Raw genomic sequence first — 72,089 nt, 5'->3', positions numbered from 1 at the left:
TTTAGGAGTTGTTGTGCTGATCCGATCACTCTCAAGCCGTTGCCATTGTGTGTTGCTGCTGTGCTGAAATTGAAGTTTATCTTAGGGAGGAGCTTTAAGGTAAAGAATTCCATTGAAGACACCTTCAAGTAGGAAACTTGGTTGTGAAGCGTTCACGATGGGGTTCGTGTTAGAGTAATAGGAACAATCGCTGCATCGGGGTATGTGAGTATTACTTTTTATGTACTAGCCTTGTCTTCTAAATAGTGGAAATCCAAGGTTTGACTGCCCTGAAGTAGTTTTTTTCTTAACTGAGTTTCCACTTCATCAACAGAATATTTGTCTCTTTTAAATTTTGCAATTTAAATATTTTGTTGCACACTATCACACACTTAGTAAATTAGAAGTCAATTTTATTTTTCAAGAAGCTTAACATGAGAATCAGACAAATGTCCTAATCTATAATGCCAAACATCCGAAGAAACAGATTTATCAAGCAAACTGTGAGCAGGAAATGAAGCAAGCTGCCACATTCTCTACCCACTCCAATCATCTTCCATGTCAACAGGTGCTCAATGAAACAGAAATTATCGAGAAAAATAAGACAACATGAGAAAAATTTGGTTAGTTTACTTGCTGATATAAGATTGAAAGAAAAAGAAGGAACACATAGGACATTGGTTAATGTCAAAGAAGTAGAAATCTTAACAGTTCCAACATGAATAACAAGAGCAAATTGACCGTTAGGGAGTTTAACAGATTTAGAAAATAGTGGTTGTGATTGTGGTAAGAAAAGAAATGGAATAAACCATATGGTCAGTGGCGCACGTGTCTATGATCCACGGATGATTAACAAGTTGAGAAGCAACTTGAAAGGAATAAATGGAAGAAAAAGCAGAATGTTGGGAAATTGAGAAAGATTAGAAGAAGTGAGTATTTTACCTGACATATGGGGAACAAGATGGGTTTGAGGTGAGCTAACTTGGTTCACTAATGAAACCCCTTCGGAATGTGGCTTAAGCATAGCAAAAAGTTGTTGAATTTGCTCCTGAATGAGAGGCAGAGTGACAGAGGCAGACTCACTCTCCGAGACCTAATTTGCAGATTGGGAATCAACAGCATTCTTTCCCTTTGTAAACTTGAAACCGGGAGGAAAACTGTGTAAATGGTAGCACTTCTCCATAGTGTGGCCATGAAGTCCACAGTGGCTGCATGTGGGACGATCCTTTCGAGCAAAAGAAGACTTGTCAAAATGAGAAGGATTCCCATCAGTAGGTCGAGAATAGGTAGATTGAGATGGAGAAGGTGTCTTAGCTAATAAAGCAGCAGTGTTTTGACTCATAGAATTGAAAGAGCCAGATATTTCCTTTTGGTGTTCATGCTGAACAACCAAGGAGAAAACTTTGTTGATGGGGGGAAGAGGATCCATCAACAAAATTTGACCTTTTACATGTGAAAAAGATTCATTCAGTCCCATTAAGAACTGGAGAACATACTCCTGATGATGATAATCAGTAAGGGTTTTCAAGATACCGTAAGAACATTTGCCGTAAATACAAATAGGTAAAGGACTGTAAATCAACAACTCATCCCACAATCCTTTGAGAGCAATAAAATAACTACTTACAGATTGATCTTCTTGTGACATAGCAGAAATCGCCTTCTGGATTTGATAAATTCTAGGTCCATTTTGCTGAGAAAAACGGTCTCGCAAATCATTCCACATGACTTCGGCAGAATCAACTGAGATGACGCTTGCATCAATTTCCTTAGAGACTGAATTGATGATCCAAGATAAAACCATGTCATTACAGCGCGTCAATGATGAAAAATCCGCATCTGAAGCACTCAGTTTTGGCAAGGTGCCATTGATGAACTGAAGTTTTTTTTTTGCGGACAAGGCCATGTACATCGACCGGCTCCAAGTGAAATAATTGTCGCTAGTGAGCAATTGAGTGACCAGAACAGAACCAAGATTGTCCCCATGATGAAGATACATTGGGTTCAAATCCATTGAAGAAAGATTCAGAATACCAGAGATAAATCCCATGAACAGAGGATTTGATGATTTTAGAAATCGAGATTGAAAGAAAAGAGAAGCGGATTGAAGAGCGGAAAAGCTAGGGTTTCAGATTCGCTCTGATACCATATCAGAAATGAAAATGAGAGAGAAAGAGATTTCTGGAAATCTGTAGAAAGTTGTATTAAGGTGTAATAAAATCATTGTTACAAGATAATATTTTTTTACATGCACAAACAGAGGATATCAGTAACTGTAAACTAACTCAAAACCAACTGGCAAACTTAACTAGGACTAAAAACTAAGCAAGATGTCTAAATACATTCAGCATCAAATAACAGAAAAAACTATACAAGTAACACGTGTGTAACACGTGTAGCTTAATAAAATCTGCGGCGACTGCAGTGGCAACGATATTCCCTTGGAGGACCTCGCTCTGACTTCGGGGTGATTGAACTCCTCTACCATCGCTGCTCTGTTTATGTTGATTATGTAGATGACATCCTGATAGCATGCTACAACTCCTCTACCATCGCTGCTCTGTTTACTGATCTGCATCATGACTTTGCTGTAAAAGACTTAGGCAAAATCAGTTTTTTTCTCGACATTGAGGCAACTCCCTCTTCTAGGGGTGTTATTCTTTCTCAGCACAAATGTATAATACATAAAAAATATTCAAAATTTTGAGGGATCTCTTGTGCATCGTTCATAATAAATAAGATGCATAAGGCCAGGGACGGAGGGAGGGGGTGGCTAGCAGGGGCCATGCCCCCCCCCCCCCCCCCCCAAATTTCCTAAATTTTTTTTTTTTAAAGGTGGGAAAAAAAATAATCTAAAAAATAAAAAAATATAAGGTAAAAATAAAAATTTAGTTTACTTGGCCCCTAGCAAAAAAAAAATTTCGGTCATTGGCCCTTACCCATAAAAACTTCTGGCTCCGTCCCTGCATAAGGGTTGTACTTATATATATATATATATTTTCTTTTTTGGCTCAAAGAAAAAGAGTTGTTAGTTTTTTTCTAGGACTCTCACGAAAGATAGTAAATAATAATAGTATTTTATTATTATTATATTCTGGAATCCTGGAAACGTGAGGTAATCCATCACGTAAGGGAATGACATTATTTTTAGTGGAAATAGGAAATATTTATGAGTTAAATCTTTTGATATTTTCTTGTTCAGGTGTTAACCAAGAACAATAATGAACGTTGACTTGAATATGTGGTGGAATAGGGAAGGTATCCTCTACTCCAACATTTATTTGTTAATTATAAATGTAAAATATTTTAATATTTCTAAACTATAATTAATAGGAATTAAGGTCACTCTCGTAGTAGTCGACCAGTCCATTATCACCGCCCAGTCAGGTTCTAACGCAAGTGGCACTAAAAAAAACAAAACAAAAAAGAAGAAGAAAATGGAAAGAAAAAAAAAAATAAATCAGTAAATTTGCTTCTAATAAGAATATACAAAGTCACTTTCACATACAAGATTGAAATTATTGAATTAAGTGTAGCAAAATTCTTTTATTTTTTTGTAATATTTTTTTTTTTGGTAAAAAGTCAGTGGCAACGTGTAGATTTAATCTAGATTTCAATTCCAAATCTCTTATATATTTCGTGAGGAAGAATGTTCCAAGTAGATTGATGATTGGTCATCTAGTTATATTACATTAAATTGTCATGTTTCCAATCCAATAATTAACCTATTGAAAGAGTGGAGTATGATGGATTGAGATTATGATATTAGTTTGGTATAATTTTACATAAATTTAAACACTTTAAAAGAGAGAGTTACAAATCTTACCTATCTCTCAAATGAGAAATGATACACTTACATAGTTACATATCTTATATATTTATTGTACATCTTCATACAACTAAGTTTCAAATCTACCATTGAATTTGTGAGATCTAACGTGGGTTCCATAAATTTAAAAATGGATTTAAAATTAAACTATATAAACTATCTAATTAAGATAACTCGGCTCCACCGCACAAATCTTCATGGTTTCATACACATCTTGTTGGAATTCAAAGTATTTTTATGAATTTGGGGTGAAATGGGAATATTAGATGAGTAGAATGCTTTGACCAAAATAAAAAATTGAAGAAATGCAGCAAACTGTGATAGAGTGAGAGAAATAAGTATAGTTTTTCAAAATTATAATTGTGCTAAATAAGTTAAATATTATTGCCTAATATAGTAATATTAAATTAAGTAGCATCAAAATGGTGTCTGGCCAGCAATGTGCTAGATTTGGCTCTTCCTATCCAATTAAAAATACTATTATTATAATTGGCCCCATAATCAAATCAAAGCATATGGCCCCACCTCCCAGACCCCACCAACAACACATGATACTTCTTTAGGTAAGCTACACCAAACACCCCATTTTTAATTATTCCCCCCTTTTCTTTTCTTTTTAATCTTTACATTTTAGATTTTGCAATGAAAAATTTTCTATTTTTATAATTGTGTTGTTTGCTTGTAATTGTTATTATTCATTAAAAAATAAAAAAAGGTGCAACATACATGGTCTTATCATTTATGCATCTTTTGTATATCTACATATAAATAAATTTTAAATTCATTATTAAATTTGTGGAACCCAATGTAAATCTCATAAATTTAAAAGTAGATTTAAAAATAAGATATATAAAAAATATATAAGAGTTCTAATTTATAAGAGTTACATGCGAGTTTCATATATTGTGATTGGATTTTTTTTTTTTTTTTTTCATGTTTATTTTAAATTCTGTAATTTTCTATTTTTGGGACTGTGTTTTTTTGGTTTAGCTGTTCTTATTTATTTTAAAAGAAAAAAAATAAAAAAAGGTAGACCTAAACTAGTTCCAATGAAAAGCAGCCTAGGAGCTCCCCCCAGTTATTAACTCTTTTGGATGGTGGTGTTTCAACTTTCATCTGGTTGTCAGTGTCTCAGTCAGAGGTGGGGTGGGGGGTGGGGTGGGGGACCTTAAATTCTCTCACACCAGATTCTCAGCAGAATCCCAATGCAGCTTATTCTCCTCCTCAACTCAACCCACCTTCTTCTTCCCTATCAAACTTTCTGCTCTTTTATCTGGCTTTCAACTCAATCAATCATTAAAAAAGGGTTCTTGAAATCACATCTTTCAGATTGAAAATTTTCAATTCCATTTGCAACCAACCCATTTGTCCATTTTCTTTGCAAATTGAGCTGGTGTTTAATCTTTTGTTTGTAATAGATTTAACAGCCATGAAATTCCCATTTCTCAACCAAATCCCACACTCAAATTTCACTCTCATTTCCATTTCATAGCCCACTTTCTTTCTTTTTTCTCTGTATTTCCACTCCAAGATCTGTTGCCCCAGCTTTAGCTGCTGCTCGGTCGAGAAGTTAATCTTGGAAATCCACTGAACTAAACCCACGTTTGTCTTCTGCTCTCTTTTCCATTTCATGGTTCATTTCATCGGGAAGTCCTCGCCCTGATCCATATTCGCCTCGTCCTCTCTCTTCCGATGTCCAAAGTTCTTGAAAGCGAAGATGAATCTGACCCACGTACATTCAAGATCCACACAGCCCATTGCTTGTGGCCGTCTCTAGCGAAGCCCGTCAGCCGGTCTGGCGATTTCATTGCGCCAATGAAGCGGTCGGTCCGCCCTCTGTTCAGCATTCTTCTGCTCACCGTATTCACCGTCACCGTCAGCTTCCGCGCCGTGGTCCGCCGCGGTGCGGGCTCGGGCGCGTTCGATTTCGACCTGATCCACGTGTTGGCGCAGACGACGACGACGACGCCGCCGCCAGCGCCTGTGTTCAACTCCACGCTGCTCAGATACGCGGCGATTGACATGGGAGAGGCAAAAGCAAAGCACGAGATAGAGCAGTTGTTGGATGGAAACTTTGGTGGCCAGGGCAGGTACCGGACCTTCGCCGCTTGGCGAAGGTTCAATCACCCCGAAGTCAGAGCGAGGTCCTCCAAGGGAATACCGTTGTCACTGCGGTCGCCGCAAATTTATCGGTACTGGTTGGATTTCCGGAGAGTATTGCAGGAATGGGCTCGAAAGAAAGCGGTCTTCGAGCCGGAAATCATGTCGGAGTTGATAAGACTACTGAAGCATCCCATCGATACGCACACCGGTTTGGTGGGTTCGGACAAACCGTACTCGTCGTGTGCGGTTGTGGGGAACAGTGGGATTCTCCTGAAGAGTGATTATGGGGAGCTGATTGACAGCCACGAGGTTGTGATAAGATTGAACAATGCAAGAACAGGGGGATTCGAGCGCAATGTGGGGTGGAAGACCAATGTTTCGTTTGTAAATAGCAACATTTTGCATCTTTGCACGAGGAGGAAAGGTTGTTTTTGCCATCCATACGGCGACAATGTGCCAATCATCATGTACGTTTGTCAGCCGGTGCATTTCTTGGACTATACTATGTGCAATTCCTCTCACAAGGCGCCTCTGCTCGTCACTGATCCACGGTTTGATGTGTTGTGTGCGAGGATTGTCAAGTATTACTCCTTGAAACGCTTTGCCGAGGAGACGGGGAAGTCCTTGGAAGAATGGGGGCGTGCTCACGATGGGGCTAATTTCCATTATTCTTCTGGTATGCAGGCTGTGATGCTGGCTCTGGGGGTTTGTGATAAAGTTAGTCTTTTTGGGTTTGGGAAATCGGCTTCGGCTAAGCATCACTATCATACCAATCAGAAAGGAGAGCTTGGGCTGCATGACTATGAGGCAGAATATGATTTTTATCGAGATGTGGTTGAGAAGCCGTCGGAAATACCCTTCATTTCTGGCAAGTTCAACATTCCTCCTATGGTAATATACCAATGATTTTTCTGTCTGTTGAAATTTGTTGATTTGATTGTCAGGTTTGAATTGTTGTATTTTATGTTGGAAAAGCAGTTCTTCCCCCAATGAGAAAAACAGAGGGGCACAATTTGTTGAACATCTCTGTTTCATATCCTGACCCTGTACTATCAAAGGTAGTTTTGGGGTGATACTATAAATGTAAAACTGGAATCCAGGAATATGATTTAAGTTTCGGGTTCACATAAATTCTTCAACTTTTCATATACAAAAGTTACATCAATCCACTTGTCTACGACTCTACATACCATCTTCAACATGTTTATCACTGTTTTAAAGTTCCTTTCTGTTATGTGTTTAAATGGTTTGTTGGGTTCAGCTCTGCTTGAGTTGTCATAGAGGCTCCTATTGGAAAAACAAATAAATGAAATTTTTTCAGATTTCAGGCCTAAATACTGACATGTTTCTTTGGTTTGAGTCCTCTTCTGCTTTTATATATATATATATCTGGAACTCGAATTGAATACTTAGGATTAAACTTGTTGCAATTAGTTGTAACATGGATATAACTCTTCTGTATTATATTCTTGACAGGCATGTTAAATTGGAGGTCTTGTTTAGCATGCATATCCACCATAATTATGGGTTTATCTTGTAATTATAGATATCCTACTATTTTGGGATTGGTCACTCAAAAAGAGAAAGATTGATTTCCCTGCAGATGTGAAAACCTTAAAGAATGCTCCTAATTCATATGACTGCAGAACATACAGCAGGTTATACTCGAGTTGAATTTATGCAGTGTTTTGAAAGCATTTGAAAAAAATTGATGGAATTCAATCCCATCTATTCAAAATTTTCATTATTTGGTTGAGTATATCAAACAACAATTATACCCCTGTTCGTTTGCAAATGAATCCGATGCAAATAACCAACATTTTCCTCTGTCTAATTGTATTTGAACCCTTGTGCTTCTCAGCTGCTGATTGAATATTCCTGCTTAAGAGTTACTTATTAAAACCACATCATAGCCCTTAACATCACATTTCTTTAGAGTTTGACAAGATCTTTATATGGTGACTGCTCAATTCAACCATGTCTATTCTACACGAATTCCCTCTTTTACGCTCTCAAGTGCTTACTCACAAAATGTGAGAACTACCGGGTGAGCTATCCACTGCAATGTTTTTTAATCTTTTCGGTTTACTCTTTTTCTGCAAGGCAAAGATTAGAGAGTGTAAAAGAGTATAAAAGGGTAAAGTTAGGGAGGCATTTCTCAAAGTTTGTATAGAGCAAAAGGATCATATATAACAGAGATTTATCATATGATTAAAAGGTGAAGTTTATTTGCTGATATGAAGATATTCTGCGTGGAAAACATCAACATCAATCAATAGCACCACTTATTGCAGCGTGATCAAATGCTCAAACATCATTCAATACACCTGCAATTCTTTCTACCTTTCTTTGCATTTGCTTTGCTTGACTTCTAGGAGTCCACTCCACTACACATTCCACAAAGACTTAATGCTCTACCCGTCAAACACGTTCTGTTTGGAGTTAACTTCTTGGATGGGCAATTCGAGCTTTTTGGCTGCCATAAGTATCTATCAAGTTTCAAGGCTCTTGCAAAAGAAGCTTTATGGCATATAAGGATGAGAAAATATTTTTTAAATATTAAATTCTACTTAAATTTTATCAATTTTTTTTATAATTTTGTTTCAAATTTTTTAAACCATCTAAATATAATTTTAAAAAATAAATTATTTTCGTATTCATAATTTTTTAAAAAATTGCACACCTAATCAAGCTTTTAATAACTTTTGTTATTTCTGTGCCTCCAAATTATTCGATTAAAATAAAGAGATAATTGCACTGTTGATCCCTGTAGTATGTCATAATTATTTTTCACTCTCTATGGTTTAAAAAGTTCATGGGAAGTCCCTGTGGTATGCAATAATTACGTTTTACTCTCTGGGTCGATTTTCCGTCCACCATTTTGACGGAATCTGTTAACCCTATACGTTAGCGCCACGTGTCGCCAATAAGATGGCAACACGTGTCCATCTTAATAAAAAAATATAAATTTATTAAAAAATAAATAAATAAACTTATTTTTTTAGAAACAGAAAAAAAAAAAAAAAAAAAACACAAAAACAAAAAAACACAAAAACAAAAAAGAAAGGAAGAAAAAAAGCAGGCCAAGGGGTGGCCATGCCACCCTTAGCCAATGGGGGTGGCCGCTTCGGGCCACCCACCCCTAGGCCATTGGGGGTGGCCACACGCCACCCCCGGCCACCCCCATTGGCTAGGAGTGGCCTGCCTTTTTTCTTTTTGTTTTTTGTTTTCCTTTGTTTTTTTAAAAAATAAGTTTATTTATTTATTTTTTAATAAATTTATATTTTTTTTATTAAAATGGATATGTATCGTCATCTTATTGACGACATGTGACGCTGACATGTATGGCTAACAGATTCCGTCAAACTGGTGGACGAAAAATCGACTCAGGGAGTAAAACGTAATTATTGTAATCCACAGGGACCTCCAATGCACTTTTTAAACCATAGGGAGTGAAAAATAATTATGGCATACCACATGGACCAACGGTGCAATTATCCCTAAAATAAACACCTGCAATATTAAAATGGAAATAATTTTGCTCTCTGAGGTATTTTGACTATTTGTTCTTGAAAACACAGTAATCTGACACGTGTATTTTAAGATCTGTTAGCCAAATTGTCATTTTTTCCCCTCTTTCTGTCTTAATATTTGAGGAGGGGGCTTAGTTGTGTCCTACTTGAGTGAATAATCCGGTTCACCCAGCCAACAGAAAAAAAAAATTAAAGGGAAACTTTAATTACACCTTCTGAAGTATGATGTTTCACTAATTTTGTAATGCTAACCTCGAATTATCAAAAATTGCAATGTAAATATTTTTTTTTAGTCATTTTTTATTTCACCTCTCCATGAAAATTCTAATGGAAGATACTAAAATGTCCAAAATATCTTCGTTTTTTAAGTTAAAAAAAAAAAAAAAAAAAAAACTGAACACTTGCTAACCTACGGCCAACTGGCGGTCTTCATTTTTGTGTTGTTTTGTTTTTTTTTTTTCTTGTTTACTTTTTTATTTTTTTATTTTTAATAATGATAAATTTGTATTTTATAATTTTTTACAAGGGTATTAGAAACATTTCACTTTTTTTGCAGATGGATTTAACGCAAAACCCTAATGGCAAGGGCATAACTACTCATTGGGTGGGGTGGACAAAAATCCTCTCAAAATTTTTAAAACCTCAATTTTTTATTTATTTATTTATTTTTTTAAATTAATATATTTTTATGAATTCGACCTCCAAAATTAATTTTTTACCTTCCAAGATCTTAATTTTATAGTTTCGTCCTCCCTCATCTTAAATTATAGTTTCACCCTTGCCTAATGGTATGACTGATATTAAAAATAATCAAAATATGAAATACCGACCTTGTAACTTATTATAATTCTAAATTTACATCGTAATAATCATGACACTTGGCCACTTGGGGTAAGTAAAGTTGTAAAAAATAAAATAAAAATGTCAGCTTCATCTGATAGAGTGAACAAAATTGGATAGGTATGGAACTTTTTCCTTTTCCCTGGGGAAAACCCATGGCACATCAAGGTAGAAATGATTGTTTCCTCTTATTTGTGGAAAGGCATTTTAAAATTGAGGATGAATCTGGGTCCAGGTGGATACAATATTATTGCCTTTGGATCGCATTGGTGTCCATACTCCTCCCCTTTCTTCGTCTTCTTCTTCTTTTTCTTTTTCTTTTTCTTTTTTTTTTTTTTTTTTTTTTTTTCTTTTTTGTTTTAATCATATGTAAGAGACATTTTAATATGGAGTTTTTGTTTTGTTCTTAGCGGTGCCCACCCCTTTCAACCCCTACAAGGGGTTGTTGTTTCCATTACCTTAGCAGTGCCCGTCCCTCGGCTCCTGCAAATGGGTTGTTGTTTTGGGCATGGTGGAAGACTCTTTCGAGGATCATGCCCCTACCTTTTATTGTTTTGGTGTTTTAATTTATCCGCTTTATGCGGCCTAGTCTTAGGCTTTGTTTAAGATAAAGATGACTGGAAAATTTTTTTATTCTTTTGGAGAAAAAAACACACCAATTTTCTGACTGGTGTTTCGAGTTTTTAGAGCTATTTTTTCGGTTTGGGTTTATTGTTGGGAAGTCTAGCCCTCTTGATCTTTCATTATAACCATGTTCCTTTGATGAATGGATATTGTATTTACAAAAAAAAAAAAAAAAAAAAAAAAAAAAAAAAGAAAAAGGAAAAAAATAAGTAGTATATAAATCAACAAAGGGGAGCGATCCTTACACTCACACTACACAACAATGACAAAAGGAAAATGTTAAATTTACAATACCAACACAACAACCCCTTACATGAGGGTGGGCCCTACACTGGGGCCCACCCTCATATGAGGAGTTGTTGTGTGGTTGTTGTGATGATGTTGTGTATGAATCAAATCTCATGACAAAACACCAAGGCACAATGGAGTGGGGTCCATGTGTGAGCCCCACTCCATTGTACATTGGTGTTGTGTCATTATTGTGTAGTGTGAGTGTTTTAATCATTTCTCATCAACAAATTTGACCCCCTTGCCGTCCAAGAAGATGATTTGACCAAATTATCCATCTATAGTCAAGTTCCTAAAATATATTAATATAATTTTAGTACTTATCTAGACAATGCTTATGTATTATCCAAAAATGCTATTTTCAAACCCATAGACATTCCTATCAGCCCAACCTGCGATGGGCAGAAACTGACCTACCTAACCCATATATTTTCTTTCTTTTAACTCCACAATGGGGCACCTTTGTAGGCTCCACTTATAAGGCATTATCTCATATTCAGTTCTACTTTTATTTCTCTTCTTACCCATTTTTCTTGGTAGTGTATAGAAGAAAAAAAAAAAAAAAAAAAAAAGGCTTGTCCCACATCGAGGAGAGAGCGGGAGATCGATTGATGAGTTTATAAGCATCACGGTTCTCTTCTAATTAGCAATTGCCTAGATGAGTACTTTTGTGAATTCCGCTTATAAATCCCACTGAACCGGACCTAATGTCCACAACCATTGTATGCCAAACATTGCATCGAAGCGATCTATCGCCGGCAAGTAAAAGTCAAACACAAAACCTATTCCCTGCATGCATTTTAGAACTGAAGAAAACCTCCAAAAACAGTCAAGTCTTTCACCATTACTCGCTGCCACGCAGAGGAGTTTGGCCCTTTAGCACTTATTAAAAATATGACTCATAAAAAAATCTACTTGAAATCCTTCCCTAATTGGCTCTAAGCATTTTGGCCTCTCATAACACGTTTGAATCAACGTTTATGGGGAGGAAAAACAAAACAAGGTGAGTGGAAACATACCCAACTAATTTAAAACAGTTGAGTTTAAAAACATTTATAAACAATAAATGCATTAAAAATGTTTCTTTGTCATAAATATTTTTTATAAAACGTTAAATAATTTTTTTGAGCATTTATGATTTTAAAAAATCTTTCACTTTTTACTTTGTGACCTCACATAATTAAAATTATGCCCTAGATGTTGTGATTGCAGTTAGCCACGTGTACGGGGTCAGACACATGGCTAACTGTTAGCCACGTGCAGTTAGCTACGTGGGTTATGCGTAGTGAATCCGGTTGTTGTTAAATGTACATTTAGAGACGTGACCTTTTATATATGTGGCTATTTAGCCACGTGACGTTTAGCCACATGCCACCCCAAGTGGCTAAATGCAATTTTATTTTTTAAAAAAAAATGGGCACTTCTAGCCATGTGTAATTAAAGCCACGTGGCTAAAATGTTTTGTTCTTTTTTTTTTTTTTTTTTTTTTTTTTTCTCCCAATATCATATATATACGATATTTTCGGCATACATCCAGGCCGGGACCGGCAATCACCCAGTCGCTGAATTCAAACCCATCAAACCAAAAATACAAAAACCCAAAATGGGAAAAACCTAATCACGTACATTAGATTTAATAAACCAAAATAACAAAAATCCAGTCACCGAAAAAAAAAAAAAAAAAAAAAAAAAAAAAAAAAAAAAAAAAAAAACCAATTCGTCGGTCATCAAACCTAAACAACAAAAACCCAGTCGCCCACTCAACCATTCGCCGGAAATCATCAAACCAAAACAACAAAAACCCAAAATTAGATTCAAAATCCGGCCGGTCCTCCGATCCCTGCATCACCAAAACATCAAAGGATATATGAGAGAGATCAGCACAAGAGACAGAGAGAGTGAGAGAGATAGAGAGAGAGTATTTGTGGTCAACGGAGATCCGCAGCCGGCGAGCATGAGTCGGCCGGATCTCCTCCATCTCTGAGAGTCGGTCGATCTCAATCTCTACCTCTCAGGTCGTGACCCTTCGGACTCCAGTGCCGTCATAGACCACGACTCTATCTCAGAATTGCTCTAGTTTTCTCTCTCCAGCTCTCTTGGTCTCCCTCTTCCATCTCCTTCTCTGTGTGAAGAAAAGGAAAAAAAAAGAAAAAAAGAAAAAAAAAATAGAAGAAGGAACGGCCTGCGTGGGAAAAAGGGAAAGAATGAAGAAAATAGAAGAAAACGAAAAGAATAGTTGAAAAAGGGGGCCGGGGAACTGATAAAAAAAGGGGGGGAAATTAAAAAAAAGTAAGAACGAGAGAGATAAAGAGGAGGGAAATTAGAAATGGGTTGGAGGAAAGTTTCAGCATTAATGATAATTAGCCACGTAGTTGATGTTTCACGTGACCAATTAGCCACATGGACAATAAATAAGTGGCTAAAATTTTAAATCTTAAAATAAATTAAAATAATTTTAATAAATTAGCCATGTGGCTTATGTGCCACGTGGCCAATTGGTGACGTGGGCAATAAGCCACATGGCTACAATTTTAAATATATATATATATATAAAGTTAAAATAATTTTAATAAATTAGCCATGTGGTTTATGTGCCACGTGGCCAATTGGTAACGTGGCCAATAAACCACATGGCTAAAATTTTAAATATAAATATAAATATAAAAAAAAAATTAAAATAATTTTAATAAATTAGCCATGTGGTTTATGTGCCACGTGGCCAATTGGCAATGTGGTCAATAAACCACATGGCTAAAATTTTAAATATAAATATTAAAAAAAAAGGTTAAAATAATTTTAATAAATAGCTATGTGATTTATGTGCCACATGGCCAATTGGCAACGTAGGAAATAAGCCACGTGGCTAAAATTTCAAACGTAAAAAAATTTGAAAAAAAAATCAATTCTTGAAAATTTTTAGCCACGTGGCTAATAATTAGCGACTTGGTAAAAATCCAAGTGGCTAATTTGGTAATCGCAAACCGGCTACGTGGATTTTAAATTTATATATTGAAACACTTCGCAATAGTACGAATCAATTGTACTATAGTAAGGGTGATCGAACCACAGAGATTATGGGTTGTTTTGCATAATAGAATATCTAAAGAGTGTATTTAACTTAACTTAAGAGTAAAAATAAAAGCAAAGGTTGTAAAGTTGTAGAATTGAAGCTACAACGAGTAAGGTAATAAATGAAAACGGAAATTGAAAGCAAACTTAAAAGAAACTTAGGGTGTTGATCTTATCTACTCCTCAACCGATAAAATGCTTAAGGTCTATATGGATCCTCCTAACATGCATGATATGAGCGCGTAATGGGCGTCAACCATTACGAAGACCTCGACATGAAAATATTTTAGTTAAGACATAATCATAAAGCACCTAGTTTTGCATTAAACAACTCCACATAAAGATTTAAACTACAATTGCAAAACGTTTACACTACCAAAGGTGTGGAGTGATTAATGCTCTCTAACTTACTACTCTCTAACACATCCTAATAAGCATACACAATATATGAAAACCCTAATTAGGCCACAATGATAAGGTATCTAATTTCACACCGATCGCATCTCGTAAAAGTTACACTATAATTGAAAAACGGTTTATACTACCAAAGGTATGAAATGACCGGTATTCCATAGTATACCCTATAAGGTGACTCTAATGAGAAAACACACATTATGTCAAAAAGCATCATTGCACAAGACATCATTCTCTTCAAAAATGTTGATTTTACTCATGAATCCAAGAAAACTCATAGACAAGCATAACTCTTTTTCATGAATAAATGGATTGGAATCTTGAAGACAAAACCTTTTAACATGGGTTTTAAAATCCTCTAGCCTTACACAATCATCAAACATATTAAGAAAATCTCAAGAACATCAAGAACACTTCATGGTTTTTGGATAGGATTTTGATCAAACCCTAAGATAGAATTTAGCTAGACATGAATTAAGCTAATCTAAGCATGAAATTAAAAGAAAATAGTAAAGAAATAAGAAAGAAATGAAGAACAACAACTATATTTAAATTCTAAAATTCGGATTACAAGAAAATAAAGAAAAAGAAAAGTAAACTAAGCTAGAAAATTGAAGAACAAAACAAGGAAGAAAATACAAAGGGAACAAGCTCTCTAGATTTAGGTCTAAAGAGTTGCATCAAAGAAACTTAACGGCAAGAAAATTAAGTTGATACACCTGAGCAAATCCGAAATTCCCAAAAAGATGCATGTCTAAACCTAAATCCCTCATCTCATATATATAGAGAATTGGATTTACAAAAGACCATCAAGAATTAATTCTAGCCAAGTATTCAGAGCTGGTCGGCGTCCATTTCTGTCCACAAAATCCAACTTATGATTTGAATTGCATAAAGAATTCAAAAGATCTTGAAATATCTTATCTTCTGGAAGACGGAAAATTCGATCGATCAATTATAAAGTCGATCGATCGCATTTCGCTCGATCGCAGTCAGGCTTGTCCTGGTTCGATCGATCGCATTTCGCTGGATCGATTTTTCTTCGACTGATGAACTTCGATCGATCGAATTTTATTTCGATCGATCTAACTTTCGATCGATCTAATTTTATTTCGATCGATCTAAATTTCGATCGATCTCATTTAAAGTCGATCGATCTAATTGCCTTAGCCAATTCTTCAACTCGCAGGAACAATCTCGAACTCTGAAAATGACTAAAATACCCTTGATGTATTTTCAGGTCTAATTCAAGTGTTTTGAACTAGATTTCAATTAAGACTTGAAAATAAGACAAAACACAAAACTACAACAAAATATTATATTTACAACACAAACTAGGTATAACAAATGCAAATGAAGGGGTCTTGAATCGAATAATTCAAGACTTATCACTAATTACCTACACAAATCATTTAGCTACAAGGTATATTAACCACATGGCGAAATCGCCATGTGGCTACAGTACCGTGTACTGTAGCCACGTGGCTAAAATCAAAGGTTTTTGTAGTGTATTCTCAACCTATGTTTAAGAGATAAGTTATTATTGTTCACCTGATTAACTTTAGGTGCACTCGGCATGACAAAGCTCTGATGGACCACACATAGTGGTTGCACACTTGTACTCCATTCTAGCTAGTCCCAGTACCATGTTATGTCTAATCTCTTAGGCTAAAATGTAGGAAACCTATATATCTCATGCACATGATGTGCAGTGAAAATTGAAAAACACCATGATCATAGCTCAGTTTTGCATAAGTCACAACTTTTCAAAAAAAAAAAAAAAAAATCAATAAACATGAATAACATGAAGAGAAGACATACATTTGATACTTAATTCACCAAAACAAAATAGTTTGTGTTCTTAAAACACCTTAGCTCTTCTCCTTAATAACTATTCAATAGCAAGAAGAGTGGGCTCCTTTAAATGTTTTCTCCCTAGTATGCGTGTAGGCCATAAGAGAATGAGAGGAAACTATTTTCTCTTCTCCCTAATCGCTAGCTTCATGGCCACTTTAGAGAATCTACACTTAGTAGTCGGCTATTGTAATGCCTCGAATTCAACATATCAAGCCGAGACATGGAATATTTGCTTATTCCACTCGGCGCTACTACGGATTTTCGATTAATGCAGCAGAAATTACATGTATCTTTTTGTTTTCTCTTTTTGAAACTACAAACTCACTTATACAACCCAACAATATACCAAAGCATTAAATTGAAAAGACATTATGTGTGTGCGTGTGTGTTTGAAGCACACCAAAGGGCCCTACAATAGAAAAGACATTCTCTAGGAGGCGTTTGTGTGTGTGTGTGTGTGTGTGTCTGAAGCACACCGAAGGGCCCTACACCTACAAAAGCATTCTCTAGGAGGCCATTGGGGCTATTTGGAGGAGAATGAAGTGGCAGTAACAACCGTCTGAGTGGCACACCTAGTTCACATAGTTCATATCAACCACCAATGCAAACTAGGGGACAGTCGAATGTGCAGCCTTGCAAGGCGGCTTCAACTAGCTCCAAAGTGCTTCAAGTGTGGTGAGTCGGGGCATAGGATGGCTGAAAAGAATGACAAAATCTTACTCATTGGGTCTAGGAGACCGTGGACGATACAACGAGTGTGCTTGAGAAAGATGATGAATTTGATGACAGTGAGAAAGCTGATGAGAAAATTGTCGTTGGGGATGAATGTCCTTTGTGTGGTTAGGAGAGTGTGCCTTACAACCTGTAAAATGGGAGGTGAGTATTGGAGGCGCAACAACATTTTCCAATTTACATGTACCATTGGAGGAAATGTAAGCAAACTTGTCATTGACTTGGGAAGTTGTGAGAATGTAGTGTCGGAGAAAGCCATCCAGAAGTTGAATTTGGAAATAGAGAAGCACTTTAATCCGTACCGATTGGAGTGGCTTAAGAAAGGAAATGAGGTTATGGTATCTAAATCTTGTTTAGTTTCCTTTTCTATTGGTGCTAAATATAAGGATAAGGTATAGTGTCATGTGGTTGCCATGTATGCTTGTCATCTGTTATTAGGGAGACTATGGTAATATGATAGTTCTCTTGTCCATGATGGGAGGAAGAACACGTATAAATTCATGTTTGATAACATGAAGATCATGCTTCTACCTAACCAAGAGATGGAACCTAAATCCTCAAAGGGGGATGGTAAAAGTCTTTTAGGAATGAAAGGATTTGTGGATGAGATGCTAGCTTTTGGAGTGGTGTTTGTATTGTTGGGCAAAGAGATTAGTAAAAGAGGACAAGTACTGGAGCTGGTGAAAGAGTTATTGAAGGACTTTGTCGATGTATTTCCCAAGGAGTTACTGGGGGATCGGAGTTACCATTTTTGAGAGACATTCAACATCAAATTTACTTGGTGTTGGGATCGAACCTTCGCAATCGGCCATACTAACACATGATTTCTAAGGAAGATAAAGAGTTGAGGCGATAAGTGGAAGAGTTATTGGCTAAGGGTCATGTACAAAAGAGTTTGAGTCCATGTGCAGTTACTGCATTTCTTACACCCAAGAAAGATAGTTCTTGGCAGATGTGTGTGGATAGCCGGGCAATCAACAAGATCACCTTGAGCTATAGATTATTCCACGGTTTTCGCAAAGCTAGACTTGAAGAGTGGTTAATGGATTCATATTAGACTAGGTGATGAGTGGAAGACCGCATTTAAGACGAATGAGGGGTTGTATGAATGGTTGGTCATATTGTTCGGGTTATCAAATGCACCTAACACATTCATGAGGGTGATGAACCAAATTTTCTGCCCTTTCATATGTAGTTTTGTGGAGGTATACTTTGATGATGTTCTTATTTATAGTGCTAACATCGATGTGCATCTTGGCCTACAACGAGTATATTTTGTACTCAGATCACGAAGCATTGAAGCACCTGAACAATCAAGACAAGCTATTTTCAAGCACAAATCCAGAGCATTGAATAAGGTGGCAGATGCGCTCAGCTGAAAAGTGCTACTATTGACTATCGTTTGGAAAAAAGGTACTTGGATTTGATTTTTTAAAAGAATCTTTAATTTTTGATATGTTCTTTGGTCATATTTTTAAAAATGTGACATCTGAAAGGTTTCTTAGTGCATGATGGGTTCCTTTTTAAGGGCAGTCAGTTATACATTCCATAAGGAATCTTAAGATTGAAAATCATCCAAGAGATGCATAATGAAGGCCAGATGGGGCATGACAAGACACTCAAATTGGTGGTGGATCATTTCTATTGGCCAAGCATGCGGAATGAGGTTGAGAAATTTTTGGGAGGTTTTCGGTTTTGCCAAGCGTCAAAGGGTACAACTACTAATGCATGACTGTATATGTCACTTCCCATTCCTGATCAGCCTTGGACCAACGTGGGCATGGATTTTGTATTGAGGCTTCTGAGAACACGAGGTAATGATACAATCTTTGTTGTGGTCAACTAGTTTTCTAAAATGACTCATTTTATTGCATGCAAGAAGAATTTCCATGCTGTAAATGTGGCACAACTGTAATATTTCTGATTGGTTTATAGGCTCCATGGGTTGCAGTTGTCCATAGTTTCTGATTGGGACACGTGGTTCCTTAGCTATTTTTGAAGGTGCATGTGGAGACTCTTTAACACCAAGATGGACTTTAGTATTGCCTATCACTTTCAAACCGATTGGCAGATGGAGGTGGTCAATCGACCTCTGAAAGGCTTGCTTATAAGTCTGGTGGGTGATTATTTGAAGTCATGCGATCAGAAGTTGTATCAAGCAAAATCTGCCTATAACCAGTCTACTAATCGGAGCACTGGATTTTGTAATGCCCCGCCCTAAATTACAAGGGCGTAAGTGGAACTAATTAAATTCTCATGTGACGCTACTACTAATACCTCAAATAACGTAGCAGAATAAATTTTTCTATATTCAGGAGTTAAAATCTAGGGTGTTCAAGTTTTAGTCTATTCATCATTATATATGGATCTAATCCTAGCTAAGGCACCATTAGACCTTGCACCAATTCTTGATTTGAAAAGGGTACATGGCAAAGCTAAAGATGAGGAATTCTGCCAATCTTGTGAAAGTTTTAAAAGATGATGAAGGCAATAAAGTGGAAGATTCGGAGGAAATCAAATCTATGGCTGTTGGCTATTATCAGAAGCTTTTTGGGAGTACTAATCATGATTTTTCTAGGGAAAAGGCTGACAGGATTACTAAGTTGATTACAAGGAAGTTTTCTTCAACTATGTTGGTGGTATGGCTGCTGATGTTACTAAAGAAGAGATCCAAAAGGTGGTGTTTTCTTTTAATAAGAACAAAGCTCCTGGACCGGATGGCTTCTCTGTTGGATTTTTTCAGAGAGCTTGGCCGATTGTTGGTGACTATGTGACTGAAGCTATTCTTGACTTTTCCTCTTTTGGTAAGCTTCTTAAAGAGGTTAATGCTATAATTATCACTCTTGTTCCTAAGAGATCAAACCCCTCAGTCATGGGGGACTTTAGGCCTATATCTTGTTGCAATATAGTGTATAAGAGCATCACTAAAATTATTGCAAATAGGCTTCTTAAAGGGTTGGGTGACATTGTGGGTCCTAACCAAGGTGCATTCATTCCCGGAAGGAGTATTGCTAAGAATATCATGTTAGCTCAGGAATTAGTCTGCAATTATCATAGGGAGAAGTGGTGTCCGAGATGCACAATTAAGGTGGATCTTATGAAGGCTTATGATTCAGTTAATTGGAGTTTTCTTCTTCACTGTCTGAAGTGTTTTGGAGCTACTAGGAAGTTCATTGGATGGATTCAGGAATGTATATCCAGCCCGAGTTATTCTGTGGCTTTAAACAGTTCATTGGTTAGTTATTTTCCTGGCCAAAAAGGGTTGAGGCAGGGTGATCCCATGTCTCCCTATTTGTTTGTCATAGCCATGGAAGTTATTTCCTTTCTTTTGGAAGAGACTGCTGCAGATCCTCATTTTGGGTTTCATCCGAGATGTCACACTCTTCAGCTTACACATTTATGTTTTGCTGATGATCTATTGATCTTTTCAGCTTCTAAGATGGATTCTATTCGTGCTATTAAAGGAGCTCTTGCTGAATTTGAAGGTCTCTCGGGCTTGAAAACTAATCCTGATAAGAGTCTTGTTTTTTGTGCTGGTTTGATGGACAGGGGTAAGCAGAATGTCCTAAACCTCTTACAAATGAGTGAGGGAACTCTCCATGTTCGTTACCTTGGAGTGCCACTGATAACTAAGAGTTTGTCGGCTGTGGATTGTGATATTCTAGTGAATAAGATTACTAATAGGATTAATTCCTAGTTAGTGAAAAATCTGTCTTTCGCAGGGCAATTGCAGTTGATATCTTCTGTCTTATGTAGCTTCCATGTTTTCTGGTCTAGGGTCTTTATCCTTCCTAAGAAAGTGGTTAAGCTGATTGAGCAAAAGCTTAACAGATTTCTTTGGAGTGGGAAGGATTCTAAAGCTAATGCTAAGGTGGCATGGGATAAGATTTGTACTCCTAAGACTGGGTATTAAAAAGTTGGATATTTGGAATCAAGCTTGCAAGCTTCATCACATTTGGACTTTTTTTGCTAGGTCCGGATCCTTATGGACGGCTTGGGTTGAAAAAAATCTATTGAAAGGGAATAGTTTTTGGCAAGTATCTATTCCCCAAAGTGGTTCATGGAGTTGGAAGAAACTTCTAAAACTTAGAAATGTTGCTAAACAATTTTTGAGTTTTAAAGTGGGGGATGGCAACAAAATTTTCTTATGGTATGATACTTGGCATCCAGAGGGCTGTCTTTTTGACAAGTTTGGATATCGTGTCATTTATGATGCTAGCCGAAACATAGGTCCCTGAGTATCTTCCATTATTAGGGATGGAGAAAGGTCCTAGCCTAGTTTCAGATCCGATCATTTGGTCCTAATTCATAGTAGATTACATGAGATTCCTATTGGTGGTGTTGATATACTGATTTGGAAATCTTCTTCTGGCAATTCTAGTGCTCGATCAGACTTAGGAGTTGCTGAGAAATAAACTTCTTGAAGTTAGCTGGCATCAATTTGTTTGGTTCTCTTGGGCGATTCCTAAACATGCATTCTTTCTTTGGTTGGTATTCAGAAATGCACTTGTCACTAAGGAGAGGATGTGCTATTGGGGCTATTCAGGTTCTACTTCGTGCCTGTTTTGTTTTGCTTGTCAAGAGAGCCGAGAGCATTTTTTTTCAGCTGCAACTTTAGTAGGCGCATCTGGAGGAGGGTTATTGTAACGCCCCGCCTTTTACAAAAAGGCGTAAGTGAATTTTTTTTATTTATTTATTTTTTTTATTCACGTGACATTACTACAACATCAGAGTTATAAATTGGTAGCGGAAAATATAATTATCCAGCAGACTTGAATTTAAATAATACAGCAGAGCTTCTAACTGAAATATCTCAAAATATATATATATAAAGTAGGTCATCATAATTATACATAAGATAGTAGTTGCGCCGCACATGGCACGTATAATTATACAAGTCAAAATATCTAGAGTTTAATTATTTCATAGTAGCAGAAATATAAATATTGTCTCTGAAATTAAGTTAATGAACTATGTTGTAATAGTTCACAAAAGGAGGCAATCTAGCATCAGCTACTAATATCAGGATCCATCTAAGGGTCTGGATAATCCTGATATTCTTCCTCTTCAAAACCTGTATTAATAAATAACACAGAGAGAAAACAACAATACAAAATATCTAAGTGAGTTCACTGTTTCCCATAATATAATATGAATGCTGATTTATTTATGAAATGCAACATAATGAAATATAATTTCATAATCACATGTATACGCAATATATAGTCTACGGTCGCGAATCATAGACATAGATTGAATATAAACATAATTATGAAGCGGTAATATGATAAACTTAAATGCAAAGTTTAATTATCATTGTTTTTGCACTCCTCTCGTGATGGAACCAACGGTTCGGATTAGCGTGTTGTGGGAGCCAACGGTCCTAGCTGGCAATACCATCACCCCCCCGCTGTATTAGCCAACTCTCACTTAAAACTTATTTGTTTGTTACTGGAATCCAAAGGTCCCAGCAGACTATGAGCAAAAGGTCATAACCCGTTTATTTATTAAGTGTTACGGAAGCCAAATGTTCCATTGGCAGCCATCAACCCCCCTGCTGCATACCAGCTTTGTTATTAACCAATTTAATTAAAAATAGAGAATATGTAAAATCACATGGGCAAACAAATAAATAAGGCAGTAAACACAATATTATGGAAAAGTCCACCAGCTTCGTCCTCAGTAAGTATAGAGATACTTACAGTTTTTGCTTCAAAAGTTATCCACATAAATATTGACTGCATAATTATATCCATGCAATAATAATAAATTAGCAAGAGATGCTAAGAGAATATTTATTATTATTACTACACTTAGTTTTAAGAAATCATTTTCTATTTAGGCATCATAATGGCTATAGATTTAGATATAAGAATTACGTAAATATTAGCGTGTCCTTAAATCCGTTTATTTTATATAAATAGATAAAATAATTCATTTGATGTTAATCACATTTTTAAGTGAACATAGATGGCATAACGGCATAAAATATCGATACCTTGTATTTTTAATCAGACAGAATAACAACATTATAATACCAAATGTCTTATAATATAATATTTGGGCAGCGTAACGATGCTACAAATTATTTCTCTTTTTCACTAAATATATTTTCCTCTAAAACAAAATACTAAAACAAAATGCCTTTATATATATATATGTGGTCTTCACGTAGGTCCCATGCATATTAATGTATAAAACATATAACTAAAACAAAACACCTTTATATATATATATATATATATATATGGTCTTCACGTAGGTCCCATACATATTAATGTATAAAAGACAATCACACATACACCTAACACAAACAGGTCATGATTCTCTTTTTATTTTATGTTTACTAATAAACACACATACACGTTTAACAAAGCACACACATACAAATTAATTTACACCTTTATCAAACATACACAGTTTGACACCACACACACGCGTCTTTGTCCCTTACAGTGCACTCGTTTTGTTTTTTTTTTTTTGTAAACCAGTCTATTTAAAACAAATGAGTATATATATATATATATATATATATATATATATATATATATATATATATATATATATATATATATATATATATATATATATATATATATATATATATATATATATATATCGACTTTCCATTTAAAAGAAGAGGAACTGAACAAGAAGAAAGAAGAGAGAATCAGGGAGAACCCACTTACTGCTTCTTTGTTTTAAGAAACCCAAGAGCTCCTGATCAGAATTTTGAGGAATGTCAGAGAGTCACCAAGAGCTGAAAATCTGTTTTTCTTCTACAACTCTACTAGTGTGGTTCAAACAGAGAAGCTACAGAGGAAGTTCTTCCTCTGTTTTCTGGTTTTTACGAAAGAAGAGGAGAAGTATTTCTTCTTGTTTTTCGGTTCTAATAAAGAAACAAGTAGAAGAGAGTCTCTCCTATATACCGAAAGAGAAAGAAGAAAGGCTTCAGAAGCTTTGAAAGAAGAGGAGTTGCAGAAAGTTTGAGAGTTTCAGTTATGGTTTTCCAAATGTGAGAAGAACACCCTTTTTATAGATCTATTGATGGTCAGATTCAACCCAGGTGCTTCATAATCGACGGATGGGGATTAAAGCATGTGGGTGATGCGCTGTCCAGGTGAAAATCTTGGTAATATTCAGTGAATCTGCCTAAATATCATAATTCTTCCTTATCCCTAAATAATTACTCCTTAACCTTCGTTGGGCTATCATAAGGGGAAATATTTGGTTCCTAACTAATTTATCTTTTAATTAGTTAAGTTTGGTTCGTTAGGAAATGGTTTACCGATTACCCATCAATTGGGTTCGAATATGGAAGGATTTTGGGTAAATAAAAGACAGGTGTACGTGTCAGTTTAATTCCTATAACTATTGCGTCGACAACTCTATATATATATAGAATACTTATTTCAAACGTTTATTTATTCTACAAGTTAATTACATACATGATGTAAATTAACTATATCCTATACATATACTCATGTATGCGTATAATCATTTTTATGTATTAAAACGTGTTATTTACCCGGGTGTAACATTCCACCCCTCATACTGAAATTTCGTCCTCGAAATTTGCAATCCTAATAATCATGATACTAACTAACAACAATCAAGAAATAATAATAATTTCTTTCTCGTTACCTAATTATCTTCAACATCACTGAAGATATCCTTGGGCAGTGCCGTAGGAATCTCTTCTGCTTGATCGATAGGAGCTACAACATCTGGTTGAGCTTCATCATCGTGAGCAGGGGCAATGTCCTCCATTGGAATAATCCATCCCATATCTTGGTGTATCTGTACCATTCTATTGAGTATCACCTCATTAAGAGCCTGATTATTAATAAAGGTCTGTTGTAGCAGCATAAATTCTCCTACAGGGTCAAACACACCCAAAGGAACGGGACCTAACATAACAAGATCTGGCACCGGTAGGTCCATGGGAATGTCAGCAGGTACTGGTGGATTCATAGGTATGTTAACTGGTACATGAGGTACTAAAGGAAAGTCTTGTGGCATTGGATTCCCCTGCAGGTCCATGCCTGAAAACCAAGACTAACAAATATAATACAATGTATATCACTAAATCACATAGCAAGTATTTCAATCAAATACCGCAAAATATTTATTTATTTTTTTAACCTTAAAACAAATGTGGGTATTTGTTTCTCATGTCATGCTCAAGTTCCCAAGACGCTTCCTCTACATCGTGATTCCGCCAGAGGACTTTAACTAAAGGAATAGTTTTGGTCCTTAATTGTTGTTCCTTGCGATCAATAATTTGAATTAGCAGTTCCTCATACCTAAGATCATCTTGTACTTGAAGTGGTTCAAAATCCACAATATGTCGCGGGTCATGGACATGTTTCCTTAATGTTGACACATGGAAGATGTTGTGAATTCCGGATAAGGCTGGTGGTAGTTCAACTTTGTATGCTACAGGGCCAACAACTTCTTTAACTTCAAAAGGGCCTACAAATCTTGGGCTCAACTTCCCTTTCTTGCCAAACCGCACCACTCCCTTCATTGGTGATACCTTTAAATACACAAGGTCACCCACATTAAATTCCAGTTGGCGGCGGTGTTTGTCTGCGTAGCTCTTTTGTCGACTTTGAGCTATCAACATCCTTCTCCGGATAATAAAGATTTTATCCTTCATATCTTGTATCATCTCTGGGCCGATGAGGTATTTTTCACCAACTTCATCCCAATATAAAGGAGATCTACATTTGCGTCCATATAGTGCCTCATATGGTGCCATTCCAATAGTTGCCTGAAAACTATTGTTATAAGCAAATTCGACTAAAGGTAGATATTTAATCCACTTACCTTTAAAGTCGAGTATGCATAATCTCAGCATATCTTCTAAAATTTGAATTGTACTCTCCGATTGGCTATCGGTTTGAGGATGGTACGCAGTGCTAATGTTCAACTTTGTCCCCAAAGCTTCTTGTAAACATTTCCAGAATCTTGATGTGAAACGAGAATCTCTGTCAGATACAATAGAAACAGGCACTCCATGTAATCTGACAATATCTCTAATGTACATCTCAGCTAGCTTGGGCACCGAGTCGGTGATGTGGAATGGAATGAAATGAGCACTTTTGGTAAGTCTGTCAATCACGACCCAAATGGAATCTTGGCCACCGGGTGCTTTTGGCAATCCTACCACAAAGTCCATGGCAATCTGATCCCACTTCCACTTAGGAATATTTAAAGGTTGTAGAGGTCCCGCAGGTCTCTGATGTTCAATCTTCACCTGCTGACAAACATGACATTGAGCCACGTATTTAGCAACGTCTCGCTTCATGCCATGCCACCAGAATTTCTTTTTCAAATCTTGGTACATCTTAGTGCTCCCCGAATGGATCGTATATCGGGTTTTGTGAGCTTCGTCTAGAATATCTCTTTTCAGCTCCTCATCATTAGGTATGACAATCCTGGCATCTCCCATCCTTAGCAGTCCGTCGTCTGAGAAATAGAATCCAGAAGCGTTGCCGCGGTTAACCTTCTCCATCAGTTTCTGTAATTCGAGATCACTTCCTTGGGCCATTTTGATCCTATCAGAAGTTAATGGTTGAATAACTAGAGTTGCCAAAGCTGCTTCAACAACGTTTAACTGGATCATCCCCATATGCTGAGAAAGTTGATTTGGGGTGGTGACAGAATTTAGAACTTTATTCCATGACTTCTTGCTTAACGTGTCTGCTACGACATTCGCCTTTCCCGAATGGTACATAATGTGGCAATCGTAATCTTTGATGAGCTCCAACCACCTTCGTTGTCTCATGTTCAATTCCTTCTGCTTAAAGATATACTTAAGGCTCTTATGATCGGTGTAAATTTCGACCGTTTCTTGGAACAAATAATGCCTCCATATTTTCAAAGCGTAGACGATTGCTGTAAGTTCTAAATCATGCGTGGGGTGTTCTTCTCATGGTCCTTCAGTTGTCTAGACGCGTAGGCAATTACCTTGCCCTGCTGCATAAGTATACAACCTAGTCCTTGCAGAGATGCATCGCTATAGATAACGAATTTTTCTGACTCTCTGGGAAGTGTAAGGACAGTGCTGACATTAGCCGCCGCTTTAGCTCTTGAAAACATTCTTCACATTCGTCACTCCATGTAAAATGAGCATTCTTCTTTGTTAAAGCGGTTAAAGGGCCTGAGAGCTTGGAAAAGCCTTCAACGAATCTTCGGTAGTATCCAGCAAGTCCTAAGAAACTCCGAATCTCTCGTACATTTGTTGGTCGCTCCCAATTCATCATTGCTTCGATCTTGCTTGGGTCGACTGCTATTCCATCTTTTGAGATTACGTGACCTAAGAATGAAACTTTCTCCAGCCAGAAGTCGCACTTCTTAAGCTTGGCGAAAAGCTTCTTATCTCTTAGAACACCCAGCATCGTCTTCAAGTGCTCTTTGTGATCCTTGTGGGTGGCAGAATAAACCAAGATGTCGTCTATAAACACAACTACGAACTGATCGAGGTATTTATGAAATACCCGATTCATTAGATCCATGAATACAGAAGGTGCATTGGTCACTCCAAATGGCATAACTAGGAATTCGTAATGACCATAACGCGTACGTATTGCCGTTTTTGGTATGTCAGCTTCTTTCACCTTGAGCTGATGATAACCCGATCGAAGGTCGATCTTAGAAAAGACCGTAGCTCCTTTTAGTTGATCGAAGAGATCGTCGATTCTCGGCAACGGGTACTTGTTTTTAATCGTCACTCGGTTTAGTTCGCAGTAATCAATGCATAACCGCAAAGATCCATCTTTCTTTCTTACAAACAAAACTGGCGCCCCCCATGGTGAGACGCTAGGGGTGAATAAAACCCCGGTCTACCAAGTCTTCAAGTTGCTTCTTCAGCTCCTTCAATTCAGATGGCGCCATACGGTATGGTGCTTTATGGATGGGTTGAGTCCCTGGCATTAGATCAATAGTGAACTCGATTTCTCGATCAGGTGGCAATCCGGTTGTGACCTCGGCGAAAACGTCTGGATAGTCACGCGTTATAGGTATATCTTCTAGCTTACGCTCTCCTTCAGGTTCAACCTTGATATAAGCTAGAAATACTTGCGCACCACTTTTAATGCTCCGTCTTGCTTGAATCGCGGAAAGAAGAAATGGAGTGGCTCGTACTCGAGATCCACAAAATTTGAATTCTTCCTCACTCAGTGAGCGAAAAATAATTTCTTTCTTTCTACAATCAATGTTAGCATAGTATTTCGATAACCAATCCATTCCCAAAATGATATCAAAACCTAACATTTGAAATACTGCTAAGTTTGCCAGTAGAACTCTATCTCCTATAACAATAGGACAGTCCTCAATGAATTTCCTACATGTAACTACTTCTCCAGCAGGTGTTGATACAGTTATGTTTTGATTCAAGGGTTGAGTATTTATGCTACATAATTTAACGTATGTAGATGATATGAACGAATGCGTTGCACCAGAATCGAAAAGAGTACTTGCTAGTCTATCGAATAAAGGAATGGTACCTGTTACCACATCCGTATTTTCTTCTTCGCCTTGGTCTTCTTCTTCTTCTTCTTCTACACCACCAGGTGTGAGTGAAAATACCCGTACTGGGGCTGAGTTTTGTTGTTGAGTTGCTTTCTTAAGGCAGTTTCTCGAGAAGTGGCCAGTCTTACCACAAGTAAAACATTTTGGGTTCGCAACCCAGCAATCTCTTGTGTGTGACTTCCCACACTTGTTGCAAGGAGGTCCTTGGTCTTTATTTGCTGATGGAAGACTCTTACCCATGGATGGTCTGGAACCGCTTCCTGTGGCTGACCTCTTAGCCGGATATGACATTTGTTGCTTTGAGCGCTTCTTCAAGTCGTAAGCTGCTACAGACTCGCGAATTCCCCTTTCAGCAAGCGAAGCCACTTCTACCAGTCTGGCGTAATCCTTTATCTCCAAGTAGATTACCCTCTCTCTGATGCGAGGATTGAGGCCGTTTTCAAATCGCTCCGCTTTCGATTCTTCATCAAGAATAAGGTTGGCCGCAAACCTGGCTAATTCCATAAATCTAGCAGAGTTTTGTTCAACAGTCATATTACTTTGAACAAGGTTTTGGAATTCTATTGTTCGAAGCTGCCGCTGAGCTCTAGGGAAAAAGCGCCGATTGTATTCCACTTTAAACATCTCCCAAGTGATCACCGTCTCGTTCCCGAGTAACACTTTCCTTGCATTCCACCATCTCCCAGCTTCACCCGTCAGCTGCAATGCGAGGTACTGGACTTTCTACCCATCTGTACAGCCGAGAGTATTGTACAACACATCAATGTCTGTGAGCCATGCTTCTGCGGCGTTTGGCCCTTCGGTTCCTTCAAAAGTTCGAAAATGATAGCTAGCAAAATCGCGTAACGAACAGCCTATGGGTTCGGCCCGTTCATTAGGTCGTGGAATTCGTGATATTGCTTCGATAAGGTGTCTAGTGGCATCAGCTATAAATTGTATTAAGGCCGGGTGTATTCCATCATTGTATGGTGGCGGTGGAGGCAGAGGTGGTAGCTCTTCCTCATTATTTTCTTCGGGACGCGGGTCATGGTTAAAGTCACAGAGAGGACGGCGTCTAGGAGGCATGATTTTATATTTAAAGGAACAGTTATCCCACATTTCGTAGACTAAAAATTAATCTCTTTTAAAAAGACTATATAACACTTAAAAAAATCAACTAAAACTAATCATTTTGTAATCAATCATTAACAAGAATCCATCAATACTAATAAACAAATACATTATTATGACAATTAAAATTACCCAAGTAAATAATCATTATACACAATACATTTAAAGTGCATAAATGCATACATCCAATGAAATATGTTAGAAATTTTATTCTCACATTAATAGAATTCTATATTTTACTTAGTATATACATATATACAAACCAAAAATATCTTTGTATTCTTATAGCTCTTTCATGTTTTATTTCTATACTAAGGTCAAGTCTAGGGTCCTCAGAGCAAACTGTTCTGATACCAAACTGTAACGCCCCGCCTTTTACAAAAAGGAGTAAGTGAATTTTTTTTTTTTAATTTATTCACGTGACATTACTACAACATCAGAGTTATAAATTGGTAGCAGAAAATATAATTATTTAGCAGACTTGAATTTAAATAACACAGCAGAGCTTCTAACTGAAATACCTCAAAATATATATATAAAGTAGGTCATCATAATTATACATAAGATAGTAGTTGCGCCGCACATGGCACGTATAATTATACAGGTCAAAATATCTAGAGTTTAGTTATTTCATAGTAGCAGAAATATAAATATTGTCTCTAAAACTAAGTTAATGAACTATGTTGTAATAGTTCACAAAAGGAGGCAATCTAGCCACAGCTACTAATATCAAGATCCATCTAAGGGTCTGGATAATCCTGATATTCTTCCTCTTCAAAACCTGTATTAATAAATAACATAGAGAGAAAACAACAATACAAAATACCTAAGTGAGTCCACTGTTTCCCATAATATAATATGAATGCTGATTTATTTATGAAATGCAACATAATGAAATATAATTTCATAATCACATGTATACGTAATATATAGTCTACGGTCGCGAATCACAGACATAGATTGAATATAAACATAATTATGAAGCGGTAATATGATAAACTTAAATGCAAAGTTTAATTATCATTGTTTTTGCACTCCTCTCGTGATGGAACCAACGGTTCGGATTAGCGTGTTGTGGGAGCCAACGGTCCCAGCTGTATTAGCCAACTCTCACTTAAAACTTATTTGTTTGTTACTGGAATTCAAAGGTCCCAGCAGACTATGAGCCAAAGGTCATAACCCGTTTATTTATTAAGTGTTACGGAAGCCAAAGGTTCCATTGGCAGCCATCAACCCCCCCGCTGCATACCAGCTTTGTTATTAACCAATTTAATTAAAAATAGAGAATATGTAAAATCACATGCGCAAACAAATAAATAAGGCAGTAAACACAATATTATGGAAAAGTCCACCAGCTTCGTCCTCAGTAAGTATAGAGATACTTACAGTTTTTGCTTCAAAAGTTGTCCACATAAATATTGACTGCATAATTATATCCATGCAATAATAATAAATTAGCAAGAGATGCTAAGAGAATATTTATTATTATTACTACACTTAGTTTTAAGAAATCATTTTCTATTTAGGCATCATAACGGCTACAGATTTCGATATAAGAATTACGTAAATATTAGCGTGTCCTTAAATCCATTTATTTTATATAAATAGATAAAATAATTCATTTGATGTTAATCACATTTTTAAGTGAACATAGATGACATAACGATATAAAATATCGATACCTTGTATTTTTAATCAGACAGAATAACAACATTATAATACCAAATGTCTTATAATATAATATTTGGGCAGCGTAACGATGCTACAAATTATTTCTCTTTTTCACTAAATATATTTTCCTCTAAAACAAAATACTAAAACAAAATGCCTTTATATATATATGTGGTCTTCACGTAGGTCCCATGCATATTAATGTATAAAACATATAACTAAAACAAAACACCTTTATATATATATATATATATATATATATGGTCTTCACGTAGGTCCCATACATATTAATGTATAAAAGACAATCACACATACACCTAACACAAACAGGTCATGATTCTCTTTTTATTTTATTTTTACTAATAAACACACATACACGTTTAACAAAGCACACACATACAAATTAATTTACACCTTTATCAAACATACACAGTTTGACACCACACACACGCGTCTTTGTCCCTTACAGTGCACTCGTTTTGTTTTTTTTTTTTTGTAAACCAGTCTATTTAAAACAAATGAGTATATATATATATATATCGGCTTTCCATTTAAAAGAAGAGGAACTGAACAAGAAGAAAGAAGAGAGAAGCAGGGAGAACCCACTTACTGCTTCTTTGTTTTAAGAAACCCAAGAGCTCCTGATCAGAATTTTGAGGAATGTCAGAGAGTCACCAAGAGCTGGAAATCTGTTTTTCTTCTACAACTCTACTAGTGTGGTTCAAACAGAGAAGCTACAGAGGAAGTTCTTCCTCTGTTTTCTGGTTTTTACGAAAGAAGAGGAGAAGTATTTCTTCTTGTTTTTCGGTTCTAATAAAGAAACAAGTAGAAGAGAGTCTCTCCTATATACCTGATGAGTGCCAAATATTGTGTATTTGGACCCCTTGATTTGCACTAGTTAGACCTTTAACCTTGTTATTTTCTAATGTTTTGGTTAGTTTTTGTGTTTTCTGTTTCTGTAGGACAATAAGAGAGGAATGGCAAATTTCATAAGAAAATGACTGGAAATTCGGAGATCCTGAAAAGTCGATCGATCGAACTTAAAATTCGATCGATCGAAACTTTGCCCGAAGTCGATCGATCGAAATAAAATTCGATCGATCGAAATTTCCCAGAAACTGCTTTTGCAGAGCGCGCCAGAACGCCCAATCAGAAGCCAAAAAAGCAGTCCTCCCTCTGATTTTCGCAGCAGAACACGCTGGTTTCGTGTTTTTGGTTGTCTCTAGCAGCAGAGGAACCCTAGAGGAGGGTAGAGGAGTCATTTCTAGACCTAGCTTTCTTCTATAAAAGTCATAGCCATGCCTCCTTGTAAAAGAGGAGAGAATGGAGTAGAATAGAGCAGAAAATCTGTAGATAGGTTTAATTTCGTGCATCTTGTAGTGTATTTCAGTAGTTTTATTTTCAGATACTTTCTCTTTGTAAAGCTTTTCTTTCATTTCCATGGTTGTTCATCATTTTCTTGTGGTGTTCTTAGTCATGGAAGGCTAGTAACCTCAATTAGGGTTGATGATGAAACCTTTCCATTGATGACACTCACAATCTTGCTGTACCACTTGCACATTTAATGATATATCATATTAGTTGTTCAAGTTCCATTCATTTAAAGCTTTATCTTTTGCAATGAATGTGGTTAGTGGTGGAAAGAGGACATTTTATGTGTTTCAACCGACGAATACATTATTTTATCGGTTTGAATGATGATATCCATTGTGATTGAATGATACATTGGATGTTTTGATTTCAATTGGTACTCTTTGTGATTTGTCTATATGTTGGATTCATTTAATGGTTCTCGGGTTTATGGTTAAGAAACTTGAATGACACCCTAAACTTAATGTTCTTTGGGTGTTCAAGTGGAAACCAAGAGTGTGAATTGTAGGATTTGGTTTGGTGGATTCCTTAGCCTTAGTTCCTTTTAATTTGCATATTTCATTCCATCTCTTTTATTTAGTCTTTTGTTCTTGAATCACTTCTTAAACCTTTGGAACTAGGTTAAAATTAGGTTGATCAAGCAAGATACTAATATTTGACCATTTCCCTGTGGATTCGACCTCGAAAGAGAAAGAAGAAAGGCTTCAGAAGCTTTGAAAGAAGAGGAGTTGCAGAAAGTTTGAGAGTTTCAGTTATGGTTTTCCAAATGTGAGACGAACACCCTTTTTATAGATCTATTGATGGTCAGATTCAACCCAGGTGCTTCATAATCGACGGATGGGGATTAAAGCATGTGGGTGATGCGCTGTCCAGGTGAAAATCTTGGTAATATTCAGTGAATCTGCCTAAATATCAGAATTCTTCCTCATGTATGCGTATAATCATTTTTATGCATTAAAGCGTGTTATTTACCCGAGTGTTACAGTTATGGAGGATTATTTGGTTCGGGATCTACCTATTGAGTGGGACTCTCTTGTTAATTGGTGTAATTCTCACTTTAGAGGTAGAATCTTGATTGCCATTATTTGTAAACTTTGTTTTGGAGCTTCGGTTTATCACCTATGGAGGCACCGTAATGCTCTGCTTTATGGTAATACTTTAAGCTCAGAAGATTCCATAGTGCTCCAAGTGAAAAGAGATGTGCGTTTGAGACTTCTTGCCCGTTGTTCTACCAAGATGCTTTGTCGGTATCCTCATTTAGTTGAGATTTGGAGATTGCAGCAAGTGCTTTCTGGGTACTGAGGTCTTTGCTGCTTTTATTTGGTTTCCTCATTTCGTTGAGGTTTGGAGTTTGCAGCAACTAGGTGAGACTTGTTTTGGTCTCTGACCTTGTCTATGCTTCTCCATTGTTGGGGTTTGCTGTCTCCTTGGTTAGCCTTCCTGGTTGAGGTGTGCTCTAGATCTACAGAAGATGGCTAGCCGGAGTTCCTGCAATTACTGCGGTTTTGAAGCTAGCAGCTGTGCTATTTTACTGTTGATGATGCTGTCTTCAGTATAACCACTCAACTGCGGTTATGTTGGATGTTTTGATATGTTGCTTTTTAGGTGTTGTAGCCTTTGCTGACTGGATTGTAGTTCGGTATGGCTGTTTGTTGTTTTGTTTCTCTAGTTAGGAGCTTGTTTCTAGTCTTCTGGAGCGTTTGTAGACATTTTGAGTTTGAGCTTTATAAAGCATTTATTCATCCAAAAAATAAAATAAAAGATTGACTCGATGGAGATTATTGAGAAGATTAATTTGAATGCATATCGGTTGAAGCTGCCAAGCCATATCAAGACGGCCGGTGTTTTCAATGTCAAACATCTTGTTTCGTTCACGAGAGATACTTATGATGAGGATTTGAATTCGAGGGCGAATTCTCACCAACCTGGGCAGGATGATATAAAACAGGCAACATTTGAATTTATGAAGAAAAGCTGGAGCAAACATAGGCGTTCATACGAGGTCTAAGACTCGTACATACGAGTTTGGGCAGAAGACTGCAGGAAGGCTCCATAAAACTTCGTTCATAATCTTGTCTGAAGTCTCGTACGAACGAGATGATCCTGGGGAGTAATAGTACATAGCACTCACTCACTATCTCATCTAATTAAAGTCCTATTCGTATGAGGTGATCCAGGGGACTTACAGTACCTCTCTCTCGTTCATTATCTTGTACGTTCGATGTTATGTATGAGCGAGTGATGAAATTTTTAAAGTTTACCGCAAACTCGTACAAATGAGTTAAGCGATCCCGTTCATATGAGCTGTGACAGGTTTGCTAAACCGACTTATTTCAGTTTTCTATTATGTTTAATTAATTAGGAGTTTCTCTGCTATAAATACATTTTATGGACGACGTAAAAGGGGGGTAGCTTTTGAATATATATATATATATATATATATATATATATATATATTTTTTTTTTTTTAATTTCAGAATAATCAAGCTAGGGTCCCTCGAGTTGGAGCATATATGTAGTTTCCAAGTATATTGGACCGCGCGATATTGTGTTGCTGAATAATAATATCTTAGAGACAATTGATTTTTTATTTATTTTTTGTGTTTGGCAGCTATGGAGTACTTTAATGAGAAAGCTAATTGATGTTTTAAATTTAACTTTATTAAGTCATGTATAAGTCATAACAGTATAAAAAATTACATATCTATAAAATCAACTTTAAATATAACTTTTCTTTTAAATACAAAAATGTTCTAGTTTGCTATAGACATGTATATGAAAAAAAAAATAAAAAAAAGAACTTTGTATTTCCTTCGAATTGTGTTCAACAACAGTCTTTCATGGAATAAAATTCATCTATCATAATTTTTGTAGTGAAATCCTTAGTAATTATTTTCTCAATATAAACTAGCAAATGATTTGCTAGAAATTCATCTTTTATTCTATTACGTAATCTAGTTTTTACTAGTAGAATAAATTTTTTGGGAGGTTGAATTTCATTTTTGTCGGGGCCATCGTATGGTTAACCCTTAAAAAATAAAAAATAAAATTTAAGTGTTTTGAAATTTTTTTTGGTGGGGGCGTATATGGACCTTCCACCTTCCAAGGTGCCTCCGCCAGTACTGTAGATCATATAATATATTAAAAATTACATTTCTATCTCACAATTATTTCACAGTGTTTATGTAATAGTCCTAATCAATTTTTGTTAAGTAAAAAGACAATTTAATAATTGGTTGGGACGTACTGTTACGCCAACGTGGTGATCAGATCCATAATTGTAATATCTATAAAAGAAATTAAATGCTAAAACTTATATTTTTATCTCAAAATTATTTTACAGTGTCAATATAATAGTCTTATAATCAATTCTTGTTATAAAGAAATAAAATTAAAAATCAATAATTAGTTGGGATTACTACGCCAACGCGATGAAATGGATGATAATTGTAGATAAAAATTTGATTTCTAGGCTTCTAGCTAGCATTATATATGTTGGAGGAGGATGAAAATTTCTGAGGATCGGAGAAAAAGAAAAGAAGACAATAAGACAATAAGTAATTATTAATTAGATACATTAAACAAAACCCCAAAATCCAATTATTACATCCGAGCTTTGTTACTTACACAACAGGTTGTGCACAACAAGTGCTGTTGTGTAACAAGCATTTTTCATTACATCCACACTCCAATCCTTAAAGCGACGTACGCCCACATACAACATAAGACACAACAAAGTGACACAGACCTTAAAGAACTCAGCCCAAACTTTTTTATTTTTCCAGCTTCAAACAAAAACCTCAAAAGATCTTAAAGAACACAAATTTTTTTTATTTTTGCAGCTTCAAACAAATTAAAAGCCTTAAAGACGTGCTAATGTGGGCATGCAGCATATGGAATATCTTGGTCGATCGATCTCTAGTGGCAGAAGGTGATCTCCAGCATACGTGGTGACGAGCAGTCGTGCATAAGAGATGGTTGACCATGCGCATACGTAAACGTCGCAGGGCACGCGCTTCTGAAGAACTCGGAGTACTTGGAAGACATGCACGCGAGGTGATTCCTACCGAACGCCTCGCACCCACTCTTGCATGCCACGACCGGCCCGTGACCCTGCGGTGAACGGAGCTGCAACTTTTCGGGACACGTTTGGAGCAGGTTGGCGCTACAGCCAACCACGGGGCATCTCCCCTTGTCGGCCTCGTGAGCGGTCACAGTCATCGGCACGTTAAAGCCTTCGGCTAGGCTGACACCGTAGGAGGAGAGGTTGTTGTAGCCTTGGAGCCTAAGATGAGCCCGCGTGGTGGGAGTGGAGCTGCCTATGCGGCCGCAGTGGAGCCGGCCGCCGCAGTCTCCGGTGGCGCAAGTGAATATTTTGTTTGCGTGGGTACGGTGGGTGCACCCGGTGCGTGCCCAAATCTGGCCAGACCAGTGGTGGGTAGGAGCAGGGAAGGAAAGGGTGGTCTGGGTGTCGAGCACGAAGCCGCCGCGCTCAAGGACGGCGTGGCCCAAGTCCGGGTTGATTGCTGGCCAGACCGTGAAGGGGCATTTGTTGACCAGGGTTAAGATGAGCCTAGCCGGGTGCGTGGCTGTGGAGAGGGTGCAAAGGACAAGGAATGTGGCGGTGAAGAAGAGAGTGGAAACCATTTTGTGAGAGTTCAAGTGTGCGAGTAAGTGTTGGGTTTGCATGGGGTTTTATAGGCATGAATATTTGACGGAATAGAGAGACCAAATGAGCTAATTAGAAACTAGAGAAGGCATATGGAGTTGATTAATAAAATTGAAAAACTTGGGGAGATAATTAAAAGAAGGGTAAATGATAGATTTTAAATAACATCTTCACTACTCCCATTTTTTTTTTTTTTTCAAGTTTCACTGTATAAGTATATCGCAAATTTGAAATGGATCATTTTGTAGGTTTTCCGGCGAATTTTGCACCGTTTCATGAGGAGTGATTGTTACACTCATGTTGTACAATACCTGCACTCACACCAGACACAAAGAAGTGGGGCTCAGTGTATGAGTTTCACTTCCTTGTGTCTAGTGTGAGTGCACAAGTTGTACAGGTGAAGTGTAACGATCATTTTTCCTGATTCATTAGTGTCGTGTCAGATTTTTTTGCCCCATCACATTAGTATAATAATATTTTTAATTTTATTAAAAAATAATAATAAAATCTTTTTAAAAAGAAAATTAAAAAAGGGAAACCCCGGCCCCTTGGGGGCCACCCTCATCGCTAGCTAGCCAGCCACCACCACTGTGGCCAGCGATAGGGGTACCCCTTGGGGTTGGCAAGGGTGATGAGATTAGTTTGCTTTGAATATGTAAGTATATAATCAATTTGCATGATGAATTTATAATTGTATTTGTGTATATATTCTTTTGTTGAAACTTGTGTAATTTGAGTTAAGCTTTTATTTCTTTAGATTGTATTTGTGTAAATTGTCAAGTCTTTTAGAGTTTGTTTGGAAGTGCGTTAATGAGTTTTTAATATATAAAAAATTGTGCCAAATAAAAATAATTTTCTTTGGTAAAAAAACTTAAAAACCAATTTTATTTATTTTACTGTTTTTGCTCCAACGTAATCCCAAAGGCTCTTGATGTAAAGTCCTTTAAAGTTGTTTGGTGGCAATTCCATCGCTTGGAATTAAACTCGTTTAAATTATGTGAAGTCTTTTAGAAACTGATTATAGCATAATTTTATCGCTAAATGATGAATAATATTTGCCTTTATTTATTTATTTTATTTTTTAAAACCATTCGTTTTTTGGGTTAAATATTAGAATTGCACGAAAAAAATAAAATTGCCATTTTTCTTTTGCTGACTTCCAGCTGAGCTAGAACTTTCAAAAATTCCTTTAGTTGAACTCAATAAGAGGGGTCAAACTCGTCGTGCTCGAGCTCATACAAATATTTGTGGAGCCGAGCCCAAACATGCCAAACTTGGATCTGATCAGCTCAATTACAACTCGATTTAATTAGAACTATCCATATAATCCTTTTCCTATTTTATAATGTACTAATTTATCACCTTTTATATGTAATTTTTTTTTTTTGAATAGACCATTTATATGTAATTACTAGCTAGGAGGATGGCCATGCAAAGTACCGATTGATCAATACATGAAATATGATATTAATAATATATATGGATATAAATTTTTTACAAACTGGTTTGTAAGAAATTTTATATAACTCACATATAAGAGTGACATATGTAATTTAAAAATGTGATAAGCATATGTTTTTTTTAATAATACTATTAAAAAAGTATGTGAGAATCACATGTTAAAACAACATGTATTTTTCACATGCCAAGGGACACATGTCAATCTTATATGTGGGTTGTATGAAATTTCCTACAAACCGATTTGTAGAAAATTTTTGTTCAATATGTATTATTTATTAAATTTTCCAAACTTAAATTTTTATTATTTATAATCCTTCTGTTAGTATTTTGGCTTTATTCTGATATTGAAGAAGGCCCAATTTGTTTATGCTGTTCACTTTCGCCTTCCTTTCTGTCTCTGCAAGCATATTCTGGGAGTTATGCTCGAGGCTCATGATGAGGGCACTGCCGGTCTTCCTTTTGGCTGCCTCATTACTCAGATCATCCTGCAGTCCGGTATCAATGTAGATGGAGAGCCTAGGATGAAGATGAAACAGCCCCTCAACAAACAGACTTTGCTGAAGTTGAATGCGCAGGTGCGGAGAGAGGATTCTGATGAGGATATACCTGCTGCGATGCATGTTGCTTTTCCGGACGTAGCTTCATCCTCTCACACTGTCCCGCCATCTGAGCCGGAGGTAAATTTTTCTCAGATTATGGAGGCTCTTGCTACTCTTCAGGGGGGGATGAGCAATATGCAGGTGTCGATGTCCACCTTGCAGCAGTCCGTGTCCTCCATGCAGCTGGAAATGCGGTCCATTGGCAAGAGGGTGGAGCAGACCCATCTGGACCTTCAAGAGTGCCTCCAAGTCCATCATCCAGATAGCAGTGATGATGAGGCTGCTGCACCCAAGGCTGCACGTCGAATTCCCAGAGCTACACCTATGGCAGAGGATGTTTGATTCTCTCGTGTTTATCTGTTGTCTTTTTATTGTTTTATTATTCTGAGACAATTTGTTGCTTATTATAACTGTTGAACTTATATTACTCTGTTTCCCGGGTCCTTCTGAGACCGTTAGGGGGAGTAATTTTTATTCAGATGGTTGTTTTATTACTCTGTTTACCCTTTGTGACAAAAAGGGGGAGTAATTTTTATTTTTGGATCGGGAATGTATTTCCAAACCGGTCAAGTGATTTTTGTCCCAGAATGGCCAAAGGGGGAGTTTGTTAGTATTTTGGCTTTATTCTGTATTTGGACAAAATCACTTATGTGTAAATGATGCGGCAAACAGGGATTCCTCTTTTCAGAGTGAAGTAAGAAGAATTTCAAAGTTCCCTGTCAGCCGTCCGGACGATGTGTCTTCCCGTCCGGACGCCCATCTGTCTACTGTTCCATCCGTCCGGACGACGTGTCACTCCGTTCGGACGACGTGCTTCTTCCGTCCGGACACCTACATCGTATCGAGAAGCTTCTGTGCAAACTTGCTCCATCCGGACGTTTCAGCAGCACGTCCGGACGCCTATCAGTTCTCGAACGGATCACTGATTCTTTCTAAAGTTTCAAGAAAGGGAAGATCAATCAACCGTTCGGACGATGTGGTATCCGTCCCGTCCGGACGCGTATCTCTGTACGGCAAGAATCGCTGTTCAAAATGAACCGTCCGGACATCTGACAGCAGTGGTCCGGACGCTGGTGCATCGTATATGGTAACTGCCGATTGGACTTCAACTGTCCAGACGTATCCCCCTCATGGTCCGGACGCACGCGCATCAGATATGGAAATTGCGTGTTGAAGTTTAGCCGTCCGGACATTCCTACCCCATGGTCCGGACGCGCGAAGCCTGTTATGAAAATTACTTGCAGCGGACGTGCGTCCGTCCGGACGATCGAGCCATCCCATCCGGATGATGTTCTTATACAGGAAAGATTTCTCCGCGAAAATTTCAAAAAATCCTGTCGCACAGTTGTCCGTCCGGACGGCCATGATCCACCGTCCGGACGGCTCCCAGGCAAATTTTTCCTGACGCCCATTCTGAACCCCAGCCTATAAATAGGGGTCCTTGGGCACTTAGAGCTGCAAGAATTCGGTGTGAATTCCATTAGAGCTCAGAGACGTGATATCTCCTCTAAAGCCGTTTTTTTCAAGTGTGTTGTGCTGTAAACCGTAGTCTATTTTAGAGGTCGACTCTAAGGTAAGGAGTTCCATTGAAGACCCCTTCAGGTAGGTGAACCTGGTTGAGAAGCGTTCGTGTTGGGTTACACGTCAGAGATCAAGGTACGACCACTGCATCGGTACATGTGAGTGTTACTGTCTTGTATCTAGCTTTGTCTTCTGAATAGTGGAATTCTTGGGTTTGGCTGCCCCAGAGTGGTTTTTCTCTTAACTGAGTTTCCACTTCATCAACAAAAATCTTTGTGTCATTTACTTTTCGCTGTGCTTTAATTTTTGTTGACACTTGTTGCACATGCTTTACTTTTAGAAGTCATTTCAATTTTTCAATTGGTATCAGAGCAGGTACACTCTATTTTAGGATTTATTTCCTGAGTGTGATCCTTATCTATTGTGACTTCTTTTTTTTTTACACCTTTTATCATGAATTCTTCTCTGTTATCTAGTGAGGATTCTGATATTATGCTCTTTAAGGTTTTTAATAAATTGAAGAATGCTCAACATTCTAAATTTTTTCATAAAGAGCTTAAAAAGGTGAAGCAAGAAAAAGAGTCTTTGATTGTTCAATTGTCTGAATCACATGATTTGATTGACTCTTTGAGATCTGAGAATACCATGCTATTTGACATTATTGATTCACATGAGAAGAAATTGGAAAAATTCTCTAGTGATAATTTGAAAAGCATGCTTTGTATTCATTCAGATATTTTCAACAAGTCTGATTTAATTGTTGATTACTTGAGTACTTCTACTTCACATGTTGTTGATTCTGAATTAGATTCCATTAGTATTAAGCCTGTGATAGTAGACATTGCTTGTTTGGATAATTCTTGCTTGAACAATTGTGTGATGCCCAACCCCAAGGAATCAAGAACACAAGGTAAGTTTGTTCCTACTTGTCATAATTGTGAGAAAATTGGTCATATTAGGCCAAATTGTTATTTGTTAAAATCCTACAGGCCTTGGATTAAGTAGGATGCTATGAGGAAAAGTGAAGTTGATGATTCTTCCTCATCAAAATATGTCCCTCCGCATAGGAGACATATAAAAGGTAAGGGTAATGTTATTTGTAAGAATGCTAACCATAATTTTGCAGAGAATACAAAGAAGCATTCAAACAAAAAAAGCTTGCCTACCTGCCATCACTGCGGCATCACCGGTCACATCCGACCCAATTGTCCACATCTCCAGGCTCAGAAGTCTAAGGTTCAGAAGGAGCTGCCAACAAAAGCTACATCAGGCACCCTACTTCCTACGGCACTTCAGGCTCCGTAGCATCAGTAAAGGTTTGTTCCTGCAAATCAGAGTGGCAAACCAAAGAAGAACAAATCAAGGCGTTACAAGAGAAAGCTGCAGAAGCCCAGTGGCAGCCATGGCTATGAAGGATTGCTTAGCCTAATACAAGGTATGCTAAGGAGAATGGACAACATGGACAAGACCTGCAAGCCACCACCTCGAGTCAAGCAGGTATGGGTCAAGAGTGATGAGACCATTCACCCCATGAGGGGGAACGAACGCACCTAGCAAGAGAAGGTGTTCATGCCTAGGATTCAGTTCCTAATCCTAAGGCATCAGGTTTGATTGCTTGCACATTTACTTGTTCTATTTGTGTGCTTACTATGCAATCTAGGAACTAGTTATGTTTGCCCCTTTGTGTTTTCTTGAGAAAACTTTGCAGGTATTTTTGGAGAAGACAGAAAAAGCAGGTCGAGCGACTGTTTTTTGTAATGGCATCATTGAGCGTACACAGGTTTGATCGTGCCTTAGCATATGATGTCTTTTCCATATTGCTTGTTATTTTTGTTTTTAATAATAAAATAAAATAAAATTGGGGAGAATTTGCAGGATTTTTTTCTTCTTCTTTGGCTTATTAGATATTGCATGCATTCTTGCCTGATATCTCAATTCGGTTTGCATTGATTCAATATGCTTAGATATAATTGAGAATTTTGACTATATTGGCCAAGTGTTTTTCCTGTTTATACAAAAGTAGGATAGCTTCTTTCCTCATGCGATGAAAAAGTGCACTATCCCGGACTCCCCTAAAAGGTACATCTTTTCTTCTCTGACTCTTTGCTTTTGGAAATTTTGGATAAGAGAAGAAATCCTTGATAAGATGGCCAAATTGACCACAGGCTAGTTGAACCTAACATCTATAAACTTTGGCACTCCCTACAGTTTGTAGTTCTATAAGATTCGAGCAGTATTTCATAAAAAGTTTTGTGCTTTAAATTTGTTTAATCACTGCTTATGTGCTTAAATTCACCTTGCTCTCTATGAGCAAGTAAAATTTTATCTTGTCCTTTATGGTACAAGTAAAACAAAATATGTGCTGCATCTTAGGGGGAGTGTATCAGATGAGGGTGTCTAGGCCCTTGCAAGTTATAAGGTTTGACTTTTGGCTAAATCTGTCTTTGATTTTCTCTCATGTCTAGAAAATGTAGTTGCTATTTATCATGTCTTGGAAAGTCTTACCTGGTGGGAAAAAGAGTCTCCACACACACACGCATTACTTGAATTGAGTTGCCTATTTGATTTTTATATGATCAAGAAAAATTATTTGTGCCAATTGAAATCTCAACTTCCTTTTATATCTTTGTTTATATTTTAGATGCGTTCTGATTGTGTTATCAGTTGATTATGTATGCGTATTCTGACACTGACTTGAGAAAATTTGATCTCTGTAAATGTTTCTCAGTTTTTCTTGTGTTTCAGTGTGGAGCGTCCGGACGGTATTCCTTGGAGTCCGGACGGGTGTAGCATGGTATTCCGGACGGTATTCTCTGGAAGTCCGTACATGTGCAATGCCTTGTCGTCCAGACAGGTCTTGTTGTACGCCCGGACTCACGTGCGTTGTCACCATCGTTCGGACGGGTAATTTATTTCGTCCGGACGAGCATGACCGTTACGCACGTTCCCGAGGCCCACGAGTCCGGACGTCTGGAAAACTTCGTCCAGACGGGTCACCCACAGAGGCCATAAATGGCCCAGAATCGGTCATTGCTGAACGGAACGTGGTCCGTGTAGATATCATGGTGCCTCCGCTGAACAGTATCCATGAGACTATCAAGCATTATCAGTGGACCTGGCTCTATACCTGTGCCTGCATCATCCTCACCAGGCTGGTCAGACTCTTTTATTCAAACTTGGAGGTTGCTCAGGATGATGAGCGTGGGACGGTACTGCAGTCCACCATTAACGGACACATAATCACTGTTGATCCTCAGATCATCAGACAGTTTATCGGGGTACCTGTTCTTGATCTAACTGCCAGTCCATTCAACGAGGTGGTGCTTCCTCCCTCTATGGATGAGCTCCGAGAGTTTTTCCATGCTGCTCCACAAGGTGAGGAGCATCCGACCTCCATCAAGATTGGTGCTCTAGGTCCAGCTCATCGTATGTTGGCCAAAATTATTCTGCGCAATCTGTGGTCGGTTACCAGGCGCAGTAATCTGATATTGAAGAAGGCCAAGTTTGTTTATGCTGTTCACTTTCGCCTTCCTTTCTGTCTCTGCAAGCATATTCTGGGAGTTATGCTCGAGGCTCGTGATGAGGGCACTGCCGGTATTCCTTTTGGCTGCCTCATTACTCAGATCATCCTGCAGTCTGGTATCAATGTAGATGGAGAGCCTAGGATGAAGATGAAACAGCCCCTCAACAAACAGACTTTGTTGAAGTCGAATGCGCAGGTGCAGAGAGAGGATTCTGATGAGGATATACCTGCTGCGATGCATGTTGCTTTTCCGGACGTAACTTCATCTTCTCACACTGTCCCGCCATCTGAGCCGGAGGTAAATTTTTCTCAGATTATGAAGGCTCTTGCTACTCTTCAAGGGGGGATGAGCAATATGCAGGTGTCGATGTCCACCTTGCAGCAGTCCGCGTCCTCCATGCAGCTGGAAATGCGGTCCATTGGCAAGAGGGTGGAGCAGACCCATCTGGACCTTCAAGAGTGCCTCCAAGTCCATCATCCAGTTAGCTGTGATGATGAGGCTGCTGCACCCAAGGCTGCACGTCGGATTCCCAGAGCTACACCTATGGCAGAGGATGTTTGATTCCCTCGTGTTTATTTGTTGTCTTTTTATTGTTTTATTATTCTGAGACAATTTGTTGCTTATTATAAATGTTGAACTTATATTAATCTATTTCTCGGGTCCTTCTGAGACCGTTAGGGGGAGTAATTTTTATTCAGATGGTTGTTTTATTACTCTGTTTACCCTTTGTGACAAAAAGGGGGAGTAATTTTTATTTTTGGACCGGGAATGTATTTTCAAACCGGTCAAGTGATTTTTGTCCCAGAATGGCCAAAGGGGGAGTTTGTTAGTATTTTGGCTTTATTCTGTGTTTGGACAAAATCACTTATGTGTAAATGATGCGGCAAACAGGGATTCCTCTTTTCAAAGTGAAGTAAGAAGAATTTCAAAGTTCCCTGTCAGCCGTCCGGATGATGTGTCATCCCGTCCGGACACCCATATGTCTACTGTTCCATATGTCCGGATGACGTGTCACTCCGTTCGGACATCAGACAGACAAGCATCACCTGTCCAGACGACGTGCTTCTTCCGTCCGGACACCTACATCGTATCGAGAAGCTTCTGTGCAAACTTGCTCCGTCCTGACGTTTCAGCAGCACGTCCGAACGCCTATCAGTTCTCGAACGGATCACTGATTCTTTCCAAAGTTTCAAGAAAAGGAAGATCAATCAACCGTCCGGATGATGTAGTATCCCGTCCGGACGAGTATCTCCGTACGGTAAGAATCGCAGTTCAAAATGAACCGTCCGGACATGTGACAGCTGTGGTCCGGACACTGGTGTATCGTATATGGTAACTGTCGATTCGATTTCAACCGTCCGGACGTATCCCCCTCATGGTCCGGACGCACGCGCATCAAATATGGAAATTGCGTGTTGAAGTTTAGCCGTCCGGACACTCCTGCCCCATGGTCCGGACGCGCGAAGCCTGTTATGGAAATTACTTGCAGCGGACGTGCGTCCGTCCGGACGATCGAGCCATCCCGTCCGGATGATGTTCTTATACAGGAAAGATTTCTCCGCGAAAATTTCGGAAAATCCTGTCGCACAGTTGTCCGTCCGGACAGCCATGATCAACCGTCCGGACGGCTCCCAGGCAAATTTTTCCTGACGCCCATTCTGAACCCCAGCCTATAAATAGGGGTGCTTGGGCACTTAGAGCTGCAAGAATTCGATGTAAATTCCATTAGAGCTTAGAGACGTGATATCTCCTCTAAAGCCGTTTTTTTCAAGTGTGTTGTGCTGTAAACCGTAGTCTATCTTAGAGGTCGGCTCTAAGGTAATGAGTTCCATTGAAGACCCCTTCAGGTAGGTGAACCTGGTTGGGAAGCGTTCGTGTTGGGTTACACGTCAGAGATCAAGGTACGACCACTGCATCGGTACATGTGAGTGCTACTGTCTTGTATCTAGCTTTGTCTTCTGAATAGTGGAATTCCTGTATAACACCCCAGAAAATTTAGCATTTTCTTTTATGAAAACTCAAAGAAATTTTTATGATATTAATATTATTGAAAGGGATTAAGAAGATGCTTGATGATATTATATATTTGTTAAAAATATATATATATATATATATATATATATATATATATATATATATATATATATATGTGTGTGTGTGTGTGTGTGTGTGTGTGTGTGTGTGTGTGTGTCTCCAAGACAAAACATGTTTTCTTTCTTTCTTTTCCACATTTCATCCTCCTCCCTCCCTTGTCCCCACACGTAGCAGACATGCATAAGTCTCTCAAGAAAATTCAGCCACGGGTCCTTCTGCTTGTCTTGCACAATTGGCCAACACCCATCTCCTTCTTCTTATATAAATCAAACCAAGCCCCTCTCCTCTTCACTTCCTCAAGCAAAACAAAGAGAGAAACCGAGAGAAAGAATAAGAAAGAGAGGAGAGCGAGAGAGAGAGACCCAGTCGAGAGGAGCACCGAGAGAGGGAGAGATTCACCGGGAGAGAAAGGAGGAGAAAAAGGGACTGATTTAAACGTGTGGGTTCCTTCAAGGTAAGTTTTCTTCTTCTCTAGCTTTAGGTCTTGATTTTATAGTTTGATTGAATTAATTGTTGTGGAAATTTCTGGAATTGAGAAGGTTTTGGTAGGATTTTCTATAGAATCCTTATGTAGATAGAATGGGTTTCGGGTAATGGGAAACAAAAATCTGGGTTGGTTTGGAGATGAAATCGGTTGGGTGTTGTTGATTAATTGAGAAAAATTTTTGCTTTATGAAGAAGTTTTGGTAGAAAATAAAAAGGAAGACAATCAGGGGTTTATAATTTTTGGAATTGTTTTGAAGAAAATCTATGGGTAGGCTTTCGGGTATGAAATTTCTTGAGAATTTAATTTCTGGGTTTGTTTATCTTTGATAGTTTAATGGTTTTGGAGAAATAGATATGTATTAATGGTGAGAAAAGTGGGTTTTTTGGTCTTGAATCTAGGTTGTGAAAATTATTCTAGAGTATTTCTATAGGTAAACCCATTGGATATTTTTGGATGATGTGTAGGAGAATTATGTCAACTATTCTATGTTTTAGTGATGAAAATTGATATATGGTTTGTCCTGGATTTTGTTGAAATATTAAAGCTCCATTTTAAATCTGTCATAGGTATCTAAGATTGGTAGAATCTCTTTTGGGTTGATTTCTGTGGTTTTTCCAAATTGACACTGTGTGGGTATTGATTTCTGTGGATTCTATGTTGGTTGATCTCACGAGGAAATTTATGGGTTGTTTTGATGACAAAATGAATGTTGTTTTATATTTTTTTTTGTAATAACGGAATGTATAGACAAATTTAAGAAAAAGCAAAACTAAAACATGACTTAGTATGAGAGGGTATTTTATTCTGGTTGTCAATAAGTTCCTGACCTTATTAAAAAAAAGAGATTATGGGCCATGTCAAGGTTGATATGTATAGCTACTGATTTGCTTTTAAATTAGCCAATATATGCTGCATTTCTTGGTCCCTACTAATTTATTGTGCCTACTTCAAAATTTGTACCTTAAGGTGTTAATTTAATCTTCTACAGAGTATGTTAATTGAGCCTCTTAATGATGACAAAAAGATGTACAAATTTTAAGCCCCATTGGAAATTTGTCACTAAAGCCGTGTAGTTATTCTAGTCTAATAAACTAAAGATCATTGAGGAGGAATCTCAAATACAAATAGAAAATTTGAGAATTATTAGACGTAGATGTAGAATTTATCTCCCTATGCTATTTAATGAACATCATTGGGCTGAACCCATTTTTTAATATCATTAGCTTGCTTCTTTGTGCCAAAAATGGTTACATGCCCGGATGACTACTACATTACCATTATGCACCTAATGTGGTAGCAAGAACTGATAAACTAGGAGCAATGAATGACATTTCTTTTAGGTTTCATATGCCTAAGTTTCCATTATGTTTTTCTTACAAGTTTTATGTGTGCCAAGTTGGATTATCCTATTGAGTATCCTCTAAATATTTTTATGATCTACTCTAGGTAGATGTAACAAAGAATCCACTCAAGATCGCCAGGTAAGGGAACACAACTTTAAATCTCGGCGAAATTTTAAATAAAACCTTTTTAAAAGAAAAACGTCGGGAATTTTCAAAAGATTCTTTTACTTAAATATTATTTGTTCTATTATCTCAAGTATGAAATAATGAATATGCTACCTGTGAATCACATGGATGAATGAAGCTGATGATTATATGTTACGTGTGCACCATATGAACGAAGAGGATGATGTAATTATGATTTTCAAATATGAATATGATACATGTGCACCATGAAAATGAGGATGATGATGACTCTCAAAATCTATATGTGTTACATGTGCACTATATGAACAAGATGATGAAATTATGTTGAATATTTGTTTTATGTGCATCACACAAAGTTTTGTCCCACGGTACCATAATGCTGTGATCCGGATCTTATGATGATGATGATGATGGGTAGTAGGGCAACCACACCAAAAGTGTGGGGCTATCGGCCGGGGGGTTCTCACCTAGGGAGCTTCCTAACCCGGCAGCTCTCCTCTGTGACGACAGGATGAGCCTATGGGTCCTTCGGGATCGGTCCTTTGGACGAGCCCAACGTGCACCGCTCATGGTTAAAATGCGGAAGTGGGCCAGTGATAAACGAAACTTACACATTATGAATGATGATTACATATGCACATTTCTTATTGATGCAGATATTTTTATATGTGAATTCTAAAATACCAAACTGTGATTTTTATACACCCATATGTTCTGTTGTGTTACTTACTGAGTTTTCAAACTCACCCCTTACCACTACAACCTTTTCAGGATACATTAAGCCGGAGTCACTTTTTGGTAATAGCATAGACCTCGCTAAGGGTAATAGAACGTTGGGGGACTGATGTAATCTTTATATTGTATAGTATGTTTCCCTTTTGGAATTGATAGCTTTGTAAAGAGCAACTCTTATGTACATATAAATAAAATAGATGGTTAAGATCTATATTTATTAGAGGTGTGCTTTATGTAAATGTATTTTTTTTTAGGCTCAAGTTCGCGTTTTCCCTTATATCCCAATACGGGGGCGTGACATCCTGGGTTTGGCTGCCCTGGAGTGGTTTTTCTCTTAACTGAGTTTCCACTTCGTCAACAAAAATCTTTGTGTTATTTACTTTCCGCTGTGCTTTAATTTTTATTGACACTTGTTGCACATACTTTACTTTTAGAAGTCATTTCAATTTTTAACATTCGTATAAGAGAAAAAGAGTAGCATAAACTTTTAGTTAGGACACAACCTTTTGTTTGTTTGTTTTTTTGTAATTTTCTTAATTTTTTAGAGGAGGGATATAATTGTATTTTCATATCATTTTATTTCATTTAATTGAAAAATGAAAGAAAGTATCAAATTTAAAATGATCATAAACTTATACCGTAAATTTGTAAAATTGAAAAATTGAAGACCAAGGCTATGTTCTTTTCAGCGTAAAATATTTTCTAAAAAATGTTTTCATATTTTTTAATATTTGGTGCGATTGAAAAATAATAGTAAATCTGTAAATATTTTTGATTTGACCGAAAAAGCTTTTTTAGTTTCGAAAAAATGATTTCAATTTTTAAATTTCACAAATCATTTTCCGTGTAATACCCAGTCCCAAATTAGGAAGATGAGTAGCTAGGAATTCAAGAAACTAGAATTAATCAAGTTAAGCATCAATATATAAATTGTAGCAAAGCAAATTGAAAGACTTAAAGAGATATGATTAGGGCTTCAATCGAGCTCTAACTAAAGTATTAGTTACAACAAATATAAACTAAAACTATATACATACAAAAAATAAATAAAGGAAGAAAGAAAATAAAAACTAAAAAGAACCTCCTTCTTGATGTAGCCTTTGATTCTTCTTCAAAGCTTGTGTGTCTTTTTCTTCAAAGGCTAGAGGCCTATTTATAGGGATTAGAGAAGCTCTAGATACTCTAGGAATCCTATTACAATTATAAATAGGACTTATAGTCCAAATAAAATAATTACAAGTCTTTTCCTTTTCTGAAATTTCTATCCAAGTAGGAAAAAAATTCCAAAATCCGTACAGATTTGCGTTCTTTTATTGCGGAGCGATTTTGGCATGGTAAACATCCAAATTAGGAAAAACCTATTTCTAACATATTTGTTGAATTTATTATTATCTTTCCAACACCATAAATTTTGTTGCTATCTGATACTTGATTTGAAAGTTATGATTACATTACTGAGCCATGCTCATTCTGGATTCTTTCCAAAAATAACGAATTTTTGCCAATTTCTCTTTCCTTAAATTCAAAATTGATTGGAATTGAATCTATCCAAAAGTGAGTTTGCTGACTTCATTATAATCTTGGATTTTGATCGGTTTTTCTTCCAAAACCTGTAAAATATAAGAAAACACAAAAACAACACAAAACATCAAACTATAACAAAACTAAGAGCTTAACATATGTAAATTAAGGGGACTTGAATGTGTAACATTCAGCACTTATCAGTGGTTTATAAAGATAGTCATTAGTACTAAGTCCCATATTGCTTAGTTATTAGGTGAAACTGAGTTTTATAAAGAGTTTTAGGAAAACTCCAAATTGACTAGTCATTTTGAGGTGATAGCGCAGATGTAGCTAGCGATTTTTCCTCGGTCGTAACAAATAGCATTTGAGCCACCTAGTAATGCTAGACCATGTGGTACTGAAGTGCTGCATGACCTGACCTTGACGAGGACATCAGGAGTTTAAGAGGTGGAGTTTCTAACACCCCAGTCCATATTGAGAAGATGAGTAGTCCACACAGAATGAGTGATTTATAAAGATAGTCATGAATGCTAAGTCCCACATTGTCTTGTTATTAGGTGAAACTGAGCTTTAAAATGAATCTTATAGAAACTCCAAATTGACTAGTCATTTTGGGGTGATAGCGCTGATGTGGCTAGCGCTTTTTCCTAGATCGTTACATTTCGAGTTTGAGTTTATCCTCCTCAAACCGCTGGACCACCCCCAAGCTAGCATCGGGCCACTGTCGAACCACTACTGAGCCACCATCGAGCCAACCCGTATTCACCATCAAGCCACCCCGAACCACCACTAAGACACCTCCAAACCACCACCGAGCCACCCCTGGAATACCATCAGACCACAACTGAGCGACCCTCGGACTACGACTGAGCCACCCCAAATTACCATCGAGCCACCATTGGACCACCGCCGACCCACTTCCGGACTACCACTGAGCTAACTTGAACAACCACCGAGTCATCATGGACTATTGCCGAGCCACCCCTGCACCACCATTGAGTCATCCTTAGACCACCATCGAGCCACCTCGAACCACCACCAAGCTACCCCTAGACCACCATTGATCCACCGACGTACCACCCCCGGGTAATGCCAAACCACCACTGAGCTACCCCCAGACTACCACCAAGCCACTCCGAACCACCATCAGGCTAGCGCGAAACCATCACCGGACCACTCGACAGGCCTCTGTCAGACCACTACTGAAACTCAAATTAATTATTTTCTATTAATATTTTCATGTTGTGAATAAAAATTAATTTTTATAGGTTAATATGATTGAATGAAAATATAAAAATATTTATTATTTTCTATACGCGTCAAACGCCGGAAAATATTTTCAACGGAAAACATTTACCCTGAAAAAAAGGGAGCCTAAAGGTCAAAATTGGGTAAAGCACAAGAAGTTATATCATATTTTCCCACTCTTTAACAATCTCCAGTTTTATAGTCTCTTTTCTAAAAGAAGCAAAGAGAACCTATTGGATAACTGTTATGATAATAAAGTACAAGGGATTAGTATGTCGTAGTATCTACTTTTGTTGTGAAATCAGTGTTGCATTAGGAGTACTTAGTTAATATCTATTCCTATATTTTATTATATGTCAGTGTTGCAGTCAGATTACATATGGTAGTCATGTATTTGATTACATATAATAGTCATGTAGCACTACGATGCATTTATTTGTGTGTAAGGGGGTGAAACTCTAAGTCGTATAAGAGTTATCTCATAGCTCAGCCTAAGTTATCTCCAAATAGGTGTCATTGAGGAGTTCTACTCAAAGTTTAAGTCTTGTATTCCTTTTATTTAAATTGTCATTGAATGAATAAGAAAATGAAAATTAATCTCAAGCCTTGTTTTTGAAAATGTCTAGGTTTTATTTGAATCTAAAAGGTCTAGGTTCTCTCATAATCTAAAGTCTAGATTTCCTTAGAACCTAATAGTTTATCAAAATAGATCTTTTCTTGTCAAAAGACGTGTTACAAGATCTGTTACGTATTCACGTAATAATTTGATGTCAGAGCCAAGTTCTTGCTCCATGGCTGACCCACGTGTTGATCTACTAAAATAACAAATTGCAAGCATTAAAACGATGTTGGAATGGTTGATGAAACAAACGGCAGAAAACAGAAAAGTGTTGGCCAAATTATCCAAAGGTGCGAAGAATTCGGGGGAAAGCTCGACGTCCCAAACTCGTGACAAGTAGTCTCACAGGTCCTTCAACTCAACAATGCCAAAATTAGCCAAACTGGATTTTCCATGGTACAACAAAGTAGATGATCCCACAAGCTGGATTTGTAGGATGGAACAATTCTTTGAATTTCAAAGAACGGAGGAAGAGGAAAAACTACTCCTTGCTGCCTATCACCTCAAAGGAGAGGCGTAGATATGGTATAATCATTTAAAGAAAGTGAGGAATTCCTAACTTGGGACTCCTTGAAAACAGTCATCCACATCCGTTTTGGTCCAACAGTGTTTGAAGATCACTTCAGAGATCTTACGAAGTTGCAACAAACCGAATCAGTTAGGGAGTACCAACTCCAATTTGAGCAAGTTCTTAGCCGAGTAGGGAAGTTATTCGTCCCACATCAACTAGGGCGTTTTGTGAGTGGGCTAAATGTGAGCCTTAGAACAGAGGTACAAGAGGTGAGACCTGCGACTATAACAGAAGCAATTGGGCTAGCACGATTGTATGAAGCTTGCCATCAAGGGACTCGAAATATTTTTGGGATGAATATCAAAGAACCTGAACCACCACCTCTACTGTCTTCTTCACTGACTTGTTCATAAGAACCTGTACCTATGGTGAAACGCTTAAGTCTAGCGGAGTTGCAGGAGAGATGAGACCGTTGCCAATGTTTTAATTGGGATGAACAGTTCATACTTGGTCATCGATCGTTGCAAGAAGCTATTCTTTCTTGAGGGTATATATCCTAAGGAGGAGGAGCCTAATGGAAATAACTATGGTCATCAAGGAGGCACAGGAGCCCCTTTGAATTTTGAATAAAATTTTTATATTTTGCCCTTGAGGACAAGAGTGATTTTTAGGGGGGGAAGGAATGTTATGATAATAAAATGCCAGAGATTAACATGTTGTAGTATCTACTTTTGTTGTGAAGTCAGTATTTTGCATTAGGAGTACTTAGTTGGTATCTATTCCTATATTTTATTATATGTTAATGTTGCAGTCGGATTGCATATAATAGTCATGTAGTTGATTACATATTGTAGTCTTGTAGTTTGCTTTATTTTTATTATTAGTGTTAGTATGATATTATGATTAAATGTTAGAGTTAGTGGGTTGTAGCACTACGATGCATTTATTTGTATGTAAGGGGTGAAACTCTAAGTCGTATAGGAGTTATCTCCTATCCAACTGTGAGTTATCTCCAAGTAAGTGTCATTAAGGAGTTTTATTCAAAGTCTAAATCTTGTATTCATTCTATTTAAACTATGTCATTGAATGAATAAGAAAGCGAAAATTAATCTCAAGTCTTGTGTTTAAAAATGTTTAAATTCCTTCAAAATCTAAGGCTTAAGTTTCGTTAAAACCTATTTAATTGCTTCTGTAAGCACCTTGTGCAACCCATTGAGAGGACTGAGTCACTTACTTTTCCCATTTCCTAATATTTGTTTATATTTTCACACTATTATATTTCTTTTTGAGATTGTTGCCTTTTTATTTATTTATTTTTTATTTTATTTTATCTTATAAGATCATTTACTCACTTGTTTTTTTTTTTGAAGTGAAAAAGACTTCTAAAAATCTTCCATTGTAACCCTTTTCTTAATAAATGAGGAAAAAAGAAAAGAAAAGATGCATGTTATATATATATATATATGTATGAAAAAAAATATATTATATATGATATTTCTTACACGGGATGATTAATGAGGCCTCGCTACTTGAACCTGCTACTGATCAAGCTGTTAAGAATGAGATATGATCCATTGCCATCATAAGGTATAATTTCTGACAATTTTTGTCTATGTGGTAACTTTTACTTTTATTTTTTTATTTTTTTATTTTTTTTTAAAAAAAAATCCTAAAGTTAGTTAAAGGAGCACCTTGCCACATGAGCAAGATGTTCAAGAGTTGCATCTTGATATGACAAAATATCATATCTTGTTGAGTATATATAGCATAATTTCTTGCTACAAAAATCACCTTTTGTAACAATTAACTACAAACTAATCTAATGAAGTAATTAACATGTGAGAAACATTTTTTTTAATAACATTTAATTAATTTTTACGTGCTTTAAAAAGTCATTTTATTAGACTCATTAATTTGTAAAACTAATAGTTTATAGTTAATTTATGTCCAATTTTTCAGATACAGAAGAACACCAGAACGAAAATATATCTTAATTATGAAGGGTTGGGGATGACAATATAACACAAAAGGCCATCGACATCCCCTAACTAGGACCGTACGCAGACCTAACCAAACCATCTTCCCACCTTTCCCATGCAAAAAGTTGGCAGCAGGTGACAAAAAGAACTATACACAACCCTTCTTTGCTCTTACACTCCTTTACTCCTCGGTGTCCACGACCCTACCCTTCTCTTCATACTTCACCCCAACCAAGAACCTTATGCTCACCTGCACAACACAGCCCAACAAGTTCAAATTTGGTCTCTTGCTTGTTAAGAAAAGAGTTTAAACAGCAGAAATGAATGATTAATTAAGCCTACCATATCCTACCAGACTAAATGGATTTCGTTTTCAATCAAGCGAAAGTGGTTTAGTTGCTTATAATACCTGTTTAGGATCATAAACAGCATACTCATTGTATTCAAGAGGGCTATCTTTGTGCTCTGAGGGGAGCAACCGACCGCAAGGAACTTTGATACCATCTTTCCAAACAAAGTGTTCTGATTCATCAGTCTTCCTTTTACCCACTCCCTTCACCCCAAGCTTCTTTTCTTCCAAGGACTTCGTATCCTGCATGTATGCCTCATTGAGTTGCAACAAAGATGATGAAGGCCTTGAAGCTTATAAATTAAACTACATCACAACAGTACTTAATGCACGATTTTAACCAAGTTTACAAACCTCAGGTGGGCTGTTGAGCTCAGTAATTTGATCTCCTAGAGAAGCAATGGCGAGGATCAAGAACCCTTCTGGCCTGTCCACTGCAGTAAACCCATATCTCGCAGCTTCAGCTGCAGCATCAGAACAGACTATTGCCCTGCCAAACTGTTTAGAAAAACCATAACGTTTACAAGATTTGGAACTACATTAACTGAGACGGCATGCAGCTGAATTGTTAAGAGTCCCACATTGCCAAGGTATGCTTGGATTGTGGGCTTTATAAGCATTGAACAAACCTCTTCCCTTGAGGTGCCTTTTGGGAATGAGCAAGGCTCAAGTGACTTCAATAAAAATCAAGTAGCAATTGCATTTTAATTGAAATGCTCTAATATATAACTGTTAGAATATAAATTAAACGCTTATCTAAAAGCTTAAATTTTCATTTGGGATAAGTAATGATTTAACAAGATTTGATGTTCTATATGAGCTTAAACTTTTGGAATAAATTGTGATTTAACAATACCATATAACCCGGAACTGGGAGTTGGCATATAGATGGTAAGAAGCCTTTATGCAAGTGCCTCAATAGATTTGAGTTACGTGTACCTGCAAGGAAATAGGCATAAAACTGGGAATAATTATCCCCCAAAGCCTACAGGAGAAGACATTCTGGAATGAAACAAGAATGATCATGAGCTTCTTACCACACCACAAAAGGACTTTGTTTGGCAAATTCTTTATCTCATCATAAGAAGGGAGCGCATTTGATTCCACAGAAAATATGTTATCAACTGTCACACCATATTCCTAATAGCATAGAGGTTCAGAATTTCAAACAACAGATCATAATCTATGGATAATTAGTTGTAATAATAAGAGAATTCAATCAAATTTGCATATACAACTCACAGTATCTCCAACTTTGACAGGTTCATAAGTTCTCTCCAGATAGTTTAGGATCATCTTGTAGTCATCAGACTGTTTATCCAGTGGGGAAATCGAGCATCCCAGTTTCTCATATCCATCAGACAATGGGTCATCAATGCTGGAGCCACTCATGTCTCCTATAAGGTGTGAAGCCACAGTTATGTCTCGAACAGTCTCTAGTACAGCTGCAGCCTAAAGATTAGGTAGCCAAGTGTAAATTAAATATGTGCAAGGATCTTAACGCAAACAAGATGTAAGAAATGATATGTCTCCCTTACATGATCTGCAATTTCTTGGAACTCCCTGAAAATGAAAGGCCTTGTGGAGTGCATCAGAGTAAACCATCTTTGGCTATAATCTGACCAAACAGCCTCGGCCTTCTGCCCTGTCTCTTTCATTGATCTCACCCTTTCAATGAACTCTAGGACAATCTCCTCACCTGATCATATATATTACTTGTCATTCGTTTTGTAAAGTGTAGAGGAAAGAATGAGAGAAGAGAATGAGAGTTTTTTTTTTTACATCTTTTCAAGTGAAAAGTAGTGACCATCCCTATTGGTAGATCAGGGGAATCATGTCCCATCTCCATCAAAGCGTACCTAAGTTGGAATTAGAAAATTTTCAAACTCTCTATATCCACCGAAAATTTTAAAATAAAGATAATAGATAATGGGCAGTCGGCAGATTATGTTATACTTGTATATCTCTTGACTGCACAAGACCTTCATGAAATTGCCAACCAAAGGCTCAAGTTTGCAGTGTGCAACTGCAACTCCCAACTGCCGAAGACCAAGACCTCCATGTCTCACTTCGACTCCATCATCCTATCCAAGTGTCAAAGTGTTAAGAATATAAATGAAATGATTAAATTTATCATTTACTATTAAATTAAGCTATATTAGAGCAAAGTTTATCATTCATATCTCTAATTTCAATTAAATATTTCACGTACTACCTTAAATTCATTCATTCCTGTTTTAAAATAAGAGGTGATTTAGCACAAAGAAACTTGTCAACCGTTGGAAATAGAGGGCAAACTTTCACAGTGTTAGCATAGGGTCCAAACTAACAATAAGGGAAGAAGCAAGTGTACCAGGTCTATAGGATAGAACTTCAGTGGCTTCTTCTGAAACTTCTTCTCTCTTTCCCAGGGCTCAAATTCATTGCCAGTTATTTCCTCAAAGAGCCTCAAAAACTCTTCCACAGCATTGTCATTTTTTTCCCACTCTTCGAGCCTCTCCTCTGCATTTGGATCATCACCCACTCTGCCTTTCTTATAGTACAGCTGCAAGCCGCTCTCCGGTACTGTGATCAGCTGCATGACACAATAGCTGCATGCATGCACCAACCAAGTAAAACAAAATATTCAGTGCAAAAGGTCATGAAAAATGGCCAATTCAAAGCACAGCATAATATGGGGTTTAATTCAACGTTACTCATTCAGTCCTCGCCCCACGTCGCAAAGAGAGAAGGCACAGTTATACAGAATCCCATCTCTTTCGTAGATCTTTCCGCCTTGCTCTTGCAGTTTAGTATCCTTGTGCACTCCTCTCTTGCCAAAGAGCTTTAACTGTATCCACAGAGTTAATTATTAGTGTTGGAATATATTAGGGACTTCGATTTTAGAGATTTTGTTTCTACTTTTACTATTATCTTTTTTTTTTTTTTGCCAATTAGCACAAAAGTAGCTGAGAATAATAACGAAACACATAGATATATATACATACTTCTGCTGAGAGTGATTCGAGTGCCTCGTCACTAGGATCTCGTTTATCCCATGGAATTCCTTTCCCATCTACAGAAAGATCGCTAAGAATATCATAAGCTTCAAGGGGCTGGGCTTCTTTTTTCTGAATGCTATCTACTAACCAAGCTTCGCTTACTACACGAATGCCTCTCTCCCTGCAAAATATTGCAATCGCAACTGATATTTGTTGTCTAAATTCAAACCGAATTGGCCATTTCTTTTGTTTTTATGAGGATCATGCTATCGTATTGGGGTGTAATATCTCTACACTCACATTGCTTCCACAAGTTTAGATGAGCCACCGCGCTCTCTCTCCGCCGGAGAGGCGACCAGACAAGTTGCACCAATGACAGAGTTGGCAACTTTCCCTCCATGTTTTTCAATTTCTTTTCTCCAATAATCCTGCAATATTCACAATCAGCAATATATATATACGTATTCCATATTAGTACTCAAGAAACAAAGACATGTCAATATTACTAGCTGTCGTACGTAGAAGTACTGTTGAACATACATGTGTCCGAGAAAGACGGCCCATTAGAGAAATCACCATTCCAGTAAAAGGTTTATCCGTCGTCCCTAAATTCCTTCGAGGCCGGCGACTTGGATCCTGATACTTCTTTATCAACTATACGACAGAAAATGGTAAATTCATTTATTTAACTAATACTATTCGAATATATATAAGGGAAAAATGAGATTTGGGAAAGAACAAGTACGTGTGAAACAGGGGAGTTGAGAACAGAATCTGGTAATTTCGTTGGTTCTTGTTTCCTTGGTGGGTCCTTTGTGCTGAAGGTGCAAGAAGACCACTCACTGCAAAACCCTCTGCAAGAGTAGCGTGTGCCGGTGTACTCCAAATTGCCGTTGCAAACTGGGCATTTCTCCAATGGCCCATAAAACAGCAGATCTTGACTGTCCACAATTAGATTTAATGTGAGTTGTGGACAAGGAAAAAAAAACGAAAGAAAGAAAAAAAGATGAGTACGCCATGAACAAGAAGAGTTGCTAAAACAATCATAAATATTGCCAAGAAATTTTCATGTGACTATGTCTCTAGCATTTTGAAAACTAACCATTTAGAGATTATGGCACCATCAGGACCGGAGGTATCTTGGCCATTAGCTTCCAGTATTTCCCGCATTTGTTGGATGGAGAGGTGGTCTCTAATGGCTTTACAGAATTCTTCAAACTCTGCAGCTACGTCGGCTGCAGATTTCCCGTTTGGCTGGCCGTCGTCGTTTTGATCAGTCTTGGACTTTTTTGGAGATTGCTCTGCGTCCTGTTCGTTGCTCTCTGCCTTTTGCTTCCTTGTCATGATCACCTTTTCTTCCTCCCCAGATGTACGACCATGAGATCTTCTCTCATTTACCTTCATTATTCAGAACAGTGAAGAAAACAAAATCTAAGCAGAAAAGCAAAGGTTTTAGTACTTCGTGATGCGACATAGTTGTGGAACAGAAGCAGAGGGGCTCTTTTTTATATACAGTGCCAGAGACAATGCCCCAAAGCGACACGACATGGTTTCACTGCAACGCCTGAGGCTCCTCTGTCGTTCCCATGAATCACCATGTGTTCTCAGGCATCGGGTGTAGGACACGTGTCCAAATGGGTAGTTTTCAGCAGCCTAAGCCATTGACAGGTGGTATTCTAACATGCATTGATGAAAAGTTTTAAGGCTTTGTATATCGTTCATGAAGAGAAATACTTTTTCTTCACTCGGCAGCTTCTTCTTAGGGCATTCTTCACGGCTTCCCTTTCTTTTCCCTTCATTTTCCCTAAATGTAGGGAATAAAACTACTTTTTACTTCAAAACACCCCACAGCAGCGTCCCTTTATTTTTTCCTATATCATTAAAATATTATTTTGTTACTTTTACTTTAATTAAAAGTAAGAAAAGAAAGAGATAAAGTAAGAGAGAGATTATATTTTTAGAATAAACAATTGAATGGGAGGTGAACAGTGCTTCCCAATGCATTGGGAAGCACTGTTCACTTCCTAGGGAACAGATAATTGTAGGGAAGCTCCTGTGGGATGATTTTTTTGACTTTCTTAAAATTTTTCCTAAAATTTAGGGAACAGATCCTTTGTAGGGAAGCTGCTAGTAATGCTCTTAGAGCTTGAGAAGGAGATAAATAATTGGGTATGATTACGTGGAGATGATCAAAAACCGATGCTTGGAGATGTCACACTGATCAACTATATATGAATGGCCCAGATGTAGTTTGAGGTGTATTGACTTTAAAGGTCATGGGTCCGCTACTGCTTATCTTTTTTTTATGAGATGTGTTATTCTTACATCACATTATCTTACATCAATCTTAAACCAAGACATATTGAATGTGGGACCCATGCATGTTGATCATGGGACTCACATGTATCATACACCCTATGTGTCTTGGTGTAGGATTAATATAAAATAATATGATATAGAAAAATCATTTCTCATCTTTTATGTAAAATGTAACGTACCTTTGCTTTTGACCTTTTATTGTTTCATATTATCTTCTATCACGTTTATAATTACACTTAAATTTCACTATACATTTCAAAAACTCTTAATTTTATGTATTAATTTTTTATATTTTTTCAATTTCTCCTATACATTAGAATTTTTTGTTAATAACTAACAAAGTGGTATCAAAATTCTCAAAATACTCCTTATTATTTAGGAAAAAAGAAACAAAAATACAAAGATAGATTTAGGCGTCGGTCAGGATTTAACGAAATTTGCAAAAATACTCACACCTGAATCTTTAAAATTTTAGAAAATTTCACAGGATTTAATTGTAAAATCCTATTGGATAGTCGAATTTTTTTTTTTAAAAAAATGAAAAATAAATACACTAAATTAAGAGTCGTTGAAATTTAAGAGACTAATTGCAAAAGCGATAACAATTTAAGGGGTTAAGTAAAATTTTCCTTAATTTTTTATTTATTTCTATATAAATGGCATCATTTTGTTCTACGTATTAATCTTAATTAATTTCAATGAAATCAGCAAAGAAGGAAGTTATATGACAGAATGCTTTCATTGTCTTCTTTAATTTTCACTAGAAAGGATATTGTTTTGGGATTTAGGAGACACGTGCAAAGGGATATACATGGCTCTTTTTTTTTTTTTTTTTTTTGCTCGGATATATCCCAAGCTATTTCTTTTTTTCTTTTTCCCAGTAATTAAGTTGCTAAAAGGGCTAACACAGTTGATTGAAGTCCAGCAACAAATTAAAAGCAGTAAACCCATGATGTGGAAATTTGGCGCTAAGGCCGACAGCCATACAGAAGTTGGGCCTTTTGCTCTAGCTTGGGCCAAGAGTGGGAATCCGAATGTGGCGGCTCACAAATTCTTTGTGTCATTAACATTAGTTTTTTTTTTTTTTTTTATGAGGGCAAATGTCTCAATCTTAACAAAGTCAATGTCTTTGCTTTTTTCTATGGCAATGACTTTAGGTCTCATGATTTTCCTCATATATGGTAGATTCACGAACTTTCTCACCTCACCTAGATTGAAACTTGAGTCCACAATGTCGCTCAATTTGGCACAAAACTCATAAAAAGTCTCATCATCTTTCATTCTGATTTCTTCAAATTTAGAAGTCAATAATTAAAATTTAGAATTCTTAACGGTTGTTGTCCCCTCATTTGTAACTTCTAAAATTTTCCATGCATACCTCATTGGTAGTTTGACACATCATTTGAATTCTACAGGTAAAATATTGCTAAGAATATTGCATTCAACCCCTTGTTGTTCCAATTGCAAGCATTTAAGTTGTCTTTAGACCACAAGTCTATATATATTGGTAGTACTGAGTCTAGTCTAATCCTTCTCAATAAAGACCCATAATCCTGCATTTGGGGGGTGAAGTCAGACATTGTAATCGAACCATGACAACTGGGGTCAGGGATCACACTAAGAAAGTTAATACTAACGGAGTGAACTTTTCTCTGATACAAATTGAAATTCATCCAACGATTCCAAACAAAGTACACCTAGATTTAGAGGAGGGTGAATAGGTCTTTTACAATAATTAATTCCAACCAACAAAAATATAGCAACCACACACAATATAAACAAAATTAAATAAAGTGCTTAAAAGATTAAGCAAAACAATTTTAGTTACAAAGTGGAAACCTTTTGAAGAGTTCTTCAAAACTAAAATCAATTCGAGGCAGCCAAACCAAAAAAACTGATCTACCATAGAATATTAAAATTACAATTATTTTATTTACAAAACCTTTATAGTAAAAACTTGACTTAAACTCTACAAACAACCTTTTTGTCTTCTACTACAGTAGTTCAAGAACCCATGCCAATCTTCTATTCAATCTCCTTGATCTATAACTTAGAACTCCGGTGGCTTGAAGGTTTAAGAATTTCTATGGCTTAAAAAAACTCTAACAAATATAAAGAATTGAAAGCGGAGGATGTAAGGGTTCTCTCCTAGCTAAAAATAAATTGGCCTCAGGGTCTTTAATAATTGTGTGAGGATGCTTATATAGGTCATGCGAAAAAGTAAGGTTTAGGTGAAAGTCAGTTTCTAAAAAGCACAAATAGAGGCAACAAAGTTCGAACGGGTTAGTAGCACGTTCGAACAAGTGCTAGTGTTTCAAAGTTTCCTCGATGGTGGCATTCAAACGTTGTATGACCGTACGTAGTTGCGACGGAACATCTCGGATCTACCTCAATGATGATAGCGCTCGAACCTTCTTCGAACGGGCTTGAGACAGAGCATCTATGTAACTCTTCAAAAAAAATCCATTTGGACATATTTCGAACATTTTTGCGACTGAGGCTCTTAGATAGTTTTGTAATCCACTTTACTTCTTGGTCCTTAATTGAACTTGGTGCGACCGGCCTTCTTATGAACTTAAAATTTTGAAATATGGAGACCTCCGTTCAAACCTTTTACGATCGAGACTGCGACCGAAACTCTCGGATTTCAATTTTTTTTTTTATGACACTTGAAGATCACGTTCGAACGGCTATTGACCGGCACAAATGACACCTTATGTTCTTTAACTTCAAGCATCAAATTAAGTCCCAAGTACTTAACGAATAAACCTATATAAACTTGCAACCATTTTAGTTTTGACACTACATTAGCGAACATAAAACCTAACAATTTTCAACAATAGGGCAATGTCTTAGCTAGAGCACTAACTTTAAAGTTTTGACCACCTTAGGACTTATTGTTGGAAGCCATAGAGACAAGTCTTGCGCTGTTAATATAACAAACTAACATATTGGAAGGGAAAGAGAGATCGAGTAGATCGAAGAACGTACAGTACCTTCCTCTTCCTTAATTAAATTCTTTGTATCTACATTAAAAAAAATAATAATAAAAATAATAATAATGAAACAATCTTATTGGACTAATGAGATCATAGAGGCTCTCTTCAAAACATTACATATTTATGATCCAAAATCCTAATAATTAATTAACCCTTGAAAATAAATAAGAAAAACGTAAATAAAAAAGCTAAACCAAACCCTACCCGCCCCTTGAATTTTTGGCTGTGCATGCGCACCTTCAAAGGAATTAATGCAACTCTCTATTTGACCCACGTACGTACGTTCGAGTGGTTCTCCAAATGCACCTAAAACCAAACTCCCTAATTAATCCACTCCGTTTGGAAGTCTCTCATTCGAGTGCTTAATTATTCAAACACCATGAGTCCCGTTCAAACGGATTTCGAACGTAACGTACGTTGACGTTGTTCCTTTCCCAAGCCCTGTTTCATTCAAACTGCTCTATACATATATTCTTTTTCTCCGTGTGCTTGGGGCCGGTAGGTAGGTTTAATTTTTCATTTTCTTTTGTGTTTTTTTTTTTTTTTTCTTGCCCGGCCAATCTTTGGAAATTGCAAAAATATACCTCGGATCTGAATAGATCGAGATGAACATGTTGTAAAACTGGGAAAGAAATTAAAGTGAGGGCCCTCACAGCCCTTTACCAACCACCTTAATTAATTCTTTGCTAAGCAAACGATCTAGCTGGGCTAGCTCAAAGAAGTGACAAATTAAAACAGTACTAGTGAACCCAAAAACCGACTGTTTGAATATGAATGCAGCTAAAGCGTGCAGTTGTATGGTCTTTTCCTCTAAATTTTTTCTCTTCTCTCCCGGCCGACAAAGCATAGTGGAGGTCCCTCATCCTCAAAAATCAAACGCAATTTCACTAATTTTTTCCTACACCTTTTAGTTGGTCAAGCCCACCTCAAAAGAAACCAAATTTCAATCTCTCTCTCCCTTTCTCTCTGTCTCTTGTTTTGTTTATCAAGGATCAAGATACCCTTTGTATCTTGGTTGAGAAAAAAGTATTGTGCAAATATGTATTTCATGCATACAATTTCAACCCTTTATCGTACGCCTTTTATTTTATTTTATTTTTTCTTTTCTGCTCTTTTTCCTGTGATTTCATTGATCTTTTGGGCGTAATATCAGAGATGTCCTCAAGGTAAGACTAGAGGAATCCTCCATTCAGCTAGCTAGCCTAATTAGTATGCAATCATGCATTCTCCGGTTGTTATTATAATCTAACTTGATGGATATGTGATTTGGTAATTAGGCATCCAAATTGGACTCTCACCAACTTCCCCACTATATATGTATGCTTTTGAAAGTAAGGACATAAAAAATTGTGTACTAGCTTTCACACGTATCGGTTTGACTTGGTACTGGGAAATTAGCACATCTCTAATTCACATCGATCGATCAACTTTCTTTAATTTTTCAGTATTTTGCTACAGTTGGTAAAGCTAGTGCATGCCCTAGTCAAGTAATTAAGATGCTTTCCCAAACTTTAATTCAACAAAGAAAATACCAAGACTACTAAAAGAAAGTCATCATGTTATAGAGGATTCTGTTTTACATCGATCATTTTTATGTTAAGGGTTTCTCTAATTCACCCGCAGAAGAATATATATAATATGTATTTAGCATTAAAAATTTAGCCTATTTTTTGATCTAGTAATATAACTAGAAGACAGGCAAGAAAAGTAAGATTTAAAACGTTCGTCACTTTTCGGTTGTCTCCTTCATAATCAAACAATATTGCTTGTGTTTGTGCGCACATAATTATTAGTAAATAATTCACAAGTTATTAAGCTAAACTATCATGACATTCAATACTCTTGATAAGCAAAACAAGAGAGAGAGAGAGAGAGAGAGAGAGAGAGAGAGACAGAGAGAGAGAGAGAGAGACAGAGAGAGAGAGAGAGAGAGAGACAGAGAGACAGAGAGAGAGAGAGAGCTGAAATGATAACAACAACACAATCCTTTTCATAAAGATTACAAGTTGGTGATGAAGCGGACAAATTTTCTCCATAGAAGAGGGTAACCCAACTAAGATTGAACACTAATGCCTAGTTTGTGTTTGGTAAGAGAAGAAAATTCATCAACTTCATCACTTGATCAGGTAATCAGCTTATTAACATACCACTACGCAAACTGTCTAAAGATCACATATATATATAATAGTATCTGCCCATCGCCCAGCAAGTGCTCCGTAACAAACCGCTCCCTATTTGCCTCCACGAATTTCTTGAGAATTTTTTGTTACTGAGCACAAGCTTAGATAAGCATGCTATATTTATATATATATATATATGAAAACTAAATAACGTTCAAACAAAGCTGAAAGAGAAGAAAACTTCAGCGAGCGAATTCATCCTCAGAACCCGTGATGCATTCCCTGTCATCTTCAAAACCATCAAGAGAAGGGTGTGGATAATGGCCTTTCCCAAAGGATCTGATGTGATCTTTAAGCGATCTCTTGTGCTTAAAGTCGGATCCACACGTGCAGTACCACAACTTCCCACAGTTCTTTTCATGTGTCCTCCAATCTCCTTTGACCGCGAATGTTTTCCCACATTTCCTACACATGAAAGGCTTTGCCCCGTGCTTCCTTTTGTAGTGAGTTTGGAGTGTTCTGAAGTCTTTCAGCGGCTTTGCTCGCGGATGATTGATGTTGTTCTTGCAGCCTTGCGCACAACAATAGCATGGCAGCCGCAGCATGGCGGCTGGTTGTGTTCCTTTAAGCGAATCTGGTCCTTTTCTATATTCGGATCCGTGCCCCCACATGTGCATCTATATATACACAACAAATTCAACAGAAAATAAAAAATAAAAAAATAAAAAAATAATTCTTTTCATTTTAGAAATGTGATTCATGTCTAGCTAGTTAATCTCAAACTATCAAATTTGAGAAAAGAAATCAATTTCAACATTAAAGGAGGCGTTTCAATTCTAATAAGAAATAAGCTTTGGCGAAGTACGTTATTATTGACACAGTGTTGAGGATAGCAAACATGGGAAAGCTTTGATCAGGAAAGTGGAAGTTACAAAAAGGTTATTGATTATTTTGTCTGGTTTAGTGACTAGACCAGAAGACGTACTATTTCCCGGCACTTTTCTTTTAATCAAAGGTAGAGAATTATTAATCAAAAGGTTGAGAATTGATAATTATTTATAGGATGAGTTATATCCAAAGTTCCTGCTGGAGTAATGATCAACATGCAACTTGGTAGAATTTTCAACTTGTGAAGCTTATATTGCACTTAATATTTAACCATGTCCAGCTTTTATTCAATAATCTAAATATAGTCTTCTTCATAAAAAAACCGAAAGGAAACATTAATTGAAGGTCGACAGGAGGCGAAAAAAGTGGCTTTACACAAAGTTTTCTTTTTAAAAATTGAACATGCATGATAGCAAAATAATAGGGGTAGCTGAAGGAATGGATTGCGGGATTATTCCTAAGAATAAAGGGGTAGCTGAAGGATCATAATGTTTGCTAAATTCAATAACATGCAATTGTTTCATTTATAGTTTCTATCTCTTGATAGACATTAAAAGATGCGAATTGAAGACTTGTATTTGAACAAAGAATCGGCTCCGATCCCCTTTGTTAATATAAATTAAATTGAGGGATATATTTATCTTCTTTGAATAGTATCTATAGGAGCAAGAACTTGAAGCACACCAACAATGACGTCTAACAGAATGCTTAATGGGGAGACTTGGATTATTCAAATATGAATTTTTTTCTTTTTTTCTTTTTTTTATGAAAAATAAAATAAAATTCTTTACCATGAATTACAGCAATGATTCATTCACATGCATAGAACCTGCATTTAACTGGCCTAGGGATTGTTCTTGGCTAGAAACTGGAATTAAAACGACAATTGGATCTAGAGAAAATAGGGTTTCGGCTGATAAAGAGCTTTAATATAAAAATTCCTTTTCTATTGGAATTTGCTTATTAATTTACTCTAAGGAATGCATACTGCTCTAAGGGAAGTCTCTCAAGCACTCTCCTTCCACTACTTAATCTTAGAATTTTTTGGTTCTTTTGTTGAAGGATACATTAATGTGTTAGTTCACAACAGGAGAAGTAAGTAGTGAACTTTCTTTAAAAGAAGTTTCCCATGAATTTCTCCCTTTTTAGCAAAAGTTGAAACATGGAATAAAACGAGAAAACAGTAAAAAGAATTCCTCATGCCATTCTAGAGCTTAACTAATTATGCAGTGACAGATCAAGAGGTGTACATGAAAACATGGATTAATTAATCATCATGAAGAAAAAAAACAGAAGATATTGAGCAATAAAATAAACACCAATACCTATATGTTCATGATCGTGCATAAATAAAATATTTAGGAATTTTTTTCTTAATTATAATTATATCATCAAGTCAAAAAAGAAAGTAATTAAATAAATAAACAAGTGAAGAGATTGATGAGCAGCAACTAACCTGCATGTTATTGTACCTATTGAAGGTCTTGTTGCATATGGAGCAAGCAAACTGCATCGGCCCAACAAGAATCTGCGCCGGAGTTGGTATCCAAAACCTACTCTGTGTGTTAAAAGAACAACCATGGATCTTCACGGGCTCTTCTACCTTGAGCTGAATTTTTGTCTTCTCATCAGCATCAGAAATATCCCCCGTGTTAGGCAAACCAATGCCCAAGGCAACAGTAACTTTCTCAACCCTCTCTTCCTTAATTGCAAAACCCTCCTTTTGGGATCGGAAATCTTCTTCTTTCATCGCCTTAGTCTCAGTAAACCTGCTTAGAAGGGGCAAACATTGAATAGTACTCTCCTGAACAAACTCGTCCGGATTCGCAGAAGCCGAAGAAGAAGAAGAAGACGACGAAGAAGAAGAAGTATAGGGTGGTGGTGGCGGTGATGGTGGCCGTGGCTTGAGCCACTCGATGAAAGTTGGAGCTTGGAAGAACAAGGTGTTTTCATTCACATGGCGGTTCATTAAACTCATCTTCAGAGAGAGCTCCTTGAAGTCTCTCCTCAGATGGTTATATCCAGACTTTATGTGGGAAAGCTAGCACTTATAATATGGTTATCAAAGGTGGTTTGGTTTGTCTTTTTGGAGCTTTTTACTCCTCCCCTTTCTTTCTTTCTTTTCTACCTTTGGCCTTTGTTTGTTGGGGGAAAGAAAGAGAGTAAGAGACTAATGGTGGGGTTGAGGAAAATGACTTGCAGAGATGAGAGTCTCTAATGAAGAGAATCCTAGAATAGTCCCAACAACTATTTATAATAGAGTTATTCTATTTAGTACAATGACTCCTGTAAAATTGCTATACGACTTAATTAAATGATGTGGTAGTAAAAATTAGTCTTTAAATCAACAGTACGTTGTTGTACGAGAATTTACTAAATATCATTATTCATTAATATTAATATTAATTTATATATAATGTATTAAATAAGATTGTGAAATTTGACCCAAATGCACATATTTCTCGTAATATATTGACATGGCCGGAGTAGATGTCCCTAAATAGTGAAAGCAAAAAGGAGGTGTCATTTGGTCAATACCTAAAACGAAAAGAAAATAATATTGAATGGAACCAAAATGAATCATGGACATAGAAAGTCTTAATTAATGCAACTCAAATTCCATAAAATACTATTTTATAGGCAGATCGAGGATATTTGTATGGCTGATCATGAGGTTTGCATGTTAGTTAAATTTCAATATAAGCTGCGGAATATTAATAATCCTCTTTGTCTCGTAATTTTATATATATAACCTTTCAATATTATATATATAAGAAAAAAAAAAAAGATGTTGATTCTAGACATATATATCCAAAATTTAGAATATATACTTTCGACCAAACGTGCAAATCTCTATATAGATTATAGGCTTAAGTCAGCAATGCTCATTCTAAATTATGCAATTTCTTTCATTCCTAGAGTTTTAGCTACGTCATAATATAAAATTAATCTAATTTATTTTGTTCTCTTATATGTTAGTATAGAAATAATAAAACAGAAAAGTAAATGCTCTTAAAGTACGTTATATGGTTATAAAGTCACTTTCTTTAAGAAATTATTTGTCCTCACCAATTCGATCTGATCAATTGGTATGCATTCAATTACAACAAGCACTTCTCTAAGATACAATGAGGCCCAGAATCCTCGAAAGTTTGGTTACTTTTGCACAAAATGAAACTGAACCAGCCACTCAGAGTTTTGATTATATCGATCTCTCTTTTTCTTTTTTCTTTTTTTCTTCTTTTACCTATAAAAATTTTTTATGCCTTTTTGATCTCCTTGCTATAATAGAAACTCTGAGTGGCCGGTTCGGTTTAATTAATATAATTATTTGTTTATGGTTTAAGAATACTTTAAAATAGAAGTTATTTAAAGAGACTTTGGAAGATAAAGAGTCTCACACGAAGAAAAAAAAAAAAACTAATTAAAGTAATTGAAAATGCTCAACTCATGTACACCAAGGTATTGCTTTAAAGCAAGTAATACTTGAGCGCATGCACTTGTGTATACTCTAGTACGGTATGAAATTTCATGACTTATAGTAAACAAACATTGAAACTGCATATCGATCTCTTTTAATTTTAAAACTCATTTAATTTTATGCTGTCCTCTTTTCATTATTTCATTGCTTCATTTTCTTTCAGTTTTCTTCTTCTTCTTCTTCTTTTTTATCTTTATTATTTATGTATTATGTAACTGCAAGTCCATATTAATTTCCCATAATTAATTTCTAAATATGTTTTCTTGCAATGTTTTCCTCATATATATATTGCCAATTTTTTTTTTCAGCTAAAAATACATATATATATCATCTCATGAGAGCGTCAAGGAGTTCTTGGTAACGAAACTTGTGAGTATCCTTTGTTTGCTTCTGAAAAGAGTTAAGAAAATAAAATTTATAATACTATCTCTTGCACTATATAAAATATAAGAAGAAAAAAAAAAACAAGAGAGAGAGAGAGAGAGAGAGAAACTCAAGAAGATGGAGAAACTTTAAAAAAGTACTCATATATATAAAGAACCTAATTTTCACCATATGAAAAACCCTTTTGTCGTCCTTCGCAAGTCTAAATGCTACTTGTATCCATCCGCTCTAGAACTTTCCCAGTATTGATTTAATATATAATTTTATGAACATTATTACTATTGATCATATATCATGTGATAGATATTGAGGAAAAAAAATCTATACTATATAATTCGAAACTAATCTAGATAGCTAGGATTTAAAGGACTAGTCCACAAAATAGAATTTCATATGATTAAACTGAGACCCTACAAAAATCCTGATTAATATGCTATAACTACAAAATTAATTAATAAAAAAGCCTTTCTCATGATTTACCTAATAACTGTAAATAAAAAAAATAAAAAATAAAAAATAAAAAAGTCTTGGACATTGAAAAAAGAGAAATGTTTGCTTTCATTCTCTTTCACATTTTTGGTCCATCTCTGCATAAATAAATGATATTTGTACATCTCTCGTACATCTTTTTTTTAAATTGGATCCTACAAATTCAATAAGTTGATTTAAAAGAACAAAAAAAATTGTACAAAATCTGTATATGTAACGACATGTCTCCTCGGTATAAGAGATATGCAAATGCGACACAAACCGGGTAAAGTTAGAAGCTTAAGCACAAGAAGCGGAGGGCATGCAGTGCCAAGATCAGTACTAACCAAAAGATGGCCCTCAAATGTCCGTGAAGTAAAAGAGTCTAATCTTTGGACAAATATGCATAAAAGGTGACCCCCCACTGCACAAATTATTGAAACTCTTTGGGGGTACTCGGGTGCCTAGCTTAACACATGTAACATCTACCAACACTCCCCGACAAGAGGATATCCTCACCGGATCTTCAGGAGATAAAACACATTGCTACTCTCTCTCTCTCTTTTTAACCCTTTCCTTTTGTATATAATTTGCTTTGTCTTTGATTCTCTAGAACAACCTCCTTTTCCACTGTTTTCATTCATGCCGCCCTCCATTTTTTACCTCCCTAACTAGATTTTC

The 72,089-nt window shown here is 36.8% G+C and overlaps 5 protein-coding genes and 1 long non-coding RNA gene across 6 annotated transcripts; 2 read left to right on the top strand and 4 right to left on the bottom strand.

The window, feature by feature from the left end:
• The first annotated feature begins 4,966 nt into the window (after positions 1-4,966).
• LOC133877963 (beta-1,6-galactosyltransferase GALT29A-like) lies at positions 4,967-7,042 on the top strand. The gene has a single exon (XM_062316426.1). The coding sequence runs from the start codon at positions 5,501-5,503 to the stop codon at positions 6,815-6,817; it is 1,317 nt and encodes a 438-aa protein (XP_062172410.1). The 5' UTR covers positions 4,967-5,500; the 3' UTR covers positions 6,818-7,042.
• A 21,053-nt stretch (positions 7,043-28,095) lies between these two features.
• LOC133876715 (uncharacterized) lies at positions 28,096-29,340 on the bottom strand. Its single transcript, XM_062314967.1, has one exon. The coding sequence runs from the start codon at positions 29,338-29,340 to the stop codon at positions 28,096-28,098; it is 1,245 nt and encodes a 414-aa protein (XP_062170951.1).
• A 7,367-nt stretch (positions 29,341-36,707) lies between these two features.
• Positions 36,708-37,669, bottom strand: LOC133878141 (osmotin-like protein). The gene has a single exon (XM_062316650.1). The coding sequence runs from the start codon at positions 37,645-37,647 to the stop codon at positions 36,877-36,879; it is 771 nt and encodes a 256-aa protein (XP_062172634.1). The 5' UTR covers positions 37,648-37,669; the 3' UTR covers positions 36,708-36,876.
• A 9,237-nt stretch (positions 37,670-46,906) lies between these two features.
• LOC133878074 (uncharacterized) lies at positions 46,907-49,749 on the top strand. Its single transcript, XR_009901840.1, has 2 exons — positions 46,907-47,280; positions 48,760-49,749. It is a non-coding gene; the product is annotated as an uncharacterized LOC133878074 (long non-coding RNA).
• Positions 49,750-55,600: 5,851 nt separating this feature from the next.
• Positions 55,601-60,153, bottom strand: LOC133876999 (protein ADP-ribosyltransferase PARP3). Its single transcript, XM_062315231.1, has 16 exons — positions 59,852-60,153; positions 59,495-59,690; positions 59,290-59,403; positions 59,050-59,177; positions 58,756-58,930; positions 58,465-58,598; positions 58,122-58,359; positions 57,725-57,852; positions 57,551-57,627; positions 57,307-57,467; positions 57,011-57,220; positions 56,806-56,908; positions 56,625-56,707; positions 56,123-56,266; positions 55,829-56,011; positions 55,601-55,669 (listed from the first exon to the last, which is right to left on the bottom strand). Exons 1-16 carry the CDS (start codon positions 60,151-60,153, stop codon positions 55,601-55,603), a joined length of 2,445 nt encoding a protein of 814 aa, XP_062171215.1.
• Positions 60,154-66,034: 5,881 nt separating this feature from the next.
• Positions 66,035-69,174, bottom strand: LOC133878541 (zinc finger protein WIP3). The gene is made up of 2 exons (XM_062317101.1): positions 68,532-69,174; positions 66,035-66,864 (listed from the first exon to the last, which is right to left on the bottom strand). The coding sequence occupies exons 1-2, from the start codon at positions 69,051-69,053 to the stop codon at positions 66,430-66,432; spliced, it is 957 nt and encodes a 318-aa protein (XP_062173085.1). The 5' UTR covers positions 69,054-69,174; the 3' UTR covers positions 66,035-66,429.
• Between the last annotated feature and the right edge of the window lie 2,915 nt (positions 69,175-72,089).

This window comes from Alnus glutinosa, chromosome 9 (genome assembly GCF_958979055.1).
Source record: "Alnus glutinosa chromosome 9, dhAlnGlut1.1, whole genome shotgun sequence".
NCBI classification, from domain to species: Eukaryota; Viridiplantae; Streptophyta; class Magnoliopsida; order Fagales; family Betulaceae; genus Alnus; species Alnus glutinosa.
The sequence above is the reverse complement of the archived record's forward strand: the minus strand, read 5'-3'. Positions and strand labels throughout refer to the sequence as shown.

What these genes read in the sequence shown, in the direction of transcription:
- LOC133877963 (XM_062316426.1), top strand. Translation starts at nt 5,501, where the DNA reads ATGTCCAAAGTTCTTGAAAGCGAAGATGAATCTGACCCACGTACATTC.
- LOC133876715 (XM_062314967.1), bottom strand. Translation starts at nt 29,340, where the DNA reads ATGACTGTTGAACAAAACTCTGCTAGATTTATGGAATTAGCCAGGTTT.
- LOC133878141 (XM_062316650.1), bottom strand. Translation starts at nt 37,647, where the DNA reads ATGCAAACCCAACACTTACTCGCACACTTGAACTCTCACAAAATGGTT.
- LOC133876999 (XM_062315231.1), bottom strand. Translation starts at nt 60,153, where the DNA reads ATGAAGGTAAATGAGAGAAGATCTCATGGTCGTACATCTGGGGAGGAA. An exon ending in TCAACTCCCCTGTTTCACAC is followed by an intron (nt 59,404 to 59,494) that starts GTACTTGTTCTT and finishes TCTGTCGTATAG; the next exon opens with TTGATAAAGAAGTATCAGGA. An exon ending in TCTAAACTTGTGGAAGCAAT is followed by an intron (nt 58,931 to 59,049) that starts GTGAGTGTAGAG and finishes AATATTTTGCAG; the next exon opens with GGAGAGAGGCATTCGTGTAG.
- LOC133878541 (XM_062317101.1), bottom strand. Translation starts at nt 69,053, where the DNA reads ATGAGTTTAATGAACCGCCATGTGAATGAAAACACCTTGTTCTTCCAA. An exon ending in ATAGGTACAATAACATGCAG is followed by an intron (nt 66,865 to 68,531) that starts GTTAGTTGCTGC and finishes GTGTATATATAG; the next exon opens with ATGCACATGTGGGGGCACGG.